The sequence below is a fragment of the Oryzias latipes genome, chromosome 21, assembly GCF_053564925.1.
Source record: "Oryzias latipes strain Hd-rR chromosome 21, Olatipes_Hd-rR_3.1".
Classification (NCBI taxonomy): domain Eukaryota; kingdom Metazoa; phylum Chordata; class Actinopteri; order Beloniformes; family Adrianichthyidae; genus Oryzias; species Oryzias latipes.
In genome coordinates this window covers 7581305-7653393 of record NC_136257.1, presented here as the reverse complement: position 1 = coordinate 7653393, position 72089 = coordinate 7581305, and the positions used below count along the sequence as shown (strand labels likewise).

The 72089-nt window shown below is 41.1% G+C and overlaps 1 protein-coding gene across 4 annotated transcripts; it reads right to left on the bottom strand.

The window, feature by feature from the left end:
* Positions 1-34054: 34054 nt before the first annotated feature.
* Positions 34055-47078, bottom strand: LOC144988623 (uncharacterized). 4 transcript variants are annotated; one of them, XM_078939188.1, is made up of 14 exons: positions 46813-47078; positions 44272-44371; positions 44034-44137; positions 43689-43964; positions 43487-43580; positions 43340-43407; positions 43017-43235; positions 42763-42828; positions 42562-42684; positions 42405-42470; positions 42202-42282; positions 42040-42105; positions 38310-41756; positions 34058-37718 (listed from the first exon to the last, which is right to left on the bottom strand). In XM_078939188.1, the coding sequence occupies exons 2-14, from the start codon at positions 44369-44371 to the stop codon at positions 34167-34169; spliced, it is 8262 nt and encodes a 2753-aa protein (XP_078795314.1). In that variant the 5' UTR covers positions 46813-47078; the 3' UTR covers positions 34058-34166. The 4 variants fall into 4 exon arrangements, with proteins under 4 accessions (XP_078795315.1, XP_078795314.1, XP_078795312.1 ...); XM_078939186.1 differs by having other exon boundaries at positions 34058-41756; XM_078939187.1 differs by lacking the exon at positions 42763-42828 and having other exon boundaries at positions 34058-41756.
* Positions 47079-72089: the final 25011 nt, after the last annotated feature.

Below are 72089 nucleotides of genomic sequence, written 5' to 3'. Positions count from 1 at the left end.
CACTTTTAGCCACATTAGCATAGCTAGCATAGTTAGCATAATTAGCATTTTAGGTAATGTGTTTTTCTGAGTCAGTTGATGATGCTGATCGCTATGCTAACACTTTTAGCCACATTAGCATAGTTAGCATAGTTAGCATAATTAGCATTTTAGGTAATGTGTTTTTCTGAGTCAGTTGATGATTCTGATCGCTATGCTAGCACTTTTAGCCACATTAGCATAGCTAGCATAGTTAGCATAATTAGCATTTTTAATAATCTGTTTTCCTGAGTCAGTTGATGATGCTGATCGCAATGCTAGCACTTTTAGCCAAATCAGCATAGCTAGCATAGTTAGCATAATTAGCAAAAGCCGTTTTGACTAGCCTTTATCAAAAGTGGGCAGTGAGGGAGGCGGTGGTGCGTAGAGTTGGGCGTGGAAGGCGGGTTGCGTCTGCGGGCCATACAACGCCGCATGCGGCTTTAATTATTATTATTATTATTATTGTTTCTAACGGCGTCTTTGAGCTCAAATTTGACCCCCGCCACATACCCGAAAACTCACCAAAATTGGCACACATCTGGGATAAATTGAAAATGAATTTTCGGCAAAGACAACATCACCCCCCCCACGATGATGACATCACGGCGAGCGTTCCCGTAAAAAAAATGAATGGGCCGAAAATCGCTTATGGGGCCAAAAAAAAATATTTTGAAATACTGTTACGAAACCAAAACACGCGTGTTGGGGATATCCCAAAGAAGTTATGAAATCATTATGGGATGGCCACACGACTTACGGCTTGTCGGCCATTTTGTGGCGAACTCAGAAAAATGGCGAATTTCGTGTTTTTTGACAACATGGGAAAACGAGACTTTTGTTTAAGCGATTTTCACGAAATTGCACACACATGCCAAGACCATGATTCTACAATAACCAAAGAAGTTTCGTTGACCTTTGACCTTGGCAAGGGGCGGCCATCTTGAATTTTCAAAAAAAAGCACCTTTAGTAACGGATACAAACGAAAACTCGTCCTAGGGATTTTTATCGATCTTTTTGAAATTTCTCGGGCATCAATGGCAAGCTACTGTGGACAAAATGTTGGAATAAGAAGTTGTAGAATTTGAAACGCGTGCGCGTGGCGAATTCGCAACCGTCGCCATTTTAGCTAGCTCGCACATATTTTATCGGAATAGCCTGAAACTGAAATATGCGATACCCTGGCCCACACTGAACAAAATGATGTCACATACGACAAAATCCATAAAGGAATGCGGCCGTGGTAAACAAAAAACGATCGCAAAAAAAAGTGCTGACTCGGCAAAAAAATTTTATTTCGGATTTTATTTTTAAGAATCGGCTAACGAAACCCAGATAACTTTGTCGGGTATATCCAAAGAAAGTTTTGAAATCATTACGTGATGGCGTCACGACCTACGGTTTGGCGGCCATTTTGTGCCAAAATATGCCATTTTGAGTTTTTCGCGTTTTTACACAATATGGAAAAATGAACTTTTTTTCGAGCGATTTTCACGAAATTTGACGCGCATGTCCCTAGCGTAAGTCTACAATCACCTCTGGAGTTTCGTCGACCTTTGACCTCGGGAAAAGGCGGCCATCTTGAATTATCTATAAAAAACACCTTTACCACCAGATTCAAACGTAAACTTGTCGTTGGAATTTTCAGCGATCGTCTCGAAACTTTTTGGGCATCAATGGCAAGCTACTGTGGAAAAAATGTTGGAATTAGAAGTTGTAGATTTTGAACGGCGTACGCGTAGCAAGCTAGCAAAGTGGCGCACTGTTATAACTCCCATGCATTTCAATACTAAACAGTGAAAATTTAATGCATGCATTAATGCCTGAAACAGAATACATTGAAAAACACTGGATATGGACATATAAGGAATGTGGGCGTGGTTAGCATAAAACCACTGTTGCTAAGGACAAAAAAAAATTTACTTTTACGGATTTGTCCAAAACTGACGTCAATCTGTTCGTCCTCCCGAGGGGACCAAAACATAAAATGGTTGCTATGGAGATAAAATAAACAAAAAAGCCGCCATTTTGGAAAAAGTGGTTTTTTTTATCAACTTATGGCATATAGCTCTCACCAATGGAGGAATGTGTTTTTCTGAGTCAGTTGATGATGCTGATCGCTATGCTAGCACTTTTAGCCACATTAGCATAGCTAGCATAGTTAGCATAATTAGCATTTTAGGTAATGTGTTTTTCTGAGTCAGTTGATGATGCTGATCGCTATGCTAGCACTTTTAGCCACATTAGCATAGGTAGCATAGTTAGCATAATTAGCATTTTAGGAAATGTGTTTTTCTGAGTCAGTTGATGATGCTGATCGCTATGCTAGCACTTTTAGCCACATTAGCATAGCTAGCATAGTTAGCATAATTAGCATTTTAGGTAATGTGTTTTTCTGAGTCAGTTGATGATGCTGATCGCAATGCTAGCACTTTTAGCCATATTAGCATAGCTAGCATAGTTAGCATAATTAGCATATGCAGTTTTGACTAGCCTTCATTAAAAGTGGGCGGTGAGGGCGGTGAGGGCGGTGAGGGCGGTGGTGCGTAGAGTTGGGCGTGGAAGGCGGGTTGCGTCTGCGGGCCATACAACGCCGCTTGCGGCTTTAATTATGGCCCGCAGCACTCACAGAGTGCAAGGACCATATTGTAACTGCTACGAGGGTCGAACACTCAAAAAGGTCCAAAACGTCGAAAAAACGCGTCAAAACGCCAAAAAATGGGGTCAAAAGTCGCCCAAAGCACAAAACGAGACGACAATTGTGTAACGCAACAAAAATACACACACACACGCACAACACCAACGCAAAACGTAAAAATTGTAGTCGCAAAAACGACGACAAAAACACGAAAAAGCCCAAAAAAGCCCTCAAAAGAAGGGTTTAAAGCCAAAAAGACATGCCCAGCCTATAGTAAAAGACAGGCCGCATTGAAACACATAGGCCACCTGACTGCAAAAACTTCTATATTGTTTCTGCTTTGTTTCATTATTATTATTATTATTCTTCCCGTTTCTAACGGATCCGTAGATCGCAAATTTGACCCCCGCCACATACCCGAAAACTCACCAAAATTGGCACACACCTGGGATAAATTGAAAATGAATTTTCGGCAAAGAGAACGTCACCCCCCCCACGACAATGACATCACGGCGAGCGTTCCCGTAAAAAAAATGAATGGGCCGAAAATCGCTTATGGGGCCAAAAAAAAATATTTTGAAATACAGTTACGAAACCAAAACACGCGTGTTGGAGATATCCCAAAGAAGTTATAAAATCATTATGGGATGGCCACACGACTTACGTCTTGGCGGCCATTTTGTGGCGAACTCAGAGAAATGGCGATTTTCGTGTTTTTTGACATTATGGGAAAACGACACTTTTGTTCAAGCGATTTTCACGAAATTGCACACATATGCCGAGACCATGATTCTACAATAACCAAAGAAGTTTCGTTGACCTTTGACCTTGGCAAGGGGCGGCCATCTTGGATTTTCAAAAAAAAGCACCTTTAGTAACAGATACAAACAAAAACTCGTCCTAGGGATTTTTATCGATCTTTTTGAAACTTCTCGGGCATCAATGGCAAGCTACTGTGGACAAAATGTTGGAATTAGAAGTTGTAGAATTTGAAACCCGTGCGCGTGGCGAATTCGCAACCGTCGCCATTTTAGCTAGCTCGCACATATTTTATCGGAATAGCCTGAAACTGAAATATGCGATACCCTGGCCCACACTGAACAAAATGATGTCACATACGACAAAATCCATACAGGAATGCGGCCGTGGTAAACAAAAAACGATCGCAAAAAAAAGTGCTGACTCGTCAAAAAAATTTTTTTGGGGATTTTATTTTTAAGAATCGGCTAACGAAACCCAGATAACTTTGTCGGGTATATCCAAAGAAAGTTTTGAAATCATTACGTGATGGCGACACGACCTACGGTTTGGCGGCCATTTTGTGCCAAAATCTGCCATTTTGAGTTTTTCGCGTTTTTACACAATATGGAAAAATGAACTTTTTTTCGAGCGATTTTCACGAAATTTGACGCGCATGTCCCTAGCGTAAGTCTACAATCACGTCTGGAGTTTCGTTGACCTCTGACCTCGGGAAAAGGCGGCCATCTTGAATTTTCTATAAAAAACACCTTTACCACCAGATTCAAACGTAAACTTGTCGTTGGAATTTTCAGCGATCGTCTCGAAACTTTTTGGGCATCAATGGCAAGCTACTGTGGAAAAAATGTTGGAATTAGAAGTTGTAGATTTTGAACGGCGTGCGCGTGGCAAGCTAGCAAAGTGGCGCACTGTTATAACTCCCATGTATTTCAATACAATACAGTGAAAATTGAATGCATGCATTCATGCCTGAAACTGAATACATTGAAAAACACTGGTTCTGGACATATAAGGAATGTGGGCGTGGTTAGCATAAAACCACTGTTGCTAAGGACGACAAAAAGTTTACTTTTACCGATTTGTCCGAAACTGACGTCAATCTGTTCGTCTTCTCAAGGGGAACAAAACATAAAATGGTTGCTATGGAGATAAAATCAACAAAAAAGCCGCCATTTTGGAAAAAGTGGGTTTTTTTTATCAACTTATGGCATATAGCTCTCACCAATGGAGGAATGTGTTTTTCTGAGTCAGTTGATGATGCTGATCGCTATGCTAGCACTTTTAGCCACATTAGCATAGCTAGCATAGTTAGCATAATTAGCATTTTAGGCAATGTGTTTTTCTGAGTCAGTTGATGATGCTGATCGCAATGCTAGCACTTTTAGCCACATTAGCATAGCTAGCATAGTTAGCATAATTATCATTTTTAGTAATGTGGTTTTCTGAGTCAGTTGATGATGCTGATCGCTATGCTAGCACTTTTAGCCACATTAGCATAGCTAGCATAGTTAGCATAATTAGCATTTTAGGTAATGTGTTTTTCTTAGTCAGTTGATGATGCTGATCGCTATGCTAGCACTTTAGCCACATTAGCATAGCTAGCATAGTTAGCATAATTAGCATTTTTGGTAATGTGTTTTTCTGAGTCAGTTGATGATGCTGATCGCTATGCTAGCACTTTTAGCCACATTAGCATAGCTAGCATAGTTAGCATAATTAGCATTTTAGGTAATGTGTTTTTCTGAGTCAATTGATGATGCTGATCGCTATGCTAGTACTTTTAGCCACATTAGCATAGCTAGCATAATTAGCATAATTAGCATATGCAGTTTTGACTAGCCTTCATCAAAAGTGGGCGGTGAGGGCGGTGAGGGCGGTGGTGCGTAGACTTGGGCGTGGAAGGCGGGTTGCGTCTGCGGGCCATACAACGCCGCTTGCGGCTTTAATTATTATTATTATTACGTTTCTTCTTTCTTACTGCGTCTTTGAGCTCAAATTTGACCCCCGCCACATACTCGAAAACTCACCAAAATTGGCACACACCTAGGATAAATTCAAAATGAATTTTCGGCGAAGTGAACGCCCCCCCCCCAAACCCGATGACCTCACAGTCGGCAAAACCGTAAAAAAAATGAATGGGGCCGAAATCTCAAATGGAGCCGATTTTTTTTTTTTTCAAGATACAGTTACGAAACCAAAACACGGGTGTTGGAGATATCCTAAAGAAGTTTTGAAATCATTATGGGATGGCCACACGACCTACGGCTTGGCGGCCATTTTGTGGCAAACTCAGAGAAATGGCGATTTTCGTGTTTTTTCACAATATGGGAAAACAACACTTTTGTTCAAGCGATTTTCACGAAATTGCATACACGTGCCACTAACACGATTCTACAACTGCCAAAGAAGTTTTGTTGACCTTTGACCTTGGGAAGGGGCGGCTATCTTGAATTTTCATAAAAAAGCACCTTTAGTAACGGATACAAACGAAAACTCGTCCTAGGGATTTTTATCGATCTTTTTGAAACTACTCGGGCATCAATGGCAAGCTACTGTGGACAAAATGTTGGAATTAGAAGTTGTAGAATTTGAAACGCGTGCGCGTGGCGAATTCGCAACCGTCGCCATTTTAGCTAGCTCGCTCATATTATATCGGAATAGCCTGAAACTGAAATATGCGATTCCCTGGCCCACACTGAACAAAATGATGTCACATACGACAAAATCGATAAAGGAATGTGGCCGTGGTAATCAAAAAACGATCGCAAAAAAAAGTGCTGACTCGGCTAAAAAAAAAAAATTCTGATTTTTTTTTTAAGAATTGGCTAACGAAACCCAGATAACTTTGTCGGGTATATCCAAACAAAGTTTTGAAATCATTACGTGATGGCGACACGACCTACGGTTTGGCGGACATTTTGTGCCAAAATCTGCCATTTTGAGATTTTCGCGTTTTTACACAATATGGAAAAAGGAACTTTTTTTTGAGCGATTTTCACGAAATTTGACTCGCATGTCCGTAGCATAAGTCTACAATTACCTCTGGAGTTTCGTCGACCTTTGACCTCGGGAAAAGGCGGCCATCTTGAATTTTCTATAAAAAACACCTTTGCCATTGGATTCAAACGTAAACTTGTCGTTGGAATTTTTATCGATCGTCTCGAAACTTTTTGGGCATCAATGGCAAGCTACTGTAGAGAAAATGTTGGAATTAGAAGTTGTAGATTTTGAACGGCGTGCGCGTGGCAAGCTAGCAAAGTGGCGCACTGTTATAACTCCCATGCATTTCAATACAATACAGTGAAAATTGAATGCATGCATTAATGCCTGAAACTGAATACATTGAAAAACACTGGATATGGACATATAAGGAATGTGGGCGTGGTTACCATGAAACCACTGTTGCTAAAGACAACAAAAATTTTACTTTTACCGATTTGTCCGAAACTGACGTCAATCTGTTCGTCCTCTCGAGGGGACCAAAACACAAAATGCTTGCTATGGAGATAAAATCAACAGAAAAGCCGCCATTTTGGAAAAAGTGTTTTTTTTATCAAATTATGACATAGCTCTCACCAATGGAGGAATGTGTTTTTCTGAGTCAGTTGATAATGCTGATCGCTATGCTAGCACTTTTAGCCACATTAGCATAGCTAGCATAGTTAGCATAATTAGCATTTTAGGTAATGTGTTTTTCTGAGTAAGTTGATGATGCTGATCGCTATGCTAGCACTTTTAGCCACATTAGCATAGCTAGCATAGTTAGCATAATTAGCATTTTAGGTAATGTGTTTTTCTGAGTCAGTTGATGATGCTGATCGCTATGCTAGCACTTTTAGCCACATTAGCATAGTTAGCATAATTAGCATAATTAGCATTTTAGTTAATGTGTTTTTCTGAGTCAGTTGATGATGCTGATCGCTATGCTAGCACTATTAGCCACATTAGCATAGCTAGCATAGTTAGCATAAGTAGCATTTTAGGTAATGTGTTTTTCTGAGTCAGTTGATGCTGATCGCTATGATAGCACTTTTAGCCACATTAGCATAACTAGCATAGTTAGCATAATTAGCATATGCAGTTTTGACTAGCCTTCATCAAAAGTGGGCGGTGAGGGCGGTGAGGGCGGTGAGGGCGGTGAGGGCGGTGGTGCGTAGAATTGGGCGTGGAAGGCGGGTTGCGTCTGCGGGCCATACAACGCCGCTTGCGGCTTTAATTATTATTTTTATTCTTCTTCTTTCTTTCTTCCACTTTGAGCGAAAATTTGACCCCCGCCACATACCCGAAAACTCACCAAAATTGGCACACACCTAGGATAAATTCAAAATGAATTTTCGGCAAAGAGAACGCCACCCCCCCGAAGTCGATGACATCACAGCGAGCGATCCCGTCAAAAAAATGAATGGGCCGAAAATTGCTCATGGGGCCAAAAAAAAATATTTCAAATTAGAGCAACGAAACCAAAACACGCATGTTGGAGATATCCCAAAGAAGTTATGAAATTATTATGGGATGGCCACACGACTTACGGCTTGGCGACCATTTTGTGGCGAAATCAGAGAAATGGCGATTTTCGTGTTTTTTCACAATATGGGAAAACGACACTTTTGTTCAAGCGATTTTCACGAAATTGCACACACATGCCAAAAACACTATTCTACAACTACCAAAGAAGTTTTGTTGACCTTTGACCTTGGAAAGGGGCGGCCATCTTGAATATTCATAAAAAAGCACCTTTAGTAACGGATACAAACAAAAACTCGTCCTAGGGATTTTTATCGATCTTTTTGAAACTTCTCGGGCATCAATGGCAAGCTACTGTGGACAAAATGTTGGAATTAGAAGTTGTAGAATTTGAAACACGTGCACGTGGCGAATTCGCAACCGTCGCCATTTTAGCTAGCTCGCACATATTTTATCGGAATAGCCTGAAACTGAAATATGCAATACCCTGGCCCACACTGAACAAAATGATGTCACACACGACAAAATCGATAAAGGAATGTGGCCGTGGTAAACAAAAAACGATCGCAAAAAAAAGTGCTGACTCGGCTAAAAAAAAAAAATTCGGATTTTTTTTTTAAGAATCGGCTAACGAAAGCCAGATAACTTTGTCGGGTATATCCAAAGAAAGTTTTGAAATCATTACGTGATGGCGACACGACCTACGGTTTGGCGGCCATTTTGTGCCAAAATCTGCCATTTTGCGTTTTTCGCGTTTTTACACAATATGGAAAAAGGAACTTTTTTTTGAGCGATTTTGACGAAATTTGACGCGCATGTCCGTAGCGTAAGTCTAAAATCACCTCTGGAATTTCGTCGACCTTTGACCTCGGGAAAAGGCGGCCATCTTGAATTTTCTATAAAAAACACCTTTACCACCGGATTCAAACGTAAACTTGTTGTTGGAATTTTCATTGATTGTCTCGAAACCTTTTGGGCATCAATAGCAAGCTACTGTGGAAAAAATGTTGGAATTAGAAGTTGTAGATTTTTAACGGCGTGCGCGTGGCAAGCTAGCAAAGTGGCGCACTGTTATAACTCCCATGCATTTCAATACAATACAGTAAAAATTGAATGCATGCATTAATGCCTGAAACATAATACATTGAAAAACACTGGATATGGACATATAAGGAATGTGGGCGTGGTTAGCATAAAACCACTGTTGCTAAGGACGACAAAAAGTTTACTTTTACCGATTTGTCCGAAACTGATGTCAATCTGTTCGTCCTCCCATGGGGACCAAAACATAAAATGGTTGCTATGGAGATAAAATCAACAGAAAAGCCGCCATTTTGGAAAAAGTGGGTTTTTTATCAACTTATGACATATAGCTCTCACCAATGGAGGAATGTGTTTTTCTGAGTCAGTTAATGATGTTGATCGCTATGCTAGCACTTTTAGCCACATTAGCATAGCTAGCATAGTTAGCATAATTAGCATTTTAGCTAATGTGTTTTTCTGAGTCAGTTGATGATGCTGATCGCTATGCTAGCACTTTTAGCCACATTAGCATAGCTAGCATAGTTAGCATAATTAGCATTTTAGGTAATGTGTTTTTCTGTGAGTTGATTATGCTAATCGCTATGCTAGGACTTTTAGTCACATTAGCATAGTTAGCATAGTTAGCATTATTAGCAAATCCAGCCTTGACTAGCTTTTAATTTGTGGGCGGTGAGGGCGGAGAGGGCCGCGGTGTTGTGTAGAATTGGGCGTGGAAGGCGGGTTGCGTCTGCGGGCCATACAACGCCGCTTGCGGCTTTAATTATTCTTCTTCTTTCTTTCTTCCACTTTGAGCCAAAATTTGACCCCCACCACATACCCGAAAACTCACCAAAATTGGCACACACCTAGGATAAATTGAAAATGAATTTTCGGCAAAGAAAACGTCACCCCCCCCACGATGATGACATCACGGCGAGCAATCCCGTCAAAAAAATGAATGGGCCGAAAATCGCTTATGGGGCCAAAAAAAAATATTTCAAAATACAGTTACGAAACCAAAACAGGCGTGTTGGAGATATCCCAAAGAAGTTATGAAATTATTATGGGATGGCCACACGACCTGCGGCTTGGCGGCCATTTTGTGCCGAACTCAGAGAAATGGCGATTTTCGTGTTTTTTGACAATATGGGAAAATGACACTTTTGTTTAAGCGATTGTCACGAAATTGCACACACATGCCAAGACCCTGATTCTACAATAACCAAAGAAGTTTCGTTGACCTTTGACCTTGGGAAGGGGCGGCCATGTTGAATTTTCTTAAAAAAGCACCTTTAGTAACGTATACAAACGAAAACTCGTCCTAGGGATTTTTATCGATCTTTTTGAAACTTCTCGGGCATCAATGGCAAGCTACTGTGGACAAAATGTTGGAATTAGAAGTTGTAGAATTTGAAACGCGTGCGCGTGGCGAATTCGCAACCGTCGCCATTTTAGCTAGCTTGCACATATTTTATCGGAATAGCCTGAAACTGAAATATGCGATACCCTGGCCCACACTGAACAAAACGATGTCACATACGACAAAATCGATAAAGGAATGTGGCCGTGGTAAACAAAAAACCGTCGCAAAAAAAAGTGCTGACTCGGCAAAAAAAATTTTTTTCGGATTTTATTTTTAAGAATCGGCTAACGAAACCCAGATAACTTTGTCGGGTATATCCAAAGAAAGTTTTGGAATCATTACGTGATGGCGACACGACCTACGGTTTGGCGGCCATTTTGTGCCAAAATATGCCATTTTGCGTTTTTCGCGTTTTTACACGATATGGAAAAATGAACTTTTTTTCGAGCGATTTTCACGAAATCTGACGCACATGTCCTTAGCGTAAGTCTACAATCACCTCTGGAGTTTCGTCGACCTTTGACCTCGGGAAAAGGCGGCCATCTTGAATTTTCTATAAAAAACACCTTAACCACCAGATTCAAACGTAAACTTGTCGTTGGAATTTTCTTCGATCGTCTCAAAACTTTTTGGGCATCAATGGCAAGCTACTGTGTAAAAAATGTTGGAATTAGAAGTTGTAGATTTTGAACGGCGTGCGCGTGGCAAGCTAGCAAAGTGGCGCACTGTTATAACTCCCATGCATTTCAATACAATACAGTGAAAATTGAATGCATGCATTAATGCCTGAAACTGAATACATTGAAAAACACTGGATATGGACATATAAGGAATGTGGGCGTGGTTAGCATAAAACCACTGTTGCTAAGGACAACAAAAAGTTTACTTTTACCGATTTGTCCGAAACTGACGTCAATCTGTTCATCATCCCGAGGGGACCAAAACATAAAATGGTTGCTATGGAGATAAAATCAACAGAAAAGCCGCCATTTTGGAAAAAGTGGGTTTTTTATCAACTTATGACACATAGCTCTCACCAATGGAGGAATGTGTTTTTCTGAGTCAGTTGATGATGCAGATCGCTATGCTAGCACTTTTAGCTATGTTAGCATAACTAGCATAGTTAGCATAATTAGCATTTTAGCTAATGTGTTTTTCTGAGTCAATTGATGATAATGATTGCTATGCTAGCACTTTTAGCCACATTAGCATAGCTAGCATAGTTAGCATAATTAGCATTTTAGGTAATGTATTTTCTGAGTCAATTGATGATGCTGATCACAATGCTAGCACTTTCAGCCACATTAGCATAGCTAGCATAGTTAGCATAATTAGCATTTTAGATAATGTGTTTTTCTGAGTCAGTTAATGATGCTGATCGCTATGCTAGCACTTTTAGCCACATTAGCATAGCTAGCATAGATAGCATAATTAGCATTTTAGGTGATGTGTTTTTTTGAGTCAGTTAATGTTGCTGATCGCTATGCTAGCACGTTTAGCCACATTAGCATAGCTAGCATAGTTAGCATAATTAGCATTTTAGGTAATGTGTTTTTCTGAGTCAGTTGATGATGCTGATCGCTATGCTAGCACTTTTAGCCACATTAGCATAGCTAGCATAGTTAGCATTATTAGCATTTTAGATAATGTGTTTTTCTGAGTCAGTTAAAGATGCTGATCGCAATGCTAGCACTTTTAGCCACATTAGCATAGCTAGCATAGTTAGCATAATTAGCATTTTAGGTAATGTGTTTTTCTGAGTCAGTTGATGATGCTGATCGCTATGCTAGCACTTTTAGCCACATTAGCATAGCTAGCATAGCTAGCATAGTTAGCATATTTAGCATATGCAGTTTTGACTAGCCTTCATCAAAAGTGTGCGGTGAGGGCGGTGAGGGCGGTGGTGCGTAGAGTTGGGCGTGGAAGGCGGGTTGCGTCTGCGGGCCATACAACGCCGCTTGCGGCTTTATTATGGCCCGCAGCAGTCATAGACTGCAAGGACCATATTGTAACTGGTACGAGGGTCGAACACTCAAAAAGTCCAAAACGTCGAAAAAACGCGTCAAAACGCCAAAAAATGGAGTCAAAAGTCGCCCAAAGCACACAACGACAGGACAATTGTGTAACGGAACAAAAATAAACACACACACGCACAACACCCCCGCACAAACGACAAAATTGTAGTCGCAAAAATGACGACAAAAACACAAAAAAGCCCCAAAAAGCCCTCAAAAGACGGGTTTAAAGCCAAAAAGACATGCCCAGCCTATAGTAAAAGACAGGCCGCATTGAAATACATAGGCCACCTGACTGCAAAAACTTCTATATTGTTTCTGCTTCGTTTCATTATTATTCTTCTTCTTTCTTTCTTCCACTTTGAGCCAAAATTTGACCCCCACCACATACCCGAAAACTCACCAAAATTGGCACACACCTAGGATAAATTGAAAATGAATTTTCGGCAAAGAAAACGTCACCCCCCCCACGATGATGACATCACGGCGAGCAATCCCGTCAAAAAAATGAATGGGCCGAAAATCGCTTATGGGGCCAAAAAAAAATATTTCAAAATACAGTTACGAAACCAAAACAGGCGTGTTGGAGATATCCCAAAGAAGTTATGAAATTATTATGGGATGGCCACACGACCTGCGGCTTGGCGGCCATTTTGTGCCGAACTCAGAGAAATGGCGATTTTCGTGTTTTTTGACAATATGGGAAAATGACACTTTTGTTTAAGCGATTGTCACGAAATTGCACACACATGCCAAGACCCTGATTCTACAATAACCAAAGAAGTTTCGTTGACCTTTGACCTTGGGAAGGGGCGGCCATGTTGAATTTTCTTAAAAAAGCACCTTTAGTAACGTATACAAACGAAAACTCGTCCTAGGGATTTTTATCGATCTTTTTGAAACTTCTCGGGCATCAATGGCAAGCTACTGTGGACAAAATGTTGGAATTAGAAGTTGTAGAATTTGAAACGCGTGCGCGTGGCGAATTCGCAACCGTCGCCATTTTAGCTAGCTTGCACATATTTTATCGGAATAGCCTGAAACTGAAATATGCGATACCCTGGCCCACACTGAACAAAACGATGTCACATACGACAAAATCGATAAAGGAATGTGGCCGTGGTAAACAAAAAACCGTCGCAAAAAAAAGTGCTGACTCGGCAAAAAAAATTTTTTTCGGATTTTATTTTTAAGAATCGGCTAACGAAACCCAGATAACTTTGTCGGGTATATCCAAAGAAAGTTTTGGAATCATTACGTGATGGCGACACGACCTACGGTTTGGCGGCCATTTTGTGCCAAAATATGCCATTTTGCGTTTTTCGCGTTTTTACACGATATGGAAAAATGAACTTTTTTTCGAGCGATTTTCACGAAATCTGACGCACATGTCCTTAGCGTAAGTCTACAATCACCTCTGGAGTTTCGTCGACCTTTGACCTCGGGAAAAGGCGGCCATCTTGAATTTTCTATAAAAAACACCTTAACCACCAGATTCAAACGTAAACTTGTCGTTGGAATTTTCTTCGATCGTCTCAAAACTTTTTGGGCATCAATGGCAAGCTACTGTGTAAAAAATGTTGGAATTAGAAGTTGTAGATTTTGAACGGCGTGCGCGTGGCAAGCTAGCAAAGTGGCGCACTGTTATAACTCCCATGCATTTCAATACAATACAGTGAAAATTGAATGCATGCATTAATGCCTGAAACTGAATACATTGAAAAACACTGGATATGGACATATAAGGAATGTGGGCGTGGTTAGCATAAAACCACTGTTGCTAAGGACAACAAAAAGTTTACTTTTACCGATTTGTCCGAAACTGACGTCAATCTGTTCATCATCCCGAGGGGACCAAAACATAAAATGGTTGCTATGGAGATAAAATCAACAGAAAAGCCGCCATTTTGGAAAAAGTGGGTTTTTTATCAACTTATGACACATAGCTCTCACCAATGGAGGAATGTGTTTTTCTGAGTCAGTTGATGATGCAGATCGCTATGCTAGCACTTTTAGCTATGTTAGCATAACTAGCATAGTTAGCATAATTAGCATTTTAGCTAATGTGTTTTTCTGAGTCAATTGATGATAATGATTGCTATGCTAGCACTTTTAGCCACATTAGCATAGCTAGCATAGTTAGCATAATTAGCATTTTAGGTAATGTATTTTCTGAGTCAATTGATGATGCTGATCACAATGCTAGCACTTTCAGCCACATTAGCATAGCTAGCATAGTTAGCATAATTAGCATTTTAGATAATGTGTTTTTCTGAGTCAGTTAATGATGCTGATCGCTATGCTAGCACTTTTAGCCACATTAGCATAGCTAGCATAGATAGCATAATTAGCATTTTAGGTGATGTGTTTTTTTGAGTCAGTTAATGTTGCTGATCGCTATGCTAGCACGTTTAGCCACATTAGCATAGCTAGCATAGTTAGCATAATTAGCATTTTAGGTAATGTGTTTTTCTGAGTCAGTTGATGATGCTGATCGCTATGCTAGCACTTTTAGCCACATTAGCATAGCTAGCATAGTTAGCATTATTAGCATTTTAGATAATGTGTTTTTCTGAGTCAGTTAAAGATGCTGATCGCAATGCTAGCACTTTTAGCCACATTAGCATAGCTAGCATAGTTAGCATAATTAGCATTTTAGGTAATGTGTTTTTCTGAGTCAGTTGATGATGCTGATCGCTATGCTAGCACTTTTAGCCACATTAGCATAGCTAGCATAGCTAGCATAGTTAGCATATTTAGCATATGCAGTTTTGACTAGCCTTCATCAAAAGTGTGCGGTGAGGGCGGTGAGGGCGGTGGTGCGTAGAGTTGGGCGTGGAAGGCGGGTTGCGTCTGCGGGCCATACAACGCCGCTTGCGGCTTTATTATTCTTCTTCTTTCTTTCTTCCACTTTGAGCCAAAATTTGACCCCCACCACATACCCGAAAACTCACCAAAATTGGCACACACCTAGGATAAATTGAAAATGAATTTTCGGCAAAGAAAACGTCACCCCCCCCACGATGATGACATCACGGCGAGCAATCCCGTCAAAAAAATGAATGGGCCGAAAATCGCTTATGGGGCCAAAAAAAAATATTTCAAAATACAGTTACGAAACCAAAACAGGCGTGTTGGAGATATCCCAAAGAAGTTATGAAATTATTATGGGATGGCCACACGACCTGCGGCTTGGCGGCCATTTTGTGGCGAACTCAGAGAAATGGCGATTTTCGTGTTTTTTGACAATATGGGAAAATGACACTTTTGTTTAAGTGATTGTCACGAAATTGCACACACATGCCAAGACCCTGATTCTACAATAACCAAAGAAGTTTCGTTGACCTTTGACCTTGGGAAGGGGCGGCCATGTTGAATTTTCTTAAAAAAGCACCTTTAGTAACGTATACAAACGAAAACTCGTCCTAGGGATTTTTATCGATCTTTTTGAAACTTCTCGGGCATCAATGGCAAGCTACTGTGGACAAAATGTTGGAATTAGAAGTTGTAGAATTTGAAACGCGTGCGCGTGGCGAATTCGCAACCGTCGCCATTTTAGCTAGCTCGCACATATTTTATCGGAATAGCCTGAAACTGAAATATGCGATACCCTGGCCCACACTGAACAAAACGATGTCACATACGACAAAATCGATAAAGGAATGTGGCCGTGGTAAACAAAAAACCGTCGCAAAAAAAAGTGCTGACTCGGCAAAAAAAATTTTTTTCGGATTTTATTTTTAAGAATCGGCTAACGAAACCCAGATAACTTTGTCGGGTATATCCAAAGAAAGTTTTGGAATCATTACGTGATGGCGACACGACCTACGGTTTGGCGGCCATTTTGTGCCAAAATATGCCATTTTGAGTTTTTCGCGTTTTTACACGATATGGAAAAATGAACTTTTTTTCGAGCGATTTTCACGAAATTTGACGCACATGTCCTTAGCGTAAGTCTACAATCACCTCTGGAGTTTCGTCGACCTTTGACCTCGGGAAAAGGCGGCCATCTTGAATTTTCTATAAAAAACACCTTAACCACCAGATTCAAACGTAAACTTGTCGTTGGAATTTTCTTCGATCGTCTCAAAACTTTTTGGGCATCAATGGCAAGCTACTGTGTAAAAAATGTTGGAATTAGAAGTTGTAGATTTTGAACGGCGTGCGCGTGGCAAGCTAGCAAAGTGGCGCACTGTTATAACTCCCATGCATTTCAATACAATACAGTGAAAATTGAATGCATGCATTAATGCCTGAAACTGAATACATTGAAAAACACTGGATATGGACATATAAGGAATGTGGGCGTGGTTAGCATAAAACCACTGTTGCTAAGGACAAAAATGTTTTTACTTTTACCGATTTGTCCGAAACTGACGTCAATCTGTTCGTCCTCCCGAGGGGACCAAAACATAAAATGGTTGCTATGGAGATAAAATCAACAGAAAAGCCGCCATTTTGGAAAAAGTGGTTTTTTTTTTTATCAACTTATGACATATAGCTCTCACCAATGGAGGCATGTGTTTTTCTGAGTCAGTTGATGATGCTGATTGCTATGCTAGCACTATTAGCCACATTAGCAAAGCTAGCATAGTTAGCATAATTAGCATTTGAAACAATTTTGACTAGCCTTTATCAACGTGGGCGGTGAGGACGGTGGTGCGTAGAGTTGGGCGTGGAAGGCGGGTTGCGTCTGCGGGCCATACAACGCCGCTTGCCCGTTTCTGCTTCGTTTCATTATTATTCTTCTTCTTTCTTTCTTCCACTTTGAGCTCAAATTTGACCCCCACCACATACCCGAAAACTCACCAAAATTGGCACACACCTAGGATAAATTGAAAATGAATTTTCGGCAAAGAAAACGTCACCCCCCCCACGATGATGACATCACGGCGAGCAATCCCGTCAAAAAAATGAATGGGCCGAAAATCGCTTATGGGGCCAAAAAAAAATATTTCAAAATACAGTTACGAAACCAAAACAGGCGTGTTGGAGATATCCCAAAGAAGTTATGAAATTATTATGGGATGGCCACACGACCTGCGGCTTGGCGGCCATTTTGTGGCGAACTCAGAGAAATGGCGATTTTCGTGTTTTTTGACAATATGGGAAAATGACACTTTTGTTTAAGCGATTGTCACGAAATTGCACACACATGCCAAGACCCTGATTCTACAATAACCAAAGAAGTTTCGTTGACCTTTGACCTTGGGAAGGGGCGGCCATGTTGAATTTTCTTAAAAAAGCACCTTTAGTAACGTATACAAACGAAAACTCGTCCTAGGGATTTTTATCGATCTTTTTGAAACTTCTCGGGCATCAATGGCAAGCTACTGTGGACAAAATGTTGGAATTAGAAGTTGTAGAATTTGAAACGCGTGCGCGTGGCGAATTCGCAACCGTCGCCATTTTAGCTAGCTCGCACATATTTTATCGGAATAGCCTGAAACTGAAATATGCGATACCCTGGCCCACACTGAACAAAACGATGTCACATACGACAAAATCGATAAAAGAATGTGGCCGTGGTAAACAAAAAACCGTCGCAAAAAAAAGTGCTGACTCGGCAAAAAAAAATTTTTTCGGATTTTATTTTTAAGAATCGGCTAACGAAACCCAGATAACTTTGTCGGGTATATCCAAAGAAAGTTTTGGAATCATTACGTGATGGCGACACGACCTACGGTTTGGCGGCCATTTTGTGCCAAAATATGCCATTTTGCGTTTTTCGCGTTTTTACACGATATGGAAAAATGAACTTTTTTTAGAGCGATTTTCACGAAATATGACGCACATGTCCTTAGCGTAAGTGTACAATCACCTCTGGAGTTTCGTCGACCTTTGACCTCGGGAAAAGGCGGCCATCTTGAATTTTCTATAAAAAACACCTTAACCACCAGATTCAAACGTAAACTTGTCGTTGGAATTTTCTTCGATCATCTCAAAACTTTTTGGGCATCAATGGCAAGCTACTGTGTAAAAAATGTTGGAATTAGAAGTTGTAGATTTTGAACGGCGTGCGCGTGGCAAGCTAGCAAAGTGGCGCACTGTTATAACTCCCATGCATTTCAATACAATACAGTGAAAATTGAATGCATGCATTAATGCCTGAAACTGAATACATTGAAAAACACTGGATATGGACATATAAGGAATGTGGGCGTGGTTAGCATAAAACCACTGTTGCTAAGGACAACAAAAAGTTTACTTTTACCGATTTGTCCGAAACTGACGTCAATCTGTTCGTCCTCTCAAGGGGACCAAAACACAAAATGGTTGCTATGGAGATAAAATCAACAGAAAAGCCGCCATTTTGGAAAAAGTGGGTTTTTATCTACTTATGACACATAGCTCTCACCAATGGAGGAATGTGTTTTTCTGAGTCAGTTGATGATGCAGATCGCTATGCTAGCACTTTTAGCTATGTTAGCATAACTAGCATAGTTAGCATAATTAGCATATCAGGTAATGTGTTTTTCTGAGTCAATTGATGATAATGATTGCTATGCTAGCACTTTTAGCCACATTAGCATAGCTAGCATAGTTAGCATAATTAGCATTTTAGGTAATGTATTTTCTGAGTCAATTGATGATGCTGATCACAATGCTAGCACTTTCAGCCACATTAGCATAGCTAGCATAGTTAGCATAATTAGCATTTTAGATAATGTGTTTTTCTGAGTCAGTTAATGATGCTGATCGCTATGCTAGCACTTTTAGCCACATTAGCATAGCTAGCATAGTTAGCATAATTAGCATTTTAGGTAATGTATTTTCTGAGTCAATTGATGATGCTGATCACAATGCTAGCACTTTCAGCCACATTAGCATAGCTAGCATAGTTAGCATAATTAGCATTTTAGATAATGTGTTTTTCTGAGTCAGTTAATGATGCTGATCGCTATGCTAGCACTTTTAGCCACATTAGCATAGCTAGCATAGATAGCATAATTAGCATTTTAGGTGATGTGTTTTTTTGAGTCAGTTAATGTTGCTGATCGCTATGCTAGCACTTTTAGCCACATTAGCATAGCTAGCATAGTTAGCATAATTAGCATTTTAGGTAATGTGTTTTTCTGAGTCAGTTGATGATGCTGATCGCTATGCTAGCACTTTTAGCCACATTAGCATAGCTAGCATAGTTAGCATTATTAGCATTTTAGATAATGTGTTTTTCTGAGTCAGTTAAAGATGCTGATCGCAATGCTAGCACTTTTAGCCACATTAGCATAGCTAGCATAGTTAGCATAATTAGCATTTTAGCTAATGTGTTTTTCTGAGTCAGTTGATGATGCTGATCGCTATGCTAGCACTTTTAGCCACATTAGCATAGCTAGCATAGCTAGCATAGTTAGCATAATTAGCATATGCAGTTTTGACTAGCCTTCATCAAAAGTGTGCGGTGAGGGCGGTGAGGGCGGTGGTGCGTAGAGTTGGGCGTGGAAGGCGGGTTGCGTCTGCGGGCCATACAACGCCGCTTGCGGCTTTAATTATTCTTCTTCTTTCTAACGGATACTTTGAGCTCAAATTTGACCCCCGCCACATACCCGAAAACTCACCAAAATTGGCACACACCTAGGATAAATTGAAAATGAATTTTCGGCAAAGAGAATGTCACCCCCCCCACGACGATGACATCACGGCGAGCGTTCCCGTAAAAAAAATGAATGGGCCGAAAATCGCTTATGGGGCCAAAACAAAATATTTCGGAATACAGTTACGAAACCAAAACACGCGTGTTGGAGATATCCCCAAGAAGTTTTGAAATCATTATGGGATGGCCACACGACCTACGGCTTGGCAGCCATTTTGTGGCGAACTCTGAGAAATGGCGATTTTTGTGTTTTTTGACAATATGGTAAAACAACACTTTTGTTCAAGCGATTTTCACGAAATCGGACACACATGCCACTAGCAGGATTCTACAATAACCAAAGAAGTTTTGTTGACCTTTGACCTTGGCAAGGGGCGGCCATCTTGAATTTTCAAAAATAAGCACCTTTAGTAATGGATACAAACGAAAACTCGTCCTAGGAATTTTCATCGATCTTTTTGAAACTTCTTGGGCATCAATGGCAATCAATTGTGGACAAAATGTTGGAATTAGAAGTTGTAGATTTTGAAACGCGTGCGCGTGGCGAATTCGCAACCGTCGCCATTTTAGCTAGCTTGCACATATTTTATCGGAATGTCGTGAAAATGAAATATAGGATTCCCTGGCCCACACTGAACAAAACGATGTCACATACGACAAAATCGATAAAGGAATGTGGCCGTGGTAAACAAAAAACGATCGCAAAAAAAAGTGCTGACTCGGCTAAAAAAAAAAAATTTCGGATTTTTTTTTTATGAATCGGCTAACGAAACCCAGATAACTTTGTCGGGTATATCCAAACAAAGTTTTGAAATCATTACGTGATGGCGACACGACCTACGGTTTGGCGGCCATTTTGTGCCAAAATCAGCCATTTTGAGTTTTTCGCGTTTTTACACAATAGGGAAAAATGAACTTTTTTTTGAGCGATTTTCACGAAATTTGACTCGCATGTCCGTAGCATAAGTCTACAATTACCTCTGGAGTTTCGTCGACCTTTGACCTCGGGAAAAGGCGGCCATCTTGAATTTTCTATAAAAAACACCTTTGCCACTGGATTCAAACGTAAACTTGTCGTTGGAATTTTCTTCGATCGTCTCAAAACTTTTTGGGCATCAATGGCAAGCTACTGTGTAAAAAATGTTGGAATTAGAAGTTGTAGATTTTGTACGGCGTGCGCGTGGCAAGCTAGCAAAGTGGCGCACTGTTATAACTCCCATGCATTTCAATACAATACAGTGAAAATTGAATGCATGCATTAATGCCTGAAACTGAATACATTGAAAAACACTGGATATGGACATATAAGGAATGTGGGCGTGGTTAGCATAAAACCACTGTTGCTAAGGACGACAAAAAGTTTACTTTTACCGATTTGTCCGAAACTGACGTCAATCTGTTCGTCCTCCCGAGGGGACCAAAACATAAAATGGTTGCTATGGAGATAAAATCAACAGAAAAGCCGCCATTTTGGAAAAAGTGGGCTTTTTAGCAACTTATGACATATAACTCTCACCAATGGAGGAATGTGTTTTTCTGAGTCAGTTGATGATGCTGATCGCTATGCTAGCACTTTTAGCCACATTAGCATAGCTAGCATAGTTACCATAATTAGCATTTCAGGTAATGTGTTTTTCTGAGTTACTTGATGATGCTGATCGCTATGCTAGCACTTTTAGCCACATTAGCATAGCTAGCATAGTTAGCATAATTAGCATTTTTGGTAATGTGTTTTTCTGAGTCAGTTAATGATGCTGATCGCTATGCTAGCACTTTTAGCCAAATCAGCATAGCTAGCATAGTTAGCATAATTAGCAAATTCTGTTTTGTCTAGCCTTTATCAAAAGTGGGCAGTGAGGGTGGTGAGGGAGGCGGTGGTGCGTAGAATTGAGCGTGGAAGGCGGGTTGCGTCTGCGGGCCATACAACGCCGCTTGCGGCTTTAATTATTCTTCTTCTTTCTTTCTTCCACTTTGAGCCAAAATTTGACCCCCACCACATACCCGAAAACTCACCAAAATTGGCACACACCTAGGATAAATTGAAAATGAATTTTCGGCAAAGAAAACGTCACCCCCCCCACGATGATGACATCACGGCGAGCAATCCCGTCAAAAAAATGAATGGGCCGAAAATCGCTTATGGGGCCAAAAAAAAATATTTCAAAATACAGTTACGAAACCAAAACAGGCGTGTTGGAGATATCCCAAAGAAGTTATGAAATTATTATGGGATGGCCACACGACCTGCGGCTTGGCGGCCATTTTGTGGCGAACTCAGAGAAATGGCGATTTTCGTGTTTTTTGACAATATGGGAAAATGACACTTTTGTTTAAGTGATTGTCACGAAATTGCACACACATGCCAAGACCCTGATTCTACAATAACCAAAGAAGTTTCGTTGACCTTTGACCTTGGGAAGGGGCGGCCATGTTGAATTTTCTTAAAAAAGCACCTTTAGTAACGTATACAAACGAAAACTCGTCCTAGGGATTTTTATCGATCTTTTTGAAACTTCTCGGGCATCAATGGCAAGCTACTGTGGACAAAATGTTGGAATTAGAAGTTGTAGAATTTGAAACGCGTGCGCGTGGCGAATTCGCAACCGTCGCCATTTTAGCTAGCTCGCACATATTTTATCGGAATAGCCTGAAACTGAAATATGCGATACCCTGGCCCACACTGAACAAAACGATGTCACATACGACAAAATCGATAAAGGAATGTGGCCGTGGTAAACAAAAAACCGTCGCAAAAAAAAGTGCTGACTCGGCAAAAAAAATTTTTTTCGGATTTTATTTTTAAGAATCGGCTAACGAAACCCAGATAACTTTGTCGGGTATATCCAAAGAAAGTTTTGGAATCATTACGTGATGGCGACACGACCTACGGTTTGGCGGCCATTTTGTGCCAAAATATGCCATTTTGAGTTTTTCGCGTTTTTACACGATATGGAAAAATGAACTTTTTTTCGAGCGATTTTCACGAAATTTGACGCACATGTCCTTAGCGTAAGTCTACAATCACCTCTGGAGTTTCGTCGACCTTTGACCTCGGGAAAAGGCGGCCATCTTGAATTTTCTATAAAAAACACCTTAACCACCAGATTCAAACGTAAACTTGTCGTTGGAATTTTCTTCGATCGTCTCAAAACTTTTTGGGCATCAATGGCAAGCTACTGTGTAAAAAATGTTGGAATTAGAAGTTGTAGATTTTGAACGGCGTGCGCGTGGCAAGCTAGCAAAGTGGCGCACTGTTATAACTCCCATGCATTTCAATACAATACAGTGAAAATTGAATGCATGCATTAATGCCTGAAACTGAATACATTGAAAAACACTGGATATGGACATATAAGGAATGTGGGCGTGGTTAGCATAAAACCACTGTTGCTAAGGACAAAAATGTTTTTACTTTTACCGATTTGTCCGAAACTGACGTCAATCTGTTCGTCCTCCCGAGGGGACCAAAACATAAAATGGTTGCTATGGAGATAAAATCAACAGAAAAGCCGCCATTTTGGAAAAAGTGGTTTTTTTTTTTATCAACTTATGACATATAGCTCTCACCAATGGAGGCATGTGTTTTTCTGAGTCAGTTGATGATGCTGATTGCTATGCTAGCACTATTAGCCACATTAGCAAAGCTAGCATAGTTAGCATAATTAGCATTTGAAACAATTTTGACTAGCCTTTATCAACGTGGGCGGTGAGGACGGTGGTGCGTAGAGTTGGGCGTGGAAGGCGGGTTGCGTCTGCGGGCCATACAACGCCGCTTGCCCGTTTCTGCTTCGTTTCATTATTATTCTTCTTCTTTCTTTCTTCCACTTTGAGCTCAAATTTGACCCCCACCACATACCCGAAAACTCACCAAAATTGGCACACACCTAGGATAAATTGAAAATGAATTTTCGGCAAAGAAAACGTCACCCCCCCCACGATGATGACATCACGGCGAGCAATCCCGTCAAAAAAATGAATGGGCCGAAAATCGCTTATGGGGCCAAAAAAAAATATTTCAAAATACAGTTACGAAACCAAAACAGGCGTGTTGGAGATATCCCAAAGAAGTTATGAAATTATTATGGGATGGCCACACGACCTGCGGCTTGGCGGCCATTTTGTGGCGAACTCAGAGAAATGGCGATTTTCGTGTTTTTTGACAATATGGGAAAATGACACTTTTGTTTAAGCGATTGTCACGAAATTGCACACACATGCCAAGACCCTGATTCTACAATAACCAAAGAAGTTTCGTTGACCTTTGACCTTGGGAAGGGGCGGCCATGTTGAATTTTCTTAAAAAAGCACCTTTAGTAACGTATACAAACGAAAACTCGTCCTAGGGATTTTTATCGATCTTTTTGAAACTTCTCGGGCATCAATGGCAAGCTACTGTGGACAAAATGTTGGAATTAGAAGTTGTAGAATTTGAAACGCGTGCGCGTGGCGAATTCGCAACCGTCGCCATTTTAGCTAGCTCGCACATATTTTATCGGAATAGCCTGAAACTGAAATATGCGATACCCTGGCCCACACTGAACAAAACGATGTCACATACGACAAAATCGATAAAAGAATGTGGCCGTGGTAAACAAAAAACCGTCGCAAAAAAAAGTGCTGACTCGGCAAAAAAAAATTTTTTCGGATTTTATTTTTAAGAATCGGCTAACGAAACCCAGATAACTTTGTCGGGTATATCCAAAGAAAGTTTTGGAATCATTACGTGATGGCGACACGACCTACGGTTTGGCGGCCATTTTGTGCCAAAATATGCCATTTTGCGTTTTTCGCGTTTTTACACGATATGGAAAAATGAACTTTTTTTAGAGCGATTTTCACGAAATATGACGCACATGTCCTTAGCGTAAGTGTACAATCACCTCTGGAGTTTCGTCGACCTTTGACCTCGGGAAAAGGCGGCCATCTTGAATTTTCTATAAAAAACACCTTAACCACCAGATTCAAACGTAAACTTGTCGTTGGAATTTTCTTCGATCATCTCAAAACTTTTTGGGCATCAATGGCAAGCTACTGTGTAAAAAATGTTGGAATTAGAAGTTGTAGATTTTGAACGGCGTGCGCGTGGCAAGCTAGCAAAGTGGCGCACTGTTATAACTCCCATGCATTTCAATACAATACAGTGAAAATTGAATGCATGCATTAATGCCTGAAACTGAATACATTGAAAAACACTGGATATGGACATATAAGGAATGTGGGCGTGGTTAGCATAAAACCACTGTTGCTAAGGACAACAAAAAGTTTACTTTTACCGATTTGTCCGAAACTGACGTCAATCTGTTCGTCCTCTCAAGGGGACCAAAACACAAAATGGTTGCTATGGAGATAAAATCAACAGAAAAGCCGCCATTTTGGAAAAAGTGGGTTTTTATCTACTTATGACACATAGCTCTCACCAATGGAGGAATGTGTTTTTCTGAGTCAGTTGATGATGCAGATCGCTATGCTAGCACTTTTAGCTATGTTAGCATAACTAGCATAGTTAGCATAATTAGCATATCAGGTAATGTGTTTTTCTGAGTCAATTGATGATAATGATTGCTATGCTAGCACTTTTAGCCACATTAGCATAGCTAGCATAGTTAGCATAATTAGCATTTTAGGTAATGTATTTTCTGAGTCAATTGATGATGCTGATCACAATGCTAGCACTTTCAGCCACATTAGCATAGCTAGCATAGTTAGCATAATTAGCATTTTAGATAATGTGTTTTTCTGAGTCAGTTAATGATGCTGATCGCTATGCTAGCACTTTTAGCCACATTAGCATAGCTAGCATAGTTAGCATAATTAGCATTTTAGGTAATGTATTTTCTGAGTCAATTGATGATGCTGATCACAATGCTAGCACTTTCAGCCACATTAGCATAGCTAGCATAGTTAGCATAATTAGCATTTTAGATAATGTGTTTTTCTGAGTCAGTTAATGATGCTGATCGCTATGCTAGCACTTTTAGCCACATTAGCATAGCTAGCATAGATAGCATAATTAGCATTTTAGGTGATGTGTTTTTTTGAGTCAGTTAATGTTGCTGATCGCTATGCTAGCACTTTTAGCCACATTAGCATAGCTAGCATAGTTAGCATAATTAGCATTTTAGGTAATGTGTTTTTCTGAGTCAGTTGATGATGCTGATCGCTATGCTAGCACTTTTAGCCACATTAGCATAGCTAGCATAGTTAGCATTATTAGCATTTTAGATAATGTGTTTTTCTGAGTCAGTTAAAGATGCTGATCGCAATGCTAGCACTTTTAGCCACATTAGCATAGCTAGCATAGTTAGCATAATTAGCATTTTAGCTAATGTGTTTTTCTGAGTCAGTTGATGATGCTGATCGCTATGCTAGCACTTTTAGCCACATTAGCATAGCTAGCATAGCTAGCATAGTTAGCATAATTAGCATATGCAGTTTTGACTAGCCTTCATCAAAAGTGTGCGGTGAGGGCGGTGAGGGCGGTGGTGCGTAGAGTTGGGCGTGGAAGGCGGGTTGCGTCTGCGGGCCATACAACGCCGCTTGCGGCTTTAATTATTCTTCTTCTTTCTAACGGATACTTTGAGCTCAAATTTGACCCCCGCCACATACCCGAAAACTCACCAAAATTGGCACACACCTAGGATAAATTGAAAATGAATTTTCGGCAAAGAGAATGTCACCCCCCCCACGACGATGACATCACGGCGAGCGTTCCCGTAAAAAAAATGAATGGGCCGAAAATCGCTTATGGGGCCAAAACAAAATATTTCGGAATACAGTTACGAAACCAAAACACGCGTGTTGGAGATATCCCCAAGAAGTTTTGAAATCATTATGGGATGGCCACACGACCTACGGCTTGGCAGCCATTTTGTGGCGAACTCTGAGAAATGGCGATTTTTGTGTTTTTTGACAATATGGTAAAACAACACTTTTGTTCAAGCGATTTTCACGAAATCGGACACACATGCCACTAGCAGGATTCTACAATAACCAAAGAAGTTTTGTTGACCTTTGACCTTGGCAAGGGGCGGCCATCTTGAATTTTCAAAAATAAGCACCTTTAGTAATGGATACAAACGAAAACTCGTCCTAGGAATTTTCATCGATCTTTTTGAAACTTCTTGGGCATCAATGGCAATCAATTGTGGACAAAATGTTGGAATTAGAAGTTGTAGATTTTGAAACGCGTGCGCGTGGCGAATTCGCAACCGTCGCCATTTTAGCTAGCTTGCACATATTTTATCGGAATGTCGTGAAAATGAAATATAGGATTCCCTGGCCCACACTGAACAAAACGATGTCACATACGACAAAATCGATAAAGGAATGTGGCCGTGGTAAACAAAAAACGATCGCAAAAAAAAGTGCTGACTCGGCTAAAAAAAAAAAATTTCGGATTTTTTTTTTATGAATCGGCTAACGAAACCCAGATAACTTTGTCGGGTATATCCAAAGAAAGTTTTGGAATCATTACGTGATGGCGACACGACCTACGGTTTGGCGGCCATTTTGTGCCAAAATCAGCCATTTTGAGTTTTTCGCGTTTTTACACAATAGGGAAAAATGAACTTTTTTTTGAGCGATTTTCACGAAATTTGACTCGCATGTCCGTAGCATAAGTCTACAATTACCTCTGGAGTTTCGTCGACCTTTGACCTCGGGAAAAGGCGGCCATCTTGAATTTTCTATAAAAAACACCTTTGCCACTGGATTCAAACGTAAACTTGTCGTTGGAATTTTCTTCGATCGTCTCAAAACTTTTTGGGCATCAATGGCAAGCTACTGTGTAAAAAATGTTGGAATTAGAAGTTGTAGATTTTGTACGGCGTGCGCGTGGCAAGCTAGCAAAGTGGCGCACTGTTATAACTCCCATGCATTTCAATACAATACAGTGAAAATTGAATGCATGCATTAATGCCTGAAACTGAATACATTGAAAAACACTGGATATGGACATATAAGGAATGTGGGCGTGGTTAGCATAAAACCACTGTTGCTAAGGACGACAAAAAGTTTACTTTTACCGATTTGTCCGAAACTGACGTCAATCTGTTCGTCCTCCCGAGGGGACCAAAACATAAAATGGTTGCTATGGAGATAAAATCAACAGAAAAGCCGCCATTTTGGAAAAAGTGGGCTTTTTAGCAACTTATGACATATAACTCTCACCAATGGAGGAATGTGTTTTTCTGAGTCAGTTGATGATGCTGATCGCTATGCTAGCACTTTTAGCCACATTAGCATAGCTAGCATAGTTACCATAATTAGCATTTCAGGTAATGTGTTTTTCTGAGTTACTTGATGATGCTGATCGCTATGCTAGCACTTTTAGCCACATTAGCATAGCTAGCATAGTTAGCATAATTAGCATTTTTGGTAATGTGTTTTTCTGAGTCAGTTAATGATGCTGATCGCTATGCTAGCACTTTTAGCCAAATCAGCATAGCTAGCATAGTTAGCATAATTAGCAAATTCTGTTTTGTCTAGCCTTTATCAAAAGTGGGCAGTGAGGGTGGTGAGGGAGGCGGTGGTGCGTAGAATTGAGCGTGGAAGGCGGGTTGCGTCTGCGGGCCATACAACGCCGCTTGCGGCTTTAATTATTATTCCGCTTTCTTATCGCGCCTTTGAGCTCAAATTTGACCCCCGCCACATACCCGAAAACTCACCAAAATTGGCACACACCTGGGATAAATTGAAAATGAATTTTCGGCAAAGAGAACGTCACCTCCCCCACAACGATGACATCACGGCGAGCGTTCCCGTAAAAAAAATGAATGGGCCGAAAATCGCTTATGGGGCCAAAAAAAAATATTTTGAAATACAGTTACGAAACCAAAACACGCGTGTTGGATATATCCCAGAGAAGTTATGAAATCATTATGGGATGGCCACACGACCTACGGCTTGGCGGCCATTTTGTGGCGAACACAGAGAAATGGCGATTTTCGTGTTTTTTGACAAAATGGGAAAACGACCCTTTTGTTTAAGCGATTTTCACGAAATTGCACACACATGCCAAGACCATGATTCTACAACTACCAATGAAGTTTCGTTGACCTTTGACCTTGGGAAGGGGCGGTCATCTTGAATTTTCATAAAAAAGCACCTTTAGTAACGGATACAAACGAAAACTCGTCCTAGGGATTTTTATCGATCTTTTTGAAACTTCTCGGGCATCAATGGCAAGCTACTGTGGACAAAATGTTGGAATTACAAGTTGTAGAATTTGAAACGCGTGCGCGTGGCGAATTCGCAACCGTCGCCATTTTAGCTAGCTCGCACATATTTTATCGGAATAGCCTGAAACTGAAATATGCGATACCCTGGCCCACACTGAACAAAACGATGTCACATACGACAAAATCGATGAAGGAATGTGGCCGTGGTAAACAAAAAACGATCGCAAAAAAAAGTGCTGACTCGGCAAAAAAAAATTTTTTCGGATTTTATTTTTAAGAATCGGCTAACGAAACCCAGATAACTTTGTCGGGTATATCCAAAGAAAGTTTTGAAATCATTACGTGATGGCGACACGACCTACGGTTTGGCGGCCATTTTGTGCCAAAATCAGCCATTTTGAATTTTTCGCGTTTTTACACAATATGGAAAAATGAACTTTTTTTCGAGCGATTTTCACGAAATTTGACTCGCATGTCCCTAGCGTAAGTTAACATTCACCTCTGGAGTTTCGTCGACCTTTGACCTCGGGAAAAGGCGGCTATCTTGAATTTTCTATAAAAAACACCTTTACCACCGGATTCAAACGTAAACTTGTCGTTGGAATTTTCATCAATCGTCTCAAAATTTTTTGGGCATCAATGGCAAGCTACTGTGGAAAAAATGTTGGAATTAGAAGTTGTAGATTTTGAACGGCGTGCGCGTGGCAAGCTAGCAAAGTGGCGCAGTGTTATAACTCCCATGCATTTCAATACAATACAGTGAAAATTGAATGCATGCATTAATGCCTGAAACAGAATACATTGAAAAACACTGGATATGGACATATAAGGAATGTGGGCGTGGTTAGCATAAAACCCCTGTTGCTAAGGACAACAAAAAGTTTACTTTTACCGATTTGTCCGAAACTGACGTCAATCTGTTCGTCCTCCCGAGGGGACCAAAACATAAAATGGTTGCTATGGAGATAAAATCAACAGAAAAGCCGCCATTTTGGAAAAAGTGTTTTTTTTTAATCAACCTTTGACATATAGCTCTCGCCAATGGAGGAATGTGTTTTTCTGAGTCAGTTGATGATGCTAATCGCTATGCTAGCACTTTTAGCTATGTTAGCATAACTAGCATAGTTAGCATAATTAGCATATCAGGTAATGTGTTTTTCTGAGTCAGTTGATGATGCTGATCGCTATGCTAGCAATTTTAGCGACGTTAGCATAGCTAGCATAGTTAGCATAATTAGCATTTTAGGTAATGTGCTTTTCTGAGTCAATTGATGATGCTGATCGCTATGCTAGCACTTTTAGCCACATTAGCATAGCTAGCATAGTTAGCATAATTAGCTTTTTAGGTCATGTGTTTTTCTGAGTCAGTTGATGATGCTCATCCCTATGCTAGCACTTTTAACCATATTAGCATAGCTAACAGTTAATATATTAACCATTTTAAGCAATTGATTTTTCGGAGTCAGTTGATTATGCTGATCACTATGCTTACCCTTTTTAGCCACATTAGCATTGCTAGAATAGTTAGCATAATTAGCATTTTAAGTAAAGTGTTTTTCTGAGAGTTGATGCTGATCGCAATGCTAGCACTTCTAGCCACATTAGCATAACTAGCATAGTTAGCATAATTAGCACTTTGAGCAATGTGTTTTCTTGAGAGTTGATGATGTTCATCGCTATGCTAGCTTTTTTATTATATTAACACAGCTAGCATAATTAGTATTTTAAGTAATATATTTTTTCTTAGTTGATTCTGCCGATCATAACACTTTTAGCCACATTAGCATAGTTAGCATAATTAAGATTTTGAGCAATGTATTTTTGTGAGAGTTGACGCTGACCATAATGCTAGCACTTTTAGCCTAATTAGTATAACTAGCATAGTTAGCATAATTAGCATATTAATTTTTTTGTGTTTTTTTTGAGTCAGTCCATGATGCTGATTGCCAAGCTAACACCTTAAGCATCACTAGCATAATTAGAATCTTAATGTGTTTTTCTGAGTTACTTGATGATGCCGGGTCATTGGTAGCATCTTAACTAAATTGTCACTTTACAATACTAATTGTAATCACTTTTAGACACATTGTGTAAAAATACAGTTATACAATAATACACCTATAAACCATTATGTACATTTGGTCATGAGCGATACGCTGCAATTATGTACCTGTAGGAATGAGTAGAGATGATGGTGGACCCACCAGTCAGACTAGCCTCAGCCTTCATCTTGTAGCTACAGACAGGCACACTGACTTAAAAATTACTTAACCCTCGTGCTATCTTAGATGACCCCCCCCCCCCCCCTTCCATTGACGTGTTCTCCCTACCATGACAAAGGTGGATAAAGGTGGAAAGATTTCATGTAATCCATGGACACCAGTGAAGATCACAAATCATTGAACAAAAAAGGTTGAGTGCACCGTCCCGTCTAGTCTGGGTCTAGATGATCCAACTCCCAATGTTAAAGTGCCTAGGATAGCGCAAGGGTTAAAAGCCCTTTTTGACTCCAGTGATTACCTGATTTCACTGTTACCTCCTTATATCATTTTTTTTTGTTTCATCTTCACTTGACTGCATTCTTCAGGTTCCAAAAGCATTTCATCTCAACTACAACACAATATATTTTGAGTCAATTTATAGCATGGGTAATTGGTGCCAGGAGATAGTCACACTTGTTCAGCTACACAATAAAATGGCAACTGACTAGACATTTTAAATGCCCTGAATTGCCTCTTTATTGTTATTACAGAATTATAATGTGAATGATTGTTAGGAACTCATGCATTTACTCTACTCTACTATTTTTTGGCCAAGCTGAGCCTCTTTCCCTTAGTGATTCAGCTATGTTGCTTTTATTAAAAAAGACAGTTTTGAATTCTTTATATGCATTCACTAAGACCTCCAATGTCGCCTCTGTGAAATATGCCACACGTTTCCCCCTTCTTTCACTTTCCATGGTGGATCATGAATTCAGTGTTCAATTGAGAGAGCCTTTATGACTTAAACATGAATGTGCATGACCTCGGTAGCTCAGGGATTAGCAGATGACAGGTTAAACCTTTCTGGAATATGAAGTTAAAGCATTTTTCAACTGCTGCATAATCTCGTTTCACATGAGAAGAGAATTCCAAGAAAGCCGCAGCAGCTAACTTCTCATTTCTGAAACTTAAGGGACAAAAAAGTGTCAGGGTGACACCAATTTCATACAAATCAATGCAACCAATTGAATAAAAAACAACACATTTAGTCAAAGTCAGCTTTATTGTCAAATATGCTGCATACACATGACATACAGTACAGATGAAATTACCTCCCTCTCGCCCCACAGTGCAATCAGCTCATAATATAATAAAATACAGTAAAGTTTAAATTGACAACAGTGCTAAGAACAGTGAGTACATGAGTCTGTGATCGTAGTCTTTGGTGGAGATGATGTTCTGAAGCAGGTGTGAAACTATTTCAGTGTATAAACTGTCTGCGAGTCTGCTGGTGGCTGCACGGTGGTGCAGTGGTCAGCGCTCTTGCCTCACAGCAAAAAGGCCCTTAGTTCAAGTCCTGGCTGGGGGATCTGAAACAGAACATCAATGGGGGACCTTTCTGTGTGGAGTTTGTATGTTCTCCCTGTGTATACATGGGTTCTCTCCGGGATCTCTGGCTTCCAAAAACATACTTCATAGGTTAATTGGCTAATCTAAAAATTGTCTATAGGTGTGAGAGTGAATGGATGTGTGATTTTGGATATTCTACCCTGCGACAGACTGGCGACCTGTCCATGGCATCCCCTGCCTTTGCCCATAAGTGGCCGGCATAGGTTTTGGCAGCCCCGTGACCCCGAAAGGGAACAAACTGAAGAAGATGAATGAATGAATAAATAAGTCTGCTGGTTCGGCCTGGAGACTTGGCATCTCCTCCCTGATGGCAGCAGTCTCAAGTGTTTCTGTGATGGGTGTGAGGGGTACCCTGCAATCCTTATGGCTTTGCGGGTGAGGCAGGAGTGATAAATGTCCCAGAGGCCAGTGAGAGGGACTCAGATGATCTTCTTAGCTGTTTTACACTGTGCTGCAGTCTTCCGTCATGACGCGTACCACACGGTGATGCAGCTGCTCAGGATACTCTCAATGGCCCCCCTGTAGAAGGTCTGAGGGTTGGGGGGAGGAGCTCTGGCCCTATTCAGTTTGCTGTGGAAGTACAAGCATTGTTGGGCTTTTTTGTGATTCAGTGTTGAGGTTACAAGTCACATTCTTGCAGATATGCACCCAGAGGAACTTTGTGACTCTCACCCTTTCCACATCAGCACCATTGATGATCAGTATAGCGTGCTTTAATTTGCTCCTGAAGTCCATAACCATCTCCTTTGTCTTCTCCACATTCAGGTGGAGATTGCCGTCTTTGCACCACAGAGCCAGCCTGCTCACCTCCCTTCTGTAGGTGGTCTCTAAGATGCAGTGCTGGGTCTCAACAACCACTGTTGTGTCATCCGCAAACCTGATGAAAAGTTAATATACATTTAGTATTGCTATATTCATCAAATCTGAAAAATTCTTAATCAACATAATAATCTGTAAAAATTTTGAATATTATTTTTTGGAAGATTACTTACTCTGATGTTTCATGTCAAAGTCAAAGAATTTTCAAGGACACTGCAGGGAGTTGAACCCCGTCTGGCTGAAGCCAGAGTACCAACTACCAGTGCCTTTTGCTTTTTTGACTGAACATGGAAGCAAAACCTGTATTCCAACCAGCATGAGACTTCAAGTGATCAAACACACTAGAAGTGAATGTTAATCTAATTGCTTTAAAAAGCTATCAGAAATTACATGTTTTTGTGTCACATGCTTGTTGAAATACAGTAAAAGAAACCGAACATTTCAAAAATGAACATGAACATATGCATTAAAAGAGAACAAAAAAAAAAAAAAAAAATCAAGAACTTACCTTTTAAAAAACAAATGCCATTTAATATCAAAGAAAGCTATAAAAACTGTTTACCAGAAAATTTACTACAATAGGTTTAGACCCCCTTCCCTCCAAATTTTCCACCAAATCGAACGACAAAAACCCCACCCTACAATAAACACCAGGCTGTCTCCAGCAGAAAACTCCCCCCCTCTAGGATGCACTAAATGAACAGAGGATCCCCTCGTGGTCACTGAAGTAAATTTGACTGACCACGGCCTTGACAGTAAATTTGGAAGTTTTGACATAGACATGATCTATGATGGTTTCCCCCCTCTCTGTTGTGGGAGAAGTGACATGCTGCCTGAAGCCTCTGTCCGTCATCAGATTAAAAATGGAAGAGGACTTCAGGATGTCTTCATTAAAATCTCCCATCACTACCACTGATTCACTTTGAGTTTCTAACCAAAGTACTAAATCCTGTAGGTGAGATCTAAACAGCACTACAGGATAGGAGGGGGGCCGATACACTACAGCTAACGCTAAATTTAGAGCCAGACTCCTGTAAACGACACATTCCAAATTAAGGTTTGGCTTATCCAGAATTTGGTAGTCTCCTCCGTCCGTACAGTAGATCCCAACCCCCCCATGTTGCTGGCTCTTCAGGCCAACTAATGCTGGGTTGGTTCCACTGTAGGAAAGCCCTCTCGGACGGCTGTGGAAACTGAAGCCGTCCATTTGGACAGCTTCTAAGGCAGAGCTAGGGGTCAGCCATGTCTCTGTCACAGCAATGCAGTTAGGCTGCAGCTGCTGTGTACAGTGGGCCAGATAGGAGACATGTCTGCGTAATCCCTGAACATTCAGCAGGAAAACTCTGAAAGAAGACGGGTCACATCTTCTTTCATCACTAAGGAGGGGGGGCATCTTCTGCAGAGCAGCCTTCGCATGTTTATTGCAGTAAATGGCCTTTTCCTTAAAATCCCGAATGATTAACCCCTCAATGGTCCTGACCCGACTCACAGCAACATACACCTGTCCAGCAGCAAAGATCTTATTAAAGGAGACCACAGCCTTGTCCACAGTCAGGCCTTGTACCTTGTGGACGGTACAAGCCCATGCCAGCTTGAGTGGGAACTGTCTCCTCATCCCCCCCTTTTGGCTCACCCGCTCTTCCTCGGGCCCTATAGCAGTGGAACCAGGCAAGTCGGCTTTGGCACACCTTCTCCGAGCTATTTTCCCAATTTCCTCGTCATCAAATTTCACATAAACATATTTTGGAAACCCCCCCTCTGTGTAGGATTCAATGTGGGTGACTATGCCGCATGCCCCATTTACCAAACCATCTGTGATGTCTAAATTTTTGCATAGCATCACTCGAGCGTCGACTCCCAATAACAGCCTCTCTTCCAAACAGCTGTTCTTCACTTTTTTGTGATGCCCACTCATCAGTTGCAGTTTACCCGTCTCTTTACTCGGGATGAAGTCTTCTGCAACAATTTCACAGAAATCTTCACAAGTAATTTTGAGCTGCTCCAAGTTGTGTTGAAACACTTGGGCATTGGTGGGGAAAATGTGCAGAGCCGTGCTGTCCTCGCCCGTTTCACACTGCTTCAGCATTTGCACGTCACTGGGCAACAATTTGGTGTCTTTTGTCCGCGTCCTAAGCCTGTTTAACATCTGTGCAAATGCTTGGTCTTTCTGTCGGACGATCTCTGTCAGTTCAACCACTTTGAAGCACATGGACCACAAATTTAGCTCCGATTTTTCTGCATAAAGTGGTTTCCCTCTAACGGGAGGCAACTGATAGAAATCTCCAACAGCAATAATTGACACTTTTCCAAATGGGGAAAAGTCACCTGTTTGTTTAATTTGTCGCAGTCTGCCGTGGATGTAGGTCAATAGTTTGTGGTCCACCATGGAAATCTCATCAATGATCAAAATCTGCAAATCGTGGTACTTAACGCGCATAGAATTAAGTTTCTCCTCGCCCAAAGGAGAGTACGGCAGACGGAATTCTGTACCGATTCCAAATGTAGTGTGAATGGTTGCTGCCTTCAGACTGTAGGCAGCAATCCCTGTGGGGGCGGTCAGCAGAACCGACATGGCGTCCGGCTGGAGACACAGAGGTGACAGCAACCTCGTAGCCTCGTAATGGATCGCTCTGATCAGGTGGCTCTTTCCAGTCCCTGCACCGCCTGTAACAAACATGTGCAGAGGATCTGGGTTCTGACCTGAGACCTTCTGTAAACACCACTCTCTGACAAGTAGGAAGGTGGAGAGCTGCAGCTCATTCAGAGAGCTGATGAGCAACAGCCCCTCCTCCCTACTGAGACCGGGACTCTTCTCCAGTCGAGCAGCTTCTCCACGGAGAACATCCAGATCTGGAATGTCCTCCTGATGTTCACCCTCTGTCCCTCTCTCTACCAGCTGCTCTCGCTGCTCCATCTCACTCTCCCGCTGCTCCAACTGGGCCCCGGGGACCAAAATGTCCCATGCAGCCTCCAAAAACTCTGCATCCGTCAGCTCAGCCTGGGCCAGCTCCAACGCATCAGCCTCACGCTCGAACTTCTCCCGGTTCCGATCGACAACACTTTCAACAGTGTGTTCACCGCTACGAAGACGCACTGTACCATTCTTATAATAATCCTGATAGAATTTGAAATCCTGCGGTTTCAGGTCGTCGTCCGTGCGATACGGGAGGAATAATTGGAGAATACTCAAATGAAACCGCTCCGGATTTTTGTGCTCGGAGAAGCGCGCATAACGGACGACTGCAGGTTTGGTGCGTGTGCGTTTTACGACCAGACCGCAATTATTTTGGAGCTCTATCGCATTTTTGGAGCTTTCGTTTTTTGACAATAGCCGATATTCGGACGCGAAAGTAGCAATGCACAGGTCGTCAAATTCCTGATCGTGTGGCCTATTTTTGTACCGGTCCACGATGTTTAGCATCCACTGGGACCCGGACTCATCTTGCTGCTGCAGAACAGCAAGCGGTTTGCTCATCCTAATGATGTTGTCCCCGGTTGGAATGAACACAACTTTTCTGGAGCATTCTTTTAGGTGCATATTAGCCAATCTATACACTGCTTCTTGAGCCGACACATGCCGATTATGTAAATACACGGTGCCCAATTTCTTCAGTGTCTCTTTTGCACTGATGTTTCCTTTTTCCGCTTCTTTTTGGGTGTTTCGCAACAACAGGCCAATTTCGCGCTCTTCTTTTGAAATGTACGAGATGATGTACACGACGCAAGCGAACGCATCAACGATGTACTGAATGTCCATGTTTGCATTCCAACATTTTAACAGGGACTTGTTGTAGGGGTTGATCCAGATTTCATTTTTGTTTCTCTTTAGGACGACCTGGCTTCTCCGATGGCAGGCCCTGAACAGTTTCTCGTATATTTCCTGGTCAATTTGGAAATACTCAAAGATCTGCTCCAGGGTTTCGAATTCTGATTTGTCGTCATTAACAACGCGGTTAATTTCGGTCAAAAAGTCAAATGCCTCCGCAGCAATCTGCTTCTTCATGTCAATCTTCCAGCAGATGCATTCTAATTTGGATACTTCGCCGACTTTGACATTCGGGTCGGTACATTTGGGGCATTTCACAATCTTTTCATCTTCGATAACAAATGTGCGGCCGGATGCTGTTTTTGGAAAGTTGAAGCGACATTTGGTCCCCCCCTTCTTACATGACTTGGTGTGGGTCCTTGAGTGCTGCTGGACAGCCAAAACAATTTCCCTCAACACTTCATCATCCTGAGGAATCTCGCAGGTGACATATTTATCAATAAACGCTGCGACCTCCTCTTCCGACTCTTTCCCTATCCGTGGAGCCCCCTCAATCCAAAACAAAACATGCACGTGAGGGGACCCACGCTGCTGAAACTCAATCCTATAAAAGAAATCCACAATTTTCCCTATAGGATTAGCCGGAGACATCAGGACCACCCTCAGGAAACAGTGCCAGCGGAAGTCAAACATGCGTGCCGCGGTGACACTGTTCCTGCGCAACAATTCACATCTTTCAGCCCAATCCAACTGGTCAGCTGTCTGGGTTCTCCCCTCCTGTCTTAACACAGTGTCGAGGAGATTTTTCCAACGCATGTCGGCTGCAGAGAACGAACAGAACCACGTTGGAATACCCAGCTGACGAACACAGGCCAACAGGTCCTTCTGTGTTGCCTGCCAGAATGCCGGAGTGCCTCGAATAGGCCGGAGAAAACAAAAGCCCTGATCTGCTTCCAGCAGCTTCTTCAGGGTTTTCTCAGTAGGTGCATCGGCACTTACACCTTCAGATGCACTTCCTGATTTTTCTTTTCTGAGAGCCACAGATACACTAGAAACAACCTTCTCCACCTCCGACATGTATTGTGCAAAGAAGATGTACTCGACGTTCTGTGCAAACCTACCGTCAGCATGGAGGATCCTGTTGTTGAAGTAACGCGAGAGAGTTAATTTGAACCTTCTGTTTACGTGGTAAACGTTTTTACCATCGGGAAAAATGACAGGAAAACATTTAGCTTCATTTTCTCGATTTGTCAATAATCGGACCGGATTATTTCCTTCCGCCGGGGCCAAATTCAAAATATCCTCAAAATACTGATCCAGGACTTCTTGGCCGATGTCCACTGGGAACAGAGCAGAATCTTGGAACATGCAGTGATTCTGTCTGTCATGGAGAAGCTCATCTTCTCCATCATCGGCCTCATCCTCTTTTTCATCTTTTTTGTCCGCCTGATTTTCTGGTTCGTTTCGATTTTCTTCTTCCAATTCTTCTTTACAAAAGTCATTGAGCCAAGCTTCATTAAACTCTATGTCTTTGTAATACTTATTGTTGCGTTTCAAATATTGCAAGGCTCGCCTAATGTGCATGGTATCCACAAACTGATACTCATAATGACCTTTGTAAGTCAGTTTACGCTTTAATTTGACGCGCAGCAGAGACCCTTCCATGTCAGACCGAGGCAGCACATTGGTCGTTTGCACCAAGTTTGCAGGAACACACGTGATTGGGCCGTGAACACCATTCTGCCCACCTTTAGGCAGAGCAAGCATCTTCATGAAAGGTATATGCAGTGCAATCAGATGCTGCTCTAAACTATTTAAACAAGCCAACTCAAGTGGGACAGGACAAACCTCCAAATTGTTACCGACCCACTCAGGCGGGGTCAGACCTCTTTTTAACTTGGAGTCGCAGCAGTGGCAAATCCACAGAGCGCTCCTCGCCGTCCCTAAAAACAAACATGGGCTCTCACAGTCCATGTTGCAGCGGTGCAGATAGTCCTCACTAATGCACGCATCTGCAATCTCTGCCATCTTCGCAGATTTGCTGTACGTCTCCCTGACACACAGCAAAACCTGGTGATGAAACAGAAGTCTGTTGCACACACAGCAAACAAACTCTGGACCTTTTTCCACCTTTTTTAGGAAATCCTGCATGACTTCCTGAAAACTCTCCGCTTTCTGTTTATTCAATTGCCTCTTCCGTTGAACTTTACTTGCGACACTTTTCCTGAACGCAGGGTTTTCTCTATATCGCTTTTTGTTTGTGGTCATTAATTTAAGTTTTTGTGTTTGATCATTTTTATATTTGCCAATGCTCTGAGCTTTCACTTTGGCCCTGTGCGTTTCATCTCGCCTATATTTTTGTATGCTCAGAGCTTTCACCATGGTCCTGTGTGTTTCATCTTCTGCATATTTAATTTTTCTCTTTGTTTTAACTTTCTCCATTAGATCTGTATATTTTTTTATTGCTTTTGACTTTAACATATTTCTATAATCCTCATTTTCTATGTATCTAAGTTTCAGGCGTCTCCTATTTATTACCTTGACCTTTTGTCTGTAAGTTGCATTATCCACATATTTCTTGTGTATGATGTGCTTTAAGCTTTCATTCCTACTTTCTCTATAAATTTTACCTTTACACTTTTTTGCCATTTGTTGTCTTCTTTGGCAAAGCAAGTATTTGGAAGTAAATTTTCCGCAAGTTCTCTTGTCAATCATTAAATTACTTTTTAAGTTTGTCGACTTAATTTCACTTTTTTCATGAGAACGCATGCAATATGTTTTTGGTTGTTTGTTGGCAGAAGGACAACAACCAGCACAGCGGTCCTGTTGTGGATATTTTACACAGACAACAGTCTCAAAATGTGTACCACCACAATTTTCTATATAAATTGCATTTTCAGATAATTGCTGACCGCTGCTCTGGTGCCGAAGCCACCTGCCATCAAACAATACAAAAACATTTACTCCTAATAAATCAGCCGTTGCTTGAATTTCGACGTCTGTGGCCCAAACACTGACAAAACGCATTCTAGATTTGGTTATGTACTCAGCCACAGAGGAGTACTCACGCCCAATTACCCAGCTATACAGATCGGGGTTCGTTTCCATTTGTTTAACGACGGCTAACCGAATTTTTCTGTGGCTGCTTTGGGATCCAGTTACAGCCTGAGAGATGGCCCTAAAGTAACAATTTCCATCTCCAATGATTTTTTCGTTGGTACAGGGGGGCCCTAACAAACTAATGGGAGGAGCAGGTGGGGCATAAAAATTTTGGAACTCAATATTTAACATTGAGCACAGAGCCTGGCAGACATCACGATTTAAAGGGTTAAAATAGAAAATTTCCTGCTCAGGCTCACTAAAAATTACATCCTGATCCTCCACAGCAACATCATCTAATTTCACTTTCTTTAGGTTTTCACTTGAAAGGCCTGCATTATCAATTTTAGAATCCATTTTACGTTTTGTTGCTGTCTTTTTAGATTCTACAGTGACATTTAATGAAGTGTCATGGAAGAGGCTCTCTTTGCAGAGGTTTAGGGAGTTACTTTCTGCAGGACTTCCTAAGAAAGGGCCAAATGTATTGGAAGCAGAAAAAACAACACCAACTATTTCAAACTCTGTGAGGACAATGCCCTCGACTGACCTCTGCAGGTAGTCGTGAACTTCACCCACAGAGTCAAAAAACAAAACTACACTGGATCCATCAGGGACCCTCATCCCTTCAGGACTGCGAGAATGGGAGTCTACAATAGCCCAGCGTCCATTCTCAGCAATGACGGCACACGTGTTCTCAGACAGTGTCAGCAGACACGTGTTGTACTGTGCCGTCATCCGAACCAACCCCTCCTTCAGGGGAACCAACACACCCACATCAACAAACTCACCCGAATTGATTTTAGCATCCCCACTAACAACTTCCCCAAAAAAGCAGGACAGTTCAACCCCATCTACCACTACTTGACTTGGAAGATCAGTCGCTCTCAGAAAACCTGCAGAGTCAGTGATTTTGTTCTGTCTCTGCAGGTCCGAGTAAACCTGATCTCCAGCAAGCAGCACAGAATCCAACTCGCAGCCGTCCCACTGAAACACACTTTTAACAGTGTGCTTGGCAGCAGCCACCAAAGAGATGGCCATGCACTGCCGCCCACTGTTCCTGCCAAACAGCTCACTGCCCTGGTGAAACGATCCTCTGATGCTGGGGAACTTTAACGTACCAGCAGCAGGAACAGGACCAGGCTCCTGGACCTCAGAGGTTACCAGCTCATCATCCGAGGAGCCAAACGTCACACCAACCTCCATGTCAACTGAACTATTGTCTGACACAGCCTCAACACTACAACTGGCAGGAGCAGCAACCACCTCACTATTACCTTCAGAAGGACCAAACAAGATGATGGGATCTGAACATGGTTGAACCGCACAGCAGATGCAAGAAGGAGAACAGCTCTTACCTTTGCTGCTCTTCTTACCTCCTGCAGCAGGCTGTCCACCCTGCTGCTGGTCCTTTAGGAAAAGAGGAGAAAAAGACATTACTGTCAAGGAAAAAACATGATTTTTATATTCTTAATAAATCAATCCTTAACACCTAAAATCAAATAAAAATATGCACTGGTGAAGACATTAAGTCTGAGGAAGCATTTTGATCATACTTGCCCAAGAATCATGTCTGCTACTAAAGGAGCACACAACAAAAGCTTAAGTAGGAACACAAACAAACATGTACATCTTAAAATGAACATAAATAAAAACATCATCAATATTGAGGTTTTTTCTTTTCTTCTCTCACCTGGTCCACAGGCCGCTCCACCGTCACGTCCTTGGTAGGAGACCTCGGTGTCACCCCCACACGGTCCTGCATACAAACATGAAATGTATTTAATGTCGCACTTTTGCCATAAACTTAGGTGCTGCAGCATTCTGACTAAATGAAACTACAAAGTCATTATACCTGGGCTGGCACCCTCTCCTTCCTGGCACGCCTGGCAGGTGAAGGCCGGGGTTTCACCTCCACGTGCTCGGGGACCTCCGCCTTAGTAAAAAACAGAAGAACACAAAAATACACACCATTAAATGTGTTTAAGAAAGAACATTTCACTTTAAAAATCTATTTTGACCTCTACAACACAACACTGAAATGTGTCCTCTTCTTACCTGGGGCCTGGGGGCAGCCCTCTGGGATGCAGCCACAGCCCTCCGGCGACGTCTAGCACGAGACGTCTGAGGAATAATGACAAACACCAGAAAAAAAGGTATTTAAGAGCAGTTATAAAGCTATTCTGAACTCTGAGCATCAAGACAAAACAGTTACCTTGTTCCCAGCGGGAACAGGCGCAGCAGCTCCAGCACAGTCCAGATCTGACGGGTAAAATTTGTCCATCAGATCCAGAATAGCAGGGCTGAAGCGCACGGGCGACACCGGGAGAGGAGCAGCCTGTGGAATAGAAAACACAGAAATGTTATCATGTGGACACAACACACACACTGCAGTTTTATTTTTCCTGCAACTCACCTGCTCCAATCCCCGCCCGTGCCAGGATGCCAGAGGAGAGCGGTCTGCACCCGAAGGACTGGCTTTCTGTAGAGAATGAGAAAGAAAGAGAAAACTATTTAGACACTTGAACTAGCCTCTTCCATGGACCACAGACCTGCTCTGCACACGCCACTTCTGGTCTGGCTTTCAGGAAGCTGGATTCACCTTTAACACATGTGCAAGTTTAAAAACAGGAAAATCATTTCATTTGTATGAAATGAGCTGACGCTTACCTTTGCCTTCCCTACCTTGCAAGCCCACTCAAAAGGGTTGGTTGGAGGAGGGGACACAGGGTGCTCCCTCACAACCACCTTAGGAGCGACTCGCCGCACGGCAGGCCGGGGCGACGCAGGAGGAGGCGCCTGGACCTCTGGCTCCACCAGCTGCAGAGCAGAGTAGTTCCACAGCAGGGAAGCCAGAAGGACCATCCCTCCATCGTCACTCAGGTGGACCTGAGAGACACAAAAAAACAAGAAAACCCCACGAGATTTGATTTGAGACTTATTGTACTGAGAAAAGCTGTCTGCATCAAAAACAACCAGAACCATCAACCTACCCCATCGCGGGCCCACAGCGCCAAGTGGTCCAAGCTGAAGTGCTCAGCAACAGACAGGTACTTAATGCCTGCACAGGAATGAAAGTTAGTGAACTGTTCCCCCAGACAATCATCTACATGACAACCAACAAGGACATGATGTTATACCCATCTGCGCCGCCACTCGGTTGAAGTCCTGGCGGAGGAACGTCTGCAGGTCCGGGGCCACAGTCAGGCGAGGCGGGAAGTCCAGGACGAAGAGCTGGTAAAACAATCCCACAAACACACAAACCAGCTTCAGTAATTACACTTTCTGCTGCTGCATCCCCCTCTGCTTCTCTTCAACGTGCAACGATGAAAACACACTTACCTTGGACCACTTGGACTGGAGCAGAGCCAGGAGCCGCCTGAAGTCCACAGCTGCCTCGGGGAGCGTCCGGCTGGCCGTCAGGTTGTTGCTGGGGGCGAGAAGACACACAAGATCGGGGGTACGTGGAATGTTTGCGTGCCTTACCTCTTTGTACAGCTCGGCTGCACTGGCGCCAGGGGTGGACATGAACCCGAAGGTCATGCCCCCACCCCCAGGCATCCGGACGATCCCGTCCACCAGGGCGCGAAGGTGGGAGTCTCCTACCACCAGGACGAACTGGAACACATGCAGTTGTTGTCATAGCCATAACTTACACTGGGTAACAGTCAGTCACAGGTACTTTACCTTCTCCCCGGGAGACTCTGGCGGCACAAGGCACTTGTGGCTCTTCCCGGTGGCAGAAGACACTGGCCATCTTCGCACGGGGTGCCTAAACCCAGTGCCGGAGCCTGGGAAATACAACACGTTAGGGTGTGTTCTCTTTTTAGCCAACAGCACATACACATGCATCAATTCATAAAAGATTAGGGAGCAGAATAAAACTGATGCAATAATGGAGAGAAATAAAATCTCAGTTACTTACGTGAACTCGGAGCACTCGGGCTTGGATGGCCAGTCGGTCCCAGGTCCATGGGCGCGAAGTTCCTGGCACGGGCTCTGCGGTGGTCCTTGCCCCGTGGCATCTACACAAAGATCATAAACACACAAAAACACTTTTAGCACAACCAGTACTTTTATAATATAAGATCATTTTGTCCAATATACATTAAAACTAATTTTCCTTGACAATATAAATAATAGCAGTACGTTTAAAAAGCATTGTATGTTTCTTTCAGAATAAACTTTAGAAAAAGATTTACAGCAAGCAAAAATAGTTGCCACTGTTGTTGAGCAGTCAATCTTATTCAGTATTTCTATTAATCTATTCCAAAATACAGAATGAAATAGTGTGCTATATATCTTTTTTGTTTTAAAAAACAGATCTTAAAGAAAATATAACTTTTTGCTGACCACTGCAGCAGCAGAAGCAGGACATGCTAAAATTCACATGGACAGTCAGCCCAGAAATAAGATAAATCTGGCCAAGCAGCAGGAAATGACCAAAACGAAAAAATAATAAAAACAAAAATCAGCCAGGTGCATTAACAGGCCTCTTTCATGTCAGGAAAACTGATTTAGTGCAGCAACCAGCATGTTCAAAATGTTTGCAGCAGAAAAACCCGTCTGACTTCTGACTGCAGCTGCAAGTTACATTTATTACAATTAAGATTTTTATCTGAACTGTCATTTCATTTAAAAAAAAAAAAAGTTGAAATAATAGAAAGCATATTTTTTCCAGAGGTTTTTTACCCTTTGGAGAAAAGCACACCTGTTTTTAATAAGATACCCTTTGAAAAGTAACATTACTAGTTCAAAATGGCTTCTTCTGCTACATATATGAAGTCTATTTTGGTGAGCCATCAGTTCTTTATTCATTACTTCTATTAATATTTTCCAAAACACTTCTACAGAATGAAATAATGTGCTTTAAATCTTTTTTGTTTTAACAAACAGATCTTAAAGAAAATCTAACTTTTTACCAATATTTTCCTCCAGAGGATACAAAGATCACAAACAGGCCTTTAATTTCACATCAAGCCAGCAGATAAACTTTACAGTTTCAGGAGATCCTCAGCCATAAATCCACAGATCTGACTAAATTCAACTTCATCATTTGGCTGAAGTTACACAATCTCACAAACTTGCATCAAAACAACATGCAGCTCCATGAGTGATCATTTAGAAGAAACCAGCTGCACCAGCAAGCCCAAACCATCCATAGGTAAATTCACACTAAAAATCACAGCATTCAAATTAAATCTACCAAATAACATTATCAATCACAACATCCAGGAGTCCACAGTAACAGTCACTGCGAAGACAGTAACTAATACATAATAGCATCTACCTACATGCAAATGTAACCCAGTGTGTGTCACATTTCAGGTAAAATGAACAAAAAAAAAAAAAATAATCCTAGCAGGTTCTATTTGTAATGATCTTACAAATCCATGTGAACTTGGAACATTTTAAACACAAAATAAATACCCCAATTTAAAAATGTCATATGTTTTAATAAACTCTTATGACTTAACAAAAGAACGTTCAATAAATGATTTACCTCTTTGACAAAATATTTAGAACATAGCTGAATTTTTTCATGTGCAGTTAGATTGTTTTTTAAATGCAACTTTTAATGCATTTTAAGACATTTTTAGTTCTAAACTGAATGAAAGCAATACAATCAGCACTGAATTGAATAACAGTAAAATATATATAAAATCACCAAGCAATAACAATAAAATTAGACAATGCCACAGCAATAAAGCAGCAAACCGCATGAACAGATGAGTGAACACCGACCGACACCCCCCCCCCACACACACACACACCCCATTCCGGCAACATCAAACACACCGACTGTCCTCTGAAGTTAAAGCTAAAGCCAAGTCGAAGCTAAGCCACTAATAAATTACAAAAATGCAACACTCAACAGCAAAAATATGAAACACGAGCATTTTGCTCTCAATACTTTAACTTTGGGTAATTCCATACTGACAAAGCTAACACAAACTAGCTTGCTTCAGAAAAAACATCCACTTGATGATGTTAAGATAACTTCAACACGAGGCAAGGTCACTGATAAAAATCACACAAATGCAACACTCATGTTTTATATTTACAACAGCAGAAAAATAAATCAAGCATTTTACTCTCAAATACTTTCAAGTTTGGGTCTGGACTAGCTAGCTAACGCGCTAGCTAGCTTCATGAAGTTAAGCTAACTTCAACACGAGGCAAAGTCACCGATAAAATTACACAATGCAACACTCATCTTCACAACAGCAGAAAAATAAACCAAGCATTTTACTCAAATACTTTTAAATTTGGGTCTTTCAACGTTCTGGCTTGCTAACGCCAGTTAGCTAGCTTAAAACGGCAATGCTTTGAAGTTCGGCTAAACTTCGACACACAGCAAACAAAGTGACTACTAAAATGCAATACTCTTTTTTTACAACAGCAGAAATATAAAGCACAAGCATTTTACTCTCAAATAAGTATGAGATATTTATAAAACGCTTACCTTCTCGACCTAAAAAGTGGGCCGGGGCAACAAAATGGAGTCCTGCAGAGACAGAGTAGAAAAGAAAAAACGGGGGGATGGGTGGAGAATAAAAACTCTGGGGAAAAAGATGGAGTTAAATCCTCTTTTGGTCGAAGTAACAGGCAGTAGAGATCCTTCTCTGGCGAAAATCAGCCGATCCTCTGGGTGCAGAAACCAAGGAAAACCTTTTCTCACAGAGCTCTGACAGACACGTCCGATCACTCAGAAGTCCCGTGGGAAAAGGGACGAATTCTCCACCTTTCCAGAAGGTTCTACCAGCTTGGACCAATCACAGACAGCCACACCCCAATTTTTTTTACGTGATTGGATAGAAAACGGGCAAAACCATTTGTAGGACTTTTGCAACTACAAAATCATAATACTTTATTATTCACAACGTTTTAAGCACCGACTCAGCATTACTTACTGTTTACAGAAAAAAAGAGTGAATCTGTGAATTACAACAGTGACAATGCTTTTATATAAAATTGTATCAGCATTTATTTAATTCCTTTCAAAATTTGTCTACAGCAGCTTCACAAAATGGCGGCTCCCTGGTGGAATAAAAACGTTTAATATATAATGTATTTTTTATAAATGACTCTTTTGTGACATTTCTAAGCAATACAAACTAATTTGACATAAAATACACCTTTGTGACTGGACAAGATGTGTTTTTTTAAATCATACTTTGTTAGCAGAGAGCAGTTTTTTTATTGGTGATGACTTATGAGCATGTAGCACAACAGTTAAAATGTATTTACATTTTAACTGTCTGTATCAATGCCCCCCCCCTTAAAACCTGATTACTATTTTCAATTTAAATAAAAAAACACCTTTGTATTTAAAATTGATTATAGATTTTTTTTGGTTACATTTGTTCCCCTGAAATTTGGAAGCCTATTTTTAAGTACAAAGCATCTTTATCTCATCAGAAAAAATAAATACCCACCTGTCCACATTCAATGAGGTTTGAACTGCTCCATTTCTCCTTTAAAGACTGATGGTTTTCTTTAATTCTGGCCTAACATGATTTTTTAAACATGTTAACACACAGAAAGTTGTTTGAATTCTTACAAAAAGTGAAAATTGCTACCACATCAGTATGTAAGCTAGATGAGCTTTTGTGAGTGTTACATGTCAATCATTGTAGGTTATGGGAAGCATTCAAGCATCTTCACTCAGTGAGAAAATGACAGAATACCACGTTGACTTGATTTATTCATATCATAAAGAACACAGGTGTCAGTGACAGATAACTGCTTTGCCATCCCGTCTCTGCTGACGCTCACAGCATCTCCTCATCAGCTCAGTCATCTCCTGCTCCACCTCCTTCTGAAGACCTTTGACCCCCCTCACTTCAGTTAGCTGTTGGAATCTGATCCTGTTCTTCACTTCACCTCTTCTCTTCTGGATGAGACGGATCATCTCAGTGAAGACCTCCTCACTCTCCTCCACCTGCTGTTGAAGCAGCTGTGAGATGAGACAGTGTTATGTTCTTCCACAGAGCAGAGAGAACAGATTGTGATCAGTGCGACAGAACATCCTCATCACCTCATCATGACTGGAGGAGCAGATGTTCTCCTGCAGGTTCTTGGAGGGTCCCACCATCTTGTGTTTCTTCAATGCAGCTGCTTTCAAATGAGGCTGAAGGTGTTCCTCCCAGGAAGGAGAAAGGCAGGTCAGACAGGACTTCAGGGCGTGTCGTTTGTTCCAGTGCAGACGTCACAGACCACATCTGCTCCGCATCTCTAAGCAGCTTGAAGTTCCTGTGACCACAGTGGCACATATTAGTCAGAAGTTTAAGACCCACGGGACAGTAGCCAACCTCACTGGACGATGGAAGAGGAACATTGATGACAAACTGAGGAGACGGATAGTTGTAACTGTATCCAAAGAAATAGAAATAGAAGAAACTTCCAGGAACCCTGATGTGAACTCATTGAACAGATAAAATTCCTGCTCTGTTCTAAAGGGAGTTCTCTTTTCTACATCAGGTGATGGAAAGCAGAAGCTGCAGTGATGAAGACGCTGATGGACTGTTCATGCTCCTCCAAGGACCAGCAAGACAGAAGTCTGCACATCCTCACAATCACACACACACATACATTTACACTGACGTTTGTGTTTACAAGGCTTTTTTGTTCATAGTGGTTTCAGATTGTGTCTGTCATGAAAGTAAAAATCTTGTAAATAACTGAGTTGCAGAAATAAAAGTCTCTTAACACTGGAGAAATGAACAGGTGTTTTTCATGTCTGTTTTCACATATTAGCATAAGACCTAAAATAACATTGATTCTATGAGCTATTGTCAAATGAACTGTTATCTGAATGGAAGATTCATGCATTCATCTCTTCACTCAAGTTCTGGTCCTTCATTTTAAAAGCTATGACTCAAAGACACATTCTTGTCAAATATGTGAAAACTTTCACTGTTGGACAGCAACACATAATGAAAAATGGGTTCAATGGTTCATACATTCAAACAAACACTTCATACTTTAATACTAAGGAGTTACCACGTTTACAGTCAAAAGAGGCAACAACACAAGAAAAATGTGACCTGCTGAGGATGTTTAACCTAGAAAGTCAAGTTTCTATCCAGCCATCCATTTTCTTCACCAGTTTGATCCTATGTGGGGACACAGAGCTGCAACAGTCTGGCTACTGTTGGACTAAGGCAACACCCTGGACATCACTTATATCACATGCACATGCAATTAGACTTACAGGAAGAGAAGGGGGGGTCAGGGGTATGAAGTGGCTGCTTAGCAAGTGGGGTCTGGTTAATTGAGGGTGGTGAGAGCACTGGTGGTGCCTACACCAGGGCAGCAGGGGTGGGTGGGGTGTAGAGGTGGGGAAAGAGGGGGAGGTGCGTAGACGTGGGAAGCGAGGGCGGGTGGGACGTAGAAGCGGGGGCCGGGAGCGAATGGTGTGTAGAGGTGGGCAGCGAGGGAAGGGGCGGGTAGCGCCTGCGGGCCATACAACGCCGCTTGCGGCTTTAATTATTATTATTATTATTCTTCTTGCACACTAACGGCGTCTTTGAGCTTAATTTTGACCCCCGCCACATACCCGAAAACTCACCAAAATTGGCACACATCTGGGATAAATTGAAAATGAATTTTCGGCAAAGAGAACGTCACCCCCCCGAAGTCGATGACATCACAGCGAGCGGTCCCGTAAAAAAAATGAATGGGCCGAAAATCGCTTATGGGGCCAAAAAAAATTATTTCAAATTAGAGCAACGAAACCAAAACACGCGTGTTGGAGATATCCCAAAGAAGTTTTGAAATCATTATGGGATGGCCACACGACCTACGGCTTGGCGGCCATTTTGTGGCCAACTCAGAGAAATGGCGATATTCGTGTTTTTTGACAATATGGGAAAACGACACTTTTGTTTAAGCGATTTTCACGAAATTGCACACACATGCCAAGACCATGATTCTACAATAACCAAAGAAGTTTTGTTGACCTTTGACCTTGGGAAGGGGCGGCCATCTTGAATTTTCATAAAAAAGCACCTTTAGTAACGGATACAAACGAAAACTCGTCCTAGGGATTTTTATCGATCTTTTTGAAACTTCTCGGGCATCAATGGCAAGCTACTGTGGACAAAATGTTGGAATTAGAAGTTGTAGAATTTGAAACGCGTGCGCGTGGCGAATTCGCAACCGTCGCCATTTTAGCTAGCTCGCACATATTTTATCGGAATAGCCTGAAACTGAAATATGCGATACCCTGGCCCACACTGAACAAAACGATCTCACATACGACAAAATCGATAAAGGAATGTGGCCGTGGTAAACAAAAAACCGTCGCAAAAAAAAGTGCTGACTCGGCAAAAAAAAAAATTTTCGGATTTTATTTTTAAGAATCGGCTATCGAAACCCAGATAACTTTGTCGGGTATATCCAAAGAAAGTTTTGAAATCATTACGTGATGGCGACACGACCTACGGTTTGGCAGCCATTTTGTGCCAAAATCTGCCATTTTGCGTTTTTCGCGTTTTTACACGATATGGAAAAATGAACTTTTTTTCGAGCGATTTTCACGAAATTTTACTCGCATGTCCCTAGCATAAGTCTTCAATCACCTCTGGAGTTTCGTCGACCTTTGACCTCGGGAAAAGGCGGCCATCTTGAATTTTCTATAAAAAACACCTTAACCACCTGATTCAAACGTAAACTTGTCGTTGGAATTTTCTTCGATCGTCTCAAAACTTTTTGGGCATCAATGGCAAGCTACTGTGTAAAAAATGTTGGAATTAGAAGTTGTAGATTTTGAACGGCGTGCGCGTGGCAAGCTAGCAAAGTGGCGCACTGTTATAACTCCCATGCATTTCAATACAATACAGTGAAAATTGAATGCATGCATTAATGCCTGAAACTGAATACATTGAAAAACACTGGATATGGACATATAAGGAATGTGGGCGTGGTTAGCATAAAACCACTGTTGCTAAGGACAACAAAAAGTTTACTTTTACCGATTTGTCCGAAACTGACGTCAATCTGTTCGTCATCCCGAGGGGACCAAAACATAAAATGGTTGCTATGGAGATAAAATCAACAGAAAAGCCGCCATTTTGGAAAAAGTGGGTTTTTTATCAACTTATGACACATAGCTCTCACCAATGGAGGAATGTGTTTTTCTGAGTCAATTGATGATGCTGATCACAATGCTAGCACTTTCAGCCACATTAGCATAGCTAGCATAGTTAGCATAATTAGCATTTTAGATAATGTGTTTTTCTCAGTCAGTTGATGATGCTGATTGCTATGGTAGCACTTTTAGCCACATTAGCATAGCTAGCATAGTTAGCATAATTAGCATTTTAGGTAATGTGTTTTTCTGAGTCAGTTGATGATGCTGATTGCTATGCTAGCACTTTTAGCCACATTAGCATAGTTAGCATAGTTAGCATAATTAGCATTTTAGGTAATGTGTTTTTCTGAGTCAGTTGATGATGCTGATCGCTATGCTAGCACTTTTAGCCACATTAGCATAGCTAGCATAGTTAGCATAATTAGCATTTTAGGAAATGTGTTTTTTTGAGTCAGTTGATGATGCTAATCGCATTGCTAGCTCATTTAGGCACATTAGCATAGCTAGCATAGTTAGCATAATTAGCATTTTAGGAAATGTGTTTTTCTGAGAGAGTTGATTATGCTGATCGCTATGCTAGGACTTTTAGTCACATTAGCATAGTTAGCATAGTTAGCATTATGAGCAAATCCAGCCTTGATTAGCTTTTAATTTGTGGGCGGTGAGGGCGGAGAGGGCCGCGGTAGTGCATAGAGTTGGGCGTGGAAGGCGGGTTGCGTCTGCGGGCCATACAACGCCGCTTGCGGCTTTAATTATTCTTCTTCTTTCTTTCTTCCACTTTGAGCCAAAATTTGACCCCCACCACATACCCGAAAACTCACCAAAATTGGCACACACCTAGGATAAATTGAAAATGAATTTTCGGCAAAGAAAACCTCACCCCCCCCACGATGATGACATCACGGCGAGCAATCCCGTCAAAAAAATGAATGGGCCGAAAATCGCTTATGGGGCCAAAAAAAAATATTTCAAAATACAGTTACGAAACCAAAACAGGCGTGTTGGAGATATCCCAAAGAAGTTATGAAATTATTATAGGATGGCCACACGACCTGCGGCTTGGCGGCCATTTTGTGGCGAACTCAGAGAAATGGCGATTTTCGTGTTTTTTGACAATATGGGAAAACTACACTTTTGTTAAAGCGATTTTCACGAAATTTCATACACATGCCAAAAACACGATTCTACAACTACCAAAGAAGTTTTGTTGACCTTTGACCTTGGGAAGGGGCGGCCATCTTGAATTTTCATAAAAAAGCACCTTTAGTAACGTATACAAACGAAAACTCGTCCTAGGGATTTTTATCGATCTTTTTGAAACTTCTCAGGCATCAATGGCAAGCTACTGTGGACAAAATGTTGGAATTAAAAGTTGTAGAATTTGAAACGCGTGCGCGTGGCGAATTCGCAACCGTCGCCATTTTAGCTAGCTCGCACATATTTTATCGGAATAGCCTGAAACTGAAATATGCGATACCCTGGCCCACACTGAACAAAACGATGTCACATACGACAAAATCGATAAAGGAATGTGGCCGTGGTAAACAAAAAACCGTCGCAAAAAAAAGTGCTGACTCAGCAAAAAAAAAAAATTTTCGGATTTTATTTTTAAGAATCGGCTAACAAAACCCAGATAACTTTGTCGGGTATATCCAAAGAAAGTTTTGAAATCATTACGTGATGGCCACACGACCTACGGTTTGGCGGCCATTTTGTGCCAAAATCTGCCATTTTGCGTTTTTCGCGTTTTTACACGATATGGAAAAATGAACTTTTTTTTGAGCGATTTTCACGAAATTTGACTCGCATGTCCCTAGCGTAAGTCTACAATCACCTTTGGAGTTTCGTCGACCTTTGACCTCGGGAAAAGGCGGCCATCTTGAATTTTCTATAAAAAACACCTTAACCACCAGATTCAAACGTAAACTTGTCGTTGGAATTTTCTTCGATCGTCTCAAAACTTTTTGGGCATCAATGGCAAGCTACTGTGTAAAAAATGTTGGAATTAGAAGTTGTAGATTTTGAACGGCGTGCGCGTGGCAAGCTAGCAAAGTGGCGCACTGTTATAACTCCCATGCATTTCAATACAATACAGTGAAAATTGAATGCATGCATTAATGCCTGAAACTGAATACATTGAAAAACACTGGATATGGACATATAAGGAATGTGGGCGTGGTTAGCATAAAACCACTGTTGCTAAGGACAACAAAAAGTTTACTTTTACCGATTTGTCCGAAACTGACGTCAATCTGTTCATCATCCCGAGGGGACCAAAACATAAAATGGTTGCTATGGAGATAAAATCAACAGAAAAGCCGCCATTTTGGAAAAAGTCGGTTTTTTATCAACTTATGACACATAGCTCTCACCAATGGAGGAATGTGTTTTTCTGAGTCAGTTGATGATGCAGATCGCTATGCTAGCACTTTTAGCTATGTTAGCATAACTAGCATAGTTAGCATAATTAGCATTTTAGCTAATGTGTTTTTCTGAGTCAATTGATGATAATGATTGCTATGCTAGCACTTTTAGCCACATTATCATAGCTAGCATAGTTAGCATAATTAGCATTTTAGGTAATGTATTTTCTGAGTCAATTGATGATGCTGATCACAATGCTAGCACTTTCAGCCACATTAGCATAGCTAGCATAGTTAGCATAATTAGCATTTTAGATAATGTGTTTTTCTGAGTCAGTTAATGATGCTGATCGCTATGCTAGCACTTTTAGCCACATTAGCATAGCTAGCATAGATAGCATAATTAGCATTTTAGGTGATGTGTTTTTTTGAGTCAGTTAATGTTGCTGATCGCTATGCTAGCACTTTTAGCCACATTAGCATAGCTAGCATAGTTAGCATAATTAGCATTTTAGGTAATGTGTTTTTCTGAGTCAGTTGATGATGCTGATCGCTATGCTAGCACTTTTAGCCACATTAGCATAGCTACCATAGTTAGCATTATTAGCATTTTAGATAATGTGTTTTTCTGAGTCAGTTAAAGATGCTGATCGCAATGCTAGCACTTTTAGCCACATTAGCATAGCTAGCATAGTTAGCATAATTAGCATTTTAGGTAATGTGTTTTTCTGAGTCAGTTGATGATGCTGATCGCTATGCTAGCACTTTTAGCCACATTAGCATAGCTAGCATAGCTAGCATAGTTAGCATAATTAGCATATGCAGTTTTGACTAGCCTTCATCAAAAGTGTGCGGTGAGGGCGGTGAGGGCGGTGGTGCGTAGAGTTGGGCGTGGAAGGCGGTTTGCGTCTGCGGGCCATACAACGCCGCTTGCGGCTTTAATTATTCTTCTTCTTTCTTTCTTCCACTTTGAGCCAAAATTTGACCCCCACCACATACCCGAAAACTCACGAAAATTGGCACACACCTAGGATAAATTGAAAATGAATTTTCGGCAAAGAAAAAGTCACCCCCCCCACGATGATGACATCACGGCGAGCAATCCCGTCAAAAAAATGAATGGGCCGAAAATCGCTTATGGGGCCAAAAAAAAATATTTCAAAATACAGTTACGAAACCAAAACAGGCGTGTTGGAGATATCCCAAAGAAGTTATGAAATTATTATGGGATGGCCACACGACCTGCGGCTTGGCGGCCATTTTGTGGCGAACTCAGAGAAATGGCGATTTTCGTGTTTTTTGACAATATGGGAAAATGACACTTTTGTTTAAGCGATTGTCACGAAATTGCACACACATGCCAAGACCCTGATTCTACAATAACCAAAGAAGTTTCGTTGACCTTTGACCTTGGGAAGGGGCGGCCATGTTGAATTTTCTTAAAAAAGCACCTTTAGTAACGTATACAAACGAAAACTCGTCCTAGGGATTTTTATCGATCTTTTTGAAACTTCTCGGGCATCAATGGCAAGCTACTGTGGACAAAATGTTGGAATTAGAAGTTGTAGAATTTGAAACGCGTGCGCGTGGCGAATTCGCAACCGTCGCCATTTTAGCTAGCTCGCACATATTTTATCGGAATAGCCTGAAACTGAAATATGCGATACCCTGGCCCACACTGAACAAAACGATGTCACATACGACAAAATCGATAAAGGAATGTGGCCGTGGTAAACAAAAAACCGTCGCAAAAAAAAGTGCTGAATCGGCAAAAAAAATTTTTTTCGGATTTTATTTTTAAGAATCGGCTAACGAAACCCAGATAACTTTGTCGGGTATATCCAAAGAAAGTTTTGGAATCATTGCGTGATGGCGACACGACCTACGGTTTGGCGGCCATTTTGTGCCAAAATATGCCATTTTGCGTTTTTCGCGTTTTTACACGATATGGAAAAATGAACTTTTTTTCGAGCGATTTTCACGAAATTTGACGCACATGTCCTTAGCGTAAGTCTACAATCACCTTTGGAGTTTCGTCGACCTTTGACCTCGGGAAAAGGCGGCCATCTTGAATTTTCTATAAAAAACACCTTAACCACCAGATTCAAACGTAAACTTGTCGTTGGAATTTTCTTCGATCGTCTCAAAACTTTTTGGGCATCAATGGCAAGCTACTGTGTAAACAATGTTGGAATTAGAAGTTGTAGATTTTGAACGGCGTGCGCGTGGCAAGCTAGCAAAGTGGCGCACTGTTATAACTCCCATGCATTTCAATACAATACAGTGAAAATTGAATGCATGCATTAATGCCTGAAACTGAATACATTGAAAAACACTGGATATGGACATATAAGGAATGTGGGCGTGGTTAGCATAAAACCACTGTTGCTAAGGACAACAAAAAGTTTACTTTTACCGATTTGTCCGAAACTGACGTCAATCTGTTCATCATCCCGAGGGGACCAAAACATAAAATGGTTGCTATGGAGATAAAATCAACAGAAAAGCCGCCATTTTGGAAAAAGTGGGTTTTTTATCAACTTATGACACATAGCTCTCACCAATGGAGGAATGTGTTTTTCTGAGTCAGTTGATGATGCAGATCGCTATGCTAGCACTTTTAGCTATGTTAGCATAACTAGCATAGTTAGCATAATTAGCATTTTAGCTAATGTGTTTTTCTGAGTCAATTGATGAAAATGATTGCTATGCTAGCACTTTAGCCACATTAGCATAGCTAGCATAGTTAGCATTATTAGCATTTTAGGTAATGTATTTTCTGAGTCAATTGATGATGCTGATCACAATGCTAGCACTTTCAGCCACATTAGCATAGCTAGCATAGTTAGCATAATTAGCATTTTAGATAATGTGTTTTTCTGAGTCAGTTAATGATGCTGATCGCTATGCTAGCACTTTTAGCCACATTAGCATAGCTAGCATAGATAGCATAATTAGCATTTTAGGTGATGTATTTTTTTGAGTCAGTTAATGTTGCTGATCGCTATGCTAGCACGTTTAGCCACATTAGCATAGCTAGCATAGTTAGCATAATTAGCATTTTAGGTAATGTGTTTTTCTGAGTCAGTTGATGATGCTGATCGCTATGCTAGCACTTTTAGCCACATTAGCATAGCTAGCATAGTTAGCATTATTAGCATTTTAGATAATGTGTTTTTCTGAGTCAGTTAAAGATGCTGATCGCAATGCTAGCACTTTTAGCCACATTAGCATAGCTAGCATAGTTAGCATAATTAGCATTTTAGGTAATGTGTTTTTCTGAGTCAGTTGATGATGCTGATCGCTATGCTAGCACTTTTAGCCACATTAGCATAGCTAGCATAGCTAGCATAGTTAGCATAATTAGCATATGCAGTTTTGACTAGCCTTCATCAAAAGTGTGCGGTGAGGGCGGTGAGGGCGGTGGTGCGTAGAGTTGGGCGTGGAAGGCGGGTTGCGTCTGCGGGCCATACAACGCCGCTTGCGGCTTTAATTATTATTTTTTTTATTACGTTTCTTCTTTCTTACGGATCCGTTGAGCTCAAATTTGACCCCCGCCACATACCCGAAAACTCACCAAAATTGGCACACATCTGGGATAAATTGAAAATGAATTTTCGACAAAGAGAACGTCACCCCCCCGAAGTCGATGACATCACAGCGAGCGTTCCCGTAAAAAAAATGAATGGGCCGAAAATCGCTTATGGGGCCAAAAAAAAATATTTCGGAATACAGTTACGAAACCAAAACACGCGTGTTGGAGATATCCCCAAGAAGTTTTGAAATCATTATGGGATGGCCACACGACCTACGGCTTGGCAGCCATTTTGTGGCGAACTCTGAGAAATGGCGATTTTTGTGTTTTTTGACAATATGGTAAAACAACACTTTTGTTCAAGCGATTTTCACGAAATCGGACACACATGCCACTAGCAGGATTCTACAATAACCAAAGAAGTTTCGTTGACCTTTGACCTTGGCAAGGGGCGGCCATCTTGAATTTTCATAAAAAAGCACTTTTAGTAACGGATACAAACGAAAACTCGTCCTAGGTATTTTTTCCGAGCTTTTTGAAACTTCTCGGGCATCAATGGCAAGCTACTGTGGACAAAATGTTGGAATTAGAAGTTGTAGAATTTGAAACGCGTGCGCGTGGCGAATTCGGAACCGTCGCCATTTAAGCTAGCACGCACATATTTTATCGGAATGTCGTGAAAATGAAATATATGATTCCCTGGCCCACACTGAACAAAACGATGTCAGATACGACAAAATCGATAAAGGAATGTGGCCGTGGTAAACAAAAAACCGTCGCAAAAAAAAGTGCTGACTCGGCAAAAAAAAAATTTTTCGGATTTTATTTTTAGGAATCGGCTAACGAAACCCAGATAACTTTGTCGGGTATATCCAAAGAAAGTTTTGAAATCATTACGTGATGGCGACACGACCTACGGTTTGGCGGCCATTTTGTGCCAAAATCTGCCATTTTGAGTTTTTCGCGTTTTTACACAATATGGAAAAATGAACTTTTTTTCGAGCGATTTTCACGAAATTTGACTCGCATGTCCCTAGCGTAAGTCTACAATCACCTTTGGAGTTTCGTCGACCCTTGACCTCGGGAAAAGGCGGCCATCTTGAATTTTCTATAAAAAACACATTAACCACCAGATTCAAACGTAAACTTGTCGTTGGAATTTTCTTCGATCGTCTCAAAACTTTTTGGGCATCAATGGCAAGCTACTGTGTAAAAAATGTTGGAATTAGAAGTTGTAGATTTTGAACGGCGTGCGCGTGGCAAGCTAGCAAAGTGGCGCACTGTTATAACTCCCATGCATTTCAATACAATACAGTGAAAATTGAATGCATGCATTAATGCCTGAAACTGAATACATTGAAAAACACTGGATATGGACATATAAGGAATGTGGGCGTGGTTAGCATAAAACCACTGTTGCTAAGGACGACAAAAAGTTTACTTTTACCGATTTGTCCGAAACTGACGTCAATCTGTTCGTCCTCCCGAGGGGACCAAAACATAAAATGGTTGCTATGGAGATAAAATCAACAGAAAAGCCGCCATTTTGGAAAAAGTGGGCTTTTTAGCAACTTATGACATATAACTCTCACCAATGGAGGAATGTGTTTTTCTGAGTCAGTTGATGATGCTGATCGCTATGCTAGCAATTTTAGCCACATTAGCATAGCTAGCATAGTTAGCATAATTAGCATTTTAGGAAATGTGTTTTTTTGAGTCAGTTGATGATGCTGATCGCTATGCTAGCACTTTTAGCTATGTTAGCATAGCTAGCATAGTTAGTATAATTAGCATTTTAGGTAATGTGTTTTTCTGAGTCAGTTGAAGATGCTGATTGCTATGCTAGCACTTTTAGCCACATTAGCATAGTTAGCATAGTTAGCATAATTAGCATTTTAGGTAATGTGTTTTTCTGAGTCAGTTGATGATGCTGATCGCTATGCTAGCACTTTTAGCCACATTAGCATAGCTAGCATAGTTAGCATAATTAGCATTTTAGGAAATGTGTTTTTCTGAGTCAGTTGATGATGCTGATAGCTATGCTAGCACTTTTAGCCACTTTAGCATGGCTAGCATAGTTAGCATAATTAGCATTTCAGGAAATGTGTTTTTCTGAGTCAGTTGATGATGCTGATCGCTATGCTAGCAATTTTAGCTATGTTAGCATAGCTAGCATAGTTAGCATAATTAGCATTTTAAGTAATGTGTTTTTCTGAGTCAGCTGATGATGCTGATCGCTATGCTAGCACTTTTAGCTATGTTAGCATAACTAGCATAGCATAATTAGCATTTTAGGTAATGTTTTTTTCTGAGTCAGTTGATGATGTTGATCGCTATGCTAGCACTTTTAGCCACATTAGCATTGCTAGCATAGTTAGCATAGTTAGCATTGTAGGTAATGTGTTTTTCTGAGTTACTTGATGATGCTGATCGCTATGCTAGCACTTTTAGCCACATTAGCATAGTTAGCATTGTTAGCATAATTAGCAGATCCAGCCTTGACTAGCTTTTAATTTGCGGGCTGTGAGGGCGGTGAGGTCAGCGGTGGTGCGTAGAGTTGGGCGTGGAAGGCGGGTTGCGTCTGCGAACCATACAACGCCGCTTGCGGCTTTAATTATTATTCTTCTTGCACACTAACGGCGTCTTTGAGCTTAATTTTGACCCCCGCCACATACCCGAAAACTCACCAAAATTGGCACACACCTGTGATAAATTGAAAATGAATTTTCGGCAAAGAGAACGCCACCCCCCCGAAGTCGATGACATCACGGCGAGCGATCCCGTAAAAAAAATGAATGGGCCAAAAATCGCTTATGGGGCCAAAAAGAAATATTTTGAAATACAGTTACGAAACCAAAACACGCGTGTTGGAGATATCCCAAAGAAGTTATGAAATCATTATGGGATGGCCACACGACCTACGGCTTGGCGGCCATTTTGTGGCGAACTCAGAGAAATGGCGATTTTCGTGTTTTTTGACAATATGGGAAAACTACACTTTTGTTCAAGCGATTTTCACGAAATTTCATACACATGCCACAAACACGATTCTACAACTACCAAAGAAGTTTTGTTGACCTTTGACCTTGGGAAGGGGCGGCCATCTTGAATTTTCAAAAAAAAGCACCTTTATTGACGGATACAAACGAAAACTCGTCCTAGGGATTTTTATCGATCTTTTTGAAACTTCTCGGGCATCAATGGCAAGCTACTGTGGACAAAATGTTGGAATTAGAAGTTGTAGAATTTGAAACGCGTGCGCGTGGCGAATTCGCAACCGTCGCCATTTTAGCTAGCTCGCACATATTTTATCGGAATAGCCTGAAACTGAAATATGCGATACCCTGGCCCACACTGAACAAAACGATGTCACGCACGACAAAATCGATAAAGGAATGTGGCCGTGGTAAACAAAAAACCGTCGCAAAAAAAAGTGCTGACTCGGCTAAAAAAATTTTTTTCGGATTTTATTTTTAAGAATCGGCTAACGAAACTCAGATAACTTTGTTGGGTATATCCAAAGAAAGTTTTGAAGTCATTACGTGATGGCGACACGACCTACGGTTTGGCGGCCATTTTGTGCCAAAATCTACCATTTTGCGTTTTTCGCGTTTTTACACAATATGGAAAAATGAACTTTTTTTCGAGCGATTTTGACGAAATTTGACTCGCATGTCCCTAGCGTAAGTGTATAATCACCTCTGGAGTTTCGTCGACCTTTGACCTCGGGAAAAGGCGGCCATCTTGAATTTTCTATAAAAAACACCTTTACCACCGGATTCAAACGTAAACTTGTCGTTGGAATTTTCATCGATCGTCTCGAAACTTTTTGGGCATCAACGGTAAGCTCCTGTGGAAAAAATTTTGGAATTAGAAGTTGTAGATTTTAAACGGCGTGCGCGTGGCGAGCTAGCAAAGTGGCGCACTGTTATAACTCCCATGCATTTCAATACAATACAGTGAAAATTGAATGCATGCATTCATGCCTGAAACAGATTACATTGAAAAACACTGGATATGGACATATAAGGAATGTGGGCGTGGTTAGCATAAAACCACTGTTGCTAAGGACGACAAAAAGTTTACTTTTACCGATTTGTCCGAAACTGAAGTCAATCTGTTCGTCCTTCCGAGGGGACCAAAACATAAAATGGTTGCTATGGAGATAAAATCAACAGAAAAGCCGCCATTTTGGAAAAAGTGGGTTTTTTAGCAACTTATGACATATAACTCTCACCAATGGAGGAATGTGTTTTTCTGAGTCAGTTGATGATGATGATCACTATGCTAGCACTTTTAGCTATATTAGCATAACTAGCATAGTTAGCATAATTAGCATTTTAGGTAATGTGTTTTTCTGAGTCAGTTGATGATGCTGATCGCTATGCTAGCACTTTCAGCCTTATTAGCATAGTTAGCATAGTTAGCATAATTAGCATTTTAGGTAATGTATTTTTCTGAGTCAGTTGATGATGCTGATCGCTATGCTAGCACTTTTAGCCACATTAGCATAGCTAGCGTAGTTAGCATAATTAGCATTTTAGGTAATGTGTTTTTCTGAGTCAGTTGATGATGCTGATCGCTATGCTAGCATTTTTAGCCACATTAGCATAGCTAGCATAGTTAGCATAATTAGCATTTTAGGTAATGTGTTTTTCTGAGTCAGTTGATGATGCTGATCGCTATGCTAGCACTTTTAGCAACATTAGCATAGTTAGCATAGTTAGCATAATTAGCATTTTAGGTAATGTATTTTTCTGAGTCAGTTGATGATGCTGATCGCTATGCTAGCACTTTTAGCCACATTAGCATAGCTAGCATAGTTAGCATAATTAGCATTTTAGGTAATGTGTTTTTCTGAGTCAGTTGATGATGCTGATCGCTATGCTAGCACTTTTAGCCACATTAGCATAGCTAGCATAGTTAGCATAATTAGCATTTTAGGTAATGTGTTTTTCTGAGTCAGTTGATGATGCTGATCGCTATGCTAGAACTTTTAGCCACATTAGCATAGCTAGCATAGTTAGCATAATTAGCATTTTAGGTAATGTGTTTTTCTGAGTCAGTTGATGATGTTGATCGCTATGCTAGCACTTTTAGCCACATTAGCATAGTTAGCATTGTTAACATAATTATCAAATCCAGCCTTGACTAGCTTTTAATTTGCAGGGCTGTTAGGGCGGTGAGGTCAGCGGTGGTGCGTAGAGTTGGGCGTGGAAGGCGGGTTGCGTCTGCGGGCCATACAACGCCGCTTGCGGCTTTAATTTTTCTTCTACTTTCTTTCTTCCACTTTGAGCTCGAATTTGACCCCCGCCACATACCCGAAAACTCACCAAAATTGGCACAGACCTAGGATAAATTGAAAATGAATTTTCAGCAAAGAGAACGTCACCCCCCCCACGATGATGACATCACAGCGAGCGTTCCCGTCAAAAAAATGAATGGGCCGAAAATCGCTTATGGGGCCAAAAAAAAATATTTCGGAATACAGTTACGAAACCAAAACACGCGTGTTGGAGATATCCCCAAGAAGTTTTGAAATCATTATGGGATGGCCACACGACCTACGGCTTGGCAGCCATTTTGTGGCGAACTCTGAGAAATGGCGATTTTTGTGTTTTTTGACAATATGGTAAAACAACACTTTTGTTCAAGCGATTTTCACGAAATCGGACACACATGCCACTAGCAGGATTCTACAATAACCAAAGAAGTTTCGTTGACCTTTGACCTTGGCAAGGGGCGGCCATCTTGAATTTTCATAAAAAAGCACTTTTAGTAACGGATACAAACGAAAACTCGTCCTAGGGATTTTTTCCGAGCTTTTTGAAACTTCTCGGGCATCAATGGCAAGCTACTGTGGACAAAATGTTGGAATTAGAAGTTGTAGAATTTGAAACGCGTGCGCGTGGCGAATTCGGAACCGTCGCCATTTAAGCTAGCTCGCACATATTTTATCGGAATGTCGTGAAAATGAAATATACGATTCCCTGGCCCACACTGAACAAAACGATGTCAGATACGACAAAATCGATAAAGGAATGTGGCCGTGGTAAACAAAAAACCGTCGCAAAAAAAAGTGCTGACTCGGCAAAAAAAATTTTTTTCGGATTTTATTTTTAAGAATCGGCTAACGAAACCCAGATAACTTTGTCGGGTATATCCAAAGAAAGTTTTGAAATCATTACGTGATGGCGACACGACCTACGGTTTGGCGGCCATTTTGTGCCAAAATCTGCCATTTTGAGTTTTTCGCGTTTTTACACAATATGGAAAAATGAACTTTTTTTCGAGCGATTTTTACGAAATTTGACTCGCATGTCCCTAGCGTAAGTCTACAATCACCTTTGGAGTTTCGTCGACCCTTGACCTCGGGAAAAGGCGGCCATCTTGAATTTTCTATAAAAAACACATTAACCACCAGATTCAAACGTAAACTTGTCGTTGGAATTTTCATCGATCGTCTCAAAACTTTTTGGGCATCAATGGCAAGCTACTGTGTAAAAAATGTTGGAATTAGAAGTTGTAGATTTTGAACGGCGTGCGCGTGGCAAGCTAGCAAAGTGGCGCACTGTTATAACTCCCATGCATTTCAATACAATACAGTGAAAATTGAATGCATGCATTAATGCCTGAAACTGAATACATTGAAAAACACTGGATATGGACATATAAGGAATGTGGGCGTGGTTAGCATAAAACCACTGTTGCTAAGGACGACAAAAAGTTTACTTTTACCGATTTGTCCGAAACTGACGTCAATCTGTTCGTCTTCCCGAGGGGACCAAAACATAAAATGGTTGCTATGGAGATAAAATCAACAGAAAAGCCGCCATTTTGGAAAAAGTGGTTTTTTTAGCAACTTATGACATATAACTCTCACCAATGGAGGAATGTGTTTTTCTGAGTCAGTTGATGATGCTGATCGCTATGCTAGCACTTTTAGCTATGTTAGCATAACTAGCATAGTTAGCATAATTAGCATTTTAGGTAATGTCTTTTTCTGAGTCAGTTGATGATGCTGATCGCTATGCTAGCACTTTTCGCCACATTAGCATAGCTAACATAGTTAGCATAATTAGCATTTTAGGTAATGTGTTCTTCTGAGTCAGTTGATGATGCTGATCGCTATGCTAGCACTTTTAGCCACATTAGCATAGCTAGCATAGTTAGCATGATTAGCATTGTAGGTAATGTGTTTTTCTGAGTCAGTTAATGATGCTGATCAATATGCTAGCAATTTTAGCCACATTAGCATAGCTTACATATTTAGCATAATTAGCATTTTAGGTAATTTGTTTTTCTGAGTCAGTTGATGGTGCTGATCGCTATGCTAGCACTTTTAGCCACATTAGCATTGCTAGCATAGTTAGCATAATTAGCATATGCAGTTTTGACTAGCCATTATCAAAAGTGGGCGGTGAGGGCGGTGGTGCGTAGAGTTGGGCGTGGAAGGCGGGTTGTGTCTGCGGGCCATACAATGCCGCTTGCGGCTTTAATTATTATTATTCTTCTTGTCCTATAACGGCGTCTTTGAGCTTAATTTTGACCCCCGCCACATACCCGAAAACTCACCAAAATTGGCACACACCTGGGATAAATTGAAAATGAATTTTTGGCAAAGAGAACGCCACCCCCCCGAAGTCGATGACATCACGGCGAGCGATCCCGTAAAAAAAATGAATGGGCCGAAAATCGCTTATGGGGCCAAAAAAAAAAATTTTGAAATACAGTTACGAAACCAAAACACGCGTGTTGGAGATATCCCAAAGAAGTTATGAAATCATTATGGGATGCCCACACGACCTACGGCTTGGCGGCCATTTTGTGGCGAACTCAGAGAAATGGCGATTTTCGTGTTTTTTGACGATATGGGAAAACTACACTTTTGTTAAAGCGATTTTCACGAAATTTCATACACATGCCACAAACACGATTCTACAACTACCAAAGAAGTTTTGTTGACTTTTGACCTTGGGAAGGGGCGGCCATCTTGAATTTTCATAAAAAGCACCTTTAGTAACGGATACAAACGAAAACTCGTCCTAGGGATTTTTATCGATCTTTTTGAAACTTCTCAGGCATCAATGGCAAGCTACTGTGGACAAAATGTTGGAATTAGAAGTTGTAGAATTTGAAACGCGTGCGCGTGGCGAATTCGCAACCGTCGCCATTTTAGCTAGCTCGCACATATTTTATCGGAATAGCCTGAAACTGAAATATGCGATACCCTGGCCCACACTGAACAAAACGATGTCACATACGACAAAATCGATAAAGGAATGTGGCCGTGGTAAACAAAAAACCGTCGCAAAAAAAAGTGCTGACTCGGCAAAAAAAATTTTTTTCGGATTTTATTTTTAAGAATCGGCTAACGAAACCCAGATAACTTTGTCGGGTATATCCAAAGAAAGTTTTGAAATCATTACGTGATGGCCACACGACCTACGGTTTGGCGGCCATTTTGTGCCAAAATCTGCCATTTTGAGTTTTTCGCGTTTTTACACGATATGGAAAAATGAACTTTTTTTCGAGCAATTTTCACGAAATTTGACTCGCATGTCCCTAGCGTAAGTCTACAATCACCTTTGGAGTTTCGTCGACCTTTGACCTCGGGAAAAGGCGGCCATCTTGAATTTTCTATAAAAAACACCTTTACCACCGGATTCAAACGTAAACTTGTCGTTGGAATTTTCATCAATCGTCTCGAAACCTTTTGGGCATCAATGGCAAGCTACTGTGGAAAAAATGTTGGAATTAGAAGTTGTAGATTTTGAACGGCGTGCGCGTGGCAAGCTAGCAAAGTGGCGCACTGTTATAACTCCCATGCATTTCAATACAATACAGTGAAAATTGAATGCATGCATTAATGCCTGAAACTGAATACATTGAAAAACACTGGATATGGACATATAAGGAATGTGGGCGTGGTTAGCATAAAACCACTGTTGCTAAGGACGACAAAAAGTTTACTTTTACCGATTTGTCCGAAACTGACGTCAATCTGTTCGTCCTCCCGAGGGGACCAAAACATAAAATGGTTGCTATGGAGATAAAATCAACAGAAAAGCCGCCATTTTGGAAAAAGTGGGCTTTTTAGCAACTTATGACATATAACTCTCACCAATGGAGGAATGTGTTTTTCTGAGTCAGTTGATGATGCTGATCGCTATGCTAGCAATTTTAGCCACATTAGCATAGCTAGCATAGTTAGCATAATTAGCATTTCAGGTATTGTTTTTTTGAGTCAGTTGATGATGCTGATCGCTATGCTAGCACTTTTAGCTATGTTAGCATAGCTAGCATAGTTAGCATAATTAGCATTTTAGGTAATGTGTTTTTCTGAGTCAGTTGAAGATGCTGATTGCTATGCTAGCACTTTTAGCCACATTAGCATAGTTAGCATAGTTAGCATAATTAGCATTTTAGGTAATGTGTTTTTCTGAGTCAGTTGATGATGCTGATCGCTATGCTAGCACTTTTAGCCACATTAGCATAGCTAGCATAGTTAGCATAATTAGCATTTTAGGAAATGTGTTTTTTTGAGTCAGTTGATGATGGTCATCGCAATGCTAGCTCATTTAGGCACATTAGCATAGCTAGCATAGTTAGCATAATTAGCATTTGAGGAAATGTGTTTTTCTGAGAGAGTTGATTATGCTGATCGCTATGCTAGGACTTTTAGTCACATTAGCATAGTTAGCATAGTTAGCATTATGAGCAAATCCAGCCTTGATTAGCTTTTAATTTGTGGGCGGTGAGGGCGGAGAGGGCCGCGGTAGTGCGTAGAGTTGGGCGTGGAAGGCGGGTTGCGTCTGCGGGCCATACAACGCCGCTTGCGGCTTTAATTATTCTTCTCGTTTCTAACGGCGTCTTTGAGCTCAAATTTGACCCCCGCCACATACCCGAAAACTCACCAAAATTGGCACACATCTGGGATAAATTGAAAATGAATTTTCGGCAAAGAAAACGTCAACCCCCCCACGACGATGACATCACGGCGAGCGTTCTCGTAAAAAAAATGAATGGGCCGAAAATCGCTTATGGGGCCAAAAAAAAATATTTTGGAATACAGTTACGAACCCAAAACACGCGTGTTGGAGATATCCCAAAGAAGATTTGAAATCATTATGGGATGGCCACACGACCTACAGCTTGGCGGCCATTTTGTGGCGAACTCAGAGAAATGGCGATTTTCGTGTTTTTTGACAATATGGGAAAACTACACTTTTGTTTATGCGATTGTCACGAAATTGCACACACATGCCAAGACCTTGATTCTACAATAACCAAAGAAGTTTCGTTGACCTTTGACCTTTGGAAGGGGCGGCCATCTTGAATTTTCATAAAAAAGCACCTTTAGTAACGTATACAAACGAAAACTCGTCCTAGGGATTTTTATCGATCTTTTTGAAACTTCTCAGGCATCAATGGCAAGCTACTGTGGACAAAATGTTGGAATTAGAAGTTGTAGAATTTGAAACGCGTGAGCGTGGCGAATTCGCAACCGTCGCCATTTAAGCTAGCTCGCACATATTTTATCGGAATAGCCTGAAACTGAAATATGCGATACCCTGGCCCACACTGAACAAAACGATGTCACATACGACAAAATCGATAAAGGAATGTGGCCGTGGTAAACAAAAAACCGTCGCAAAAAAAAGTGCTGACTCGGCAAAAAAAAAAAAAATTCGGATTTTATTTTTAAGAATCGGCTAACGACATCCAGATAACTTTGTCGGGTATATCCGAAGAAAGTTTTGAAATCATTACGTGATGGCCACACGACCTACGGTTTGGCGGCCATTTTGTGCCAAAATCTGCCATTTTGAGTTTTTCGCGTTTTTACACGATATGGAAAATTTAACTTTTTTTCGAGCGATTTTCACGAAATTTGACTCGCATGTCCCTAGTGTAAGTCTACAATCACCTTTGGAGTTTCGTCGACCTTTGACCTCGGGAAAAGGCGGCCATCTTGAATTTTCTATAAAAAACACCTTAACCACCAGATTCAAACGTAAACTTGTCGTTGGAATTTTCTTCGATCGTCTCAAAACTTTTTGGGCATCAATGGCAAGCTACTGTGTAAAAAATGTTGGAATTAGAAGTTGTAGATTTTGAACAGCGTGCGCGTGGCAAGCTAGCAAAGTGGCGCACTGTTATAACTCCCATGCATTTCAATACAATACAGTGAAAATTGAATGCATGCATTAATGCCTGAAACTGAATACATTGAAAAACACTGGATATGGACATATAAGGAATGTGGGCGTGGTTAGCATAAAACCACTGTTGCTAAGGACGACAAAAAGTTTACTTTTACCGATTTGTCCGAAACTGACGTCAATCTGTTCGTCTTCCCGAGGGGACCAAAACATAAAATGGTTGCTATGGAGATAAAATCAACAGAAAAGCCGCCCTTTTGGAAAAAGTGGTTTTTTTAGCAACTTATGACATATAACTCTCACCAATGGAGGAATGTGTTTTTCTGAGTCAGTTGATGATGCTGATCGCTATGCTAGCACTTTTAGCTATGTTAGCATAACTAGCATAGTTAGCATAATTAGCATTTTAGGTAATGTCTTTTTCTGAGTCAGTTGATGATGCTGATCGCTATGCTAGCACTTTTCGCCACATTAGCATAGCTAACATAGTTAGCATAATTAGCATTTTAGGTAATGTGTTCTTCTGAGTCAGTTGATGATGCTGATCGCTATGCTAGCACTTTTAGCCACATTAGCATAGCTAGCATAGTTAGCATGATTAGCATTGTAGGTAATGTGTTTTTCTGAGTCAGTTAATGATGCTGATCAATATGCTAGCAATTTTAGCCACATTAGCATAGCTTACATATTTAGCATAATTAGCATTTTAGGTAATTTGTTTTTCTGAGTCAGTTGATGGTGCTGATCGCTATGCTAGCACTTTTAGCCACATTAGCATTGCTAGCATAGTTAGCATAATTAGCATATGCAGTTTTGACTAGCCATTATCAAAAGTGGGCGGTGAGGGCGGTGGTGCGTAGAGTTGGGCGTGGAAGGCCGGTTGTGTCTGCGGGCCATACAATGCCGCTTGCGGCTTTAATTATTATTATTCTTCTTGTCCTATAACGGCGTCTTTGAGCTTAATTTTGACCCCCGCCACATACCCGAAAACTCACCAAAATTGGCACACACCTGGGATAAATTGAAAATGAATTTTTGGCAAAGAGAACGCCACCCCCCCGAAGTCGATGACATCACGGCGAGCGATCCCGTAAAAAAAATGAATGGGCCGAAAATCGCTTATGGGGCCAAAAAAAAAAATTTTGAAATACAGTTACGAAACCAAAACACGCGTGTTGGAGATATCCCAAAGAAGTTATGAAATCATTATGGGATGCCCACACGACCTACGGCTTGGCGGCCATTTTGTGGCGAACTCAGAGAAATGGCGATTTTCGTGTTTTTTGACGATATGGGAAAACTACACTTTTGTTAAAGCGATTTTCACGAAATTTCATACACATGCCACAAACACGATTCTACAACTACCAAAGAAGTTTTGTTGACTTTTGACCTTGGGAAGGGGCGGCCATCTTGAATTTTCATAAAAAGCACCTTTAGTAACGGATACAAACGAAAACTCGTCCTAGGGATTTTTATCGATCTTTTTGAAACTTCTCAGGCATCAATGGCAAGCTACTGTGGACAAAATGTTGGAATTAGAAGTTGTAGAATTTGAAACGCGTGCGCGTGGCGAATTCGCAACCGTCGCCATTTTAGCTAGCTCGCACATATTTTATCGGAATAGCCTGAAACTGAAATATGCGATACCCTGGCCCACACTGAACAAAACGATGTCACATACGACAAAATCGATAAAGGAATGTGGCCGTGGTAAACAAAAAACCGTCGCAAAAAAAAGTGCTGACTCGGCAAAAAAAATTTTTTTCGGATTTTATTTTTAAGAATCGGCTAACGAAACCCAGATAACTTTGTCGGGTATATCCAAAGAAAGTTTTGAAATCATTACGTGATGGCCACACGACCTACGGTTTGGCGGCCATTTTGTGCCAAAATCTGCCATTTTGAGTTTTTCGCGTTTTTACACGATATGGAAAAATGAACTTTTTTTCGAGCAATTTTCACGAAATTTGACTCGCATGTCCCTAGCGTAAGTCTACAATCACCTTTGGAGTTTCGTCGACCTTTGACCTCGGGAAAAGGCGGCCATCTTGAATTTTCTATAAAAAACACCTTTACCACCGGATTCAAACGTAAACTTGTCGTTGGAATTTTCATCAATCGTCTCGAAACCTTTTGGGCATCAATGGCAAGCTACTGTGGAAAAAATGTTGGAATTAGAAGTTGTAGATTTTGAACGGCGTGCGCGTGGCAAGCTAGCAAAGTGGCGCACTGTTATAACTCCCATGCATTTCAATACAATACAGTGAAAATTGAATGCATGCATTAATGCCTGAAACTGAATACATTGAAAAACACTGGATATGGACATATAAGGAATGTGGGCGTGGTTAGCATAAAACCACTGTTGCTAAGGACGACAAAAAGTTTACTTTTACCGATTTGTCCGAAACTGACGTCAATCTGTTCGTCCTCCCGAGGGGACCAAAACATAAAATGGTTGCTATGGAGATAAAATCAACAGAAAAGCCGCCATTTTGGAAAAAGTGGGCTTTTTAGCAACTTATGACATATAACTCTCACCAATGGAGGAATGTGTTTTTCTGAGTCAGTTGATGATGCTGATCGCTATGCTAGCAATTTTAGCCACATTAGCATAGCTAGCATAGTTAGCATAATTAGCATTTCAGGCATTGTTTTTTTGAGTCAGTTGATGATGCTGATCGCTATGCTAGCACTTTTAGCTATGTTAGCATAGCTAGCATAGTTAGCATAATTAGCATTTTAGGTAATGTGTTTTTCTGAGTCAGTTGAAGATGCTGATTGCTATGCTAGCACTTTTAGCCACATTAGCATAGTTAGCATAGTTAGCATAATTAGCATTTTAGGTAATGTGTTTTTCTGAGTCAGTTGATGATGCTGATCGCTATGCTAGCACTTTTAGCCACATTAGCATAGCTAGCATAGTTAGCATAATTAGCATTTTAGGAAATGTGTTTTTTTGAGTCAGTTGATGATGGTCATCGCAATGCTAGCTCATTTAGGCACATTAGCATAGCTAGCATAGTTAGCATAATTAGCATTTGAGGAAATGTGTTTTTCTGAGAGAGTTGATTATGCTGATCGCTATGCTAGGACTTTTAGTCACATTAGCATAGTTAGCATAGTTAGCATTATGAGCAAATCCAGCCTTGATTAGCTTTTAATTTGTGGGCGGTGAGGGCGGAGAGGGCCGCGGTAGTGCGTAGAGTTGGGCGTGGAAGGCGGGTTGCGTCTGCGGGCCATACAACGCCGCTTGCGGCTTTAATTATGGCCCGCAGCAGTCATAGACTGCAAGGACCATATTGTAACTGGTACGAGGGTCGAACACTCAAAAAGTCCAAAACGTCAAAAAAACGCGTCAAAACGCAAAAAAATGGGGTCAAAAGTCGCCCAAAGCACAAAACGACACAACAATTGTGTAACGCAAAAAAAATACACACACACACGCACAACACCATCGCACAAACGTTAAAATTGTAGTCGCAAAAACGACGACAAAAACACAAAAAAGCCCCAAAAAGCCCTCAAAAGCCGGGTTTAAAGCCAAACAGACATGCCCAGCCAATAGTAAAAGACAGG

Coding starts and splice junctions, on each gene's coding strand:
- LOC144988623 (XM_078939186.1), bottom strand. CDS start 44,371: ATGCCACGGGGCAAGGACCACCGCAGAGCCCGTGCCAGGAACTTCGCG. Junction 43,965..44,033: donor CAGAGTCTCCCGGGGAGAAG/GTAAAGTACCTG, acceptor CATGTGTTCCAG/TTCGTCCTGGTGGTAGGAGA. Junction 43,236..43,339: donor CGCTGTGGGCCCGCGATGGG/GTAGGTTGATGG, acceptor TGTGTCTCTCAG/GTCCACCTGAGTGACGATGG.